Genomic DNA, 72,089 nt, shown 5'->3' on the forward strand with positions numbered 1-72,089 from the left:
TTAGGGCGAGAGTAAGCTATTGTAAACAATAATTGTGCCAATTGCAAGAGCGCAGTCCTTTTTAATCAAACTTTAAGGCAATTTGAATTTCAAAGGCCTTTTTTGCCGATGCGTTTATCGGAAATTTCTCATGAATTGAGTAGATGTTCGCCTTTCACAACAAGCGTCAGGTATCTCGTGCTTAACCAGCCATTGCAATCTATCCTTCGCTTAGTAAAAAAGCAAAAAAGGTGTTCAAGATTATTTTTAGACCGGAGCTCTTAAAACACTTCGATCGAAGTCACACACACCATAGTTACTAGGTTTCGGAAACGTTTTTGTGAGCAACGCTACGTCAATATGGTGTCTTCCGCAAAAGCTTACCAAGTGGTGTCCTGCTTAAAATTAAGCTTAGCTATTTTTACCGTCTATTTTCTCCTCACTGGAGTACCTTTTCCTTGCACCAGGAATATATGGACTGGTAAGTTTTAAGCCGAGATAATTTGCCTATAGGCCTACATTGTTTTAGATTTTACTTTGTGATTAAAGACAATTTAAGAAGCCTTGTGACCAGCTGTAGTTTTAAACTAACAACTCTACAATGACAGTTTTAAGCAAGGTTCAGTAACAGTTAATAATTGTAAGCAGGCAAATAAACAAAAATTGACAAACTTGAATTTCTTCTGTCCATTTATTACCAGCTTTCATCATCTTTCCTATGGCCGAAAGGAGCACTTAGGTTAACCATAATATTTTTAGGTAACAGATTTGAAGAGTTCTTCTGCTTTCAGGAGTTACAAAACAAATTATATCTTAAAAAGTTAAAAGGCGTCAAAATCTTTTAACTGTTTCAACGCTAGTGGACTGCTATAGCATAATTCTTGTACCGTCAAGCTTGCCGAATCCCTATGATCGTTATAATGGATACGATACGATTTCATAACATTTACATCTGTATTAATTCACAACCAAAATTTAATATTTCAAGTCGTTGAATCCAAGTCAAGCACACAGATGTATGCATAGCCTACAAGAGGATACAAGCTTATGTTAGAGCAAACGAGATAGCAAATATAGAAGTGTTTTGAAGCTTGAAAAATACACTAGGCTCTCGAACAGCTTTAAAAACATTGTAGAGTTGAAGTGTGCAAAGAAAAAATAGCTTGCAATTAGTTCGCTGTAGGTAGGACTGCTTTCCCTCTTCAGAAATTTTACTTTTTGTTAACGTTGTAAAAACTTCACGTAGGGTGTGGTCAGTGAAACACTAATCAGTAATCCTAGTCACCTTTCTTTTTGTATTGTTTTGCTATAGGCTACTGTTTGTGGTTGATATAAGGTTTCATCAGCATTGTGTACGTAGCCTCCTTGCGTTGGGTTTTCATTCAAGCTAGTTTTGACCACACGTTTTGTTGTGCCTGGTCACCCTGGTGTACACAACAAGCCTTCAATACTTGAATCACTTTGAACGATATCAGGCAGAAAGCAATACGGGATCTTTGAAGTGTGGTCAACCATTAAACCACAGGCAATCACCCAAATATCCTTTGGGAACCAAACGGATTTTTTATGAACAAATGGAAAAAAGTTGTTAAAAAAATTAAAAAGCAAGCTTGCGTGACCGTAATGTGTGGGCCTGGGAAACAATCTACCAAATGCGTAAAACATTTTAAGTGTAACCTATCTATTCACATTGCAACTATTTTACAAAATATAAAACGAGCAGGCGAGTGCTGATGGAACCAAAGCAATATAGGCGATTTCAAATAAACTTTGTCTCGATTATTACTTTTTAATTTCTGTCTTATTTTGCTCGGTTATAGGCTATAAAAAGCTGCAGGCCTAAGTCTGGGGCAGATACAGTGAGTAAACCTAGAGAGGAGAATTTAAACAAAACACAATCCCTGTGTAGGTCTACATTAAACCAACCTTGCAAATACACCATGAAAATGTTATTACGTGTGGTGTTAATGTGAACGTGTTGTATGCGTAGGCTACTGAGTATTTTATGAAGGCATATTTTGTAATAGGCTATTTTTACTTTTGTCATCATGTTTGGTGTGAGAACATAAACTGCTGAATCCATTTTCAAAATATCTCTGCTGTAACCGTAACCAAGTGGTTAACTTTTATTACAATATTTCTAGATTGCACTGAAGTACTTTTTTGAACTCTCGCCACACATCAATATTTCTGCAACGCCGGCGATACTATGCGGGACTGGTGGATTAATAATCGTATTCGGATTGTTCGGATTTCTTTCAATATTTAAAGGTAATCTAAGAAGAGAAAAAATTGCACAAAATATCATCTTAAATATGTTGCTGTAAATTTCAGAAGTATGACTGACAGGGGCAAGAAAAAACAAAGTTTTAAAGTCTTCTACTCCCCCTTTCCCTTTCGGTTGAAATGGTTAGCTAGGCATTAAGCAGTTGGTAGCCTAATCGTGCCCAACCTCTTACTCATATTTCTTCTAATGCACGTTTGTGTTGTTTTGTTTTCGCTTTAGAACAAGTTGGAAAACTGGGGCCTTGCACAAATTTACACCACGGGAGTATAGGCTATAAAATAGGTTTAATTTTGATCGTTGACAAGGGGATCGAAAGGATGCTTTGGGACTCAGACCAGGGATAATTTTAGGGGCACAGAATCTTTCTAAGGGGACCGGAACATAACAAAACCACAACATACTCTTTAAATTTAATGCTTTTTTCTTATAAATGTCTTGGTTTGGGACCCAAAAATCTCATTGTACCGGCCTAAAATATCCTCTCAACGCTCTGACTGCTCGTAAATAAAACAGGACCGAAGACCTTTGACAAATTCATTTTTGATTTTGAAAAAATATTATAAAATTTCTACAGTTTGATTAAATAATACAATGGCAGACGTGCAGACTATAAATTCACTGCTCGGTTAATAAAATATTTTAGATTTTAGAGAATAGAGACGTATAAAATTAGTAGAGAACTTTCAGCGGCACCAAGTGGGTAAAATAACTCACAAGACAACAGCACTTCAACAACAAGTAGCCTAAAGATACAACTCTGTGAATGTCGGTGAACGGTCCTGCATTATTGGTTCAAATACTCCACAAGTATACGAAACTGCCACGCTCTCAATAGGCTAAAGCTTTGTCTGTCCAAGGTCCGCCCTGATAGCTCAGTTGGTTTGCTTGTGACTTCGTGAACGAAGAAGCTTCAAGATCAAGCGGCACGAGTGTGCGCTTGAGCCACGCATTCTAAGGACTAATTTCCATTCAATGGCACCTAGCGAATGGAATAATTTTCCGACGACAACACTTCAACGATCGCAAATTTCACTCTGTCAATCTCGGTAACCGGCCTTGCGTCAAGAGCCTCTACAATAGGGTGGCTCATTTTTGAACTTTTTTTTTTAATTCTCTCGGGGTAGTGGGGAAATGGTGCCAATGAGTGAGAAAAAATTCATGACAAAATTTAAGATTCGTAACAAATTGTCTTCAGCCTCCTCATGGGACTCAAAAATCGAAAAATGGGGCCAAAAACGCAATTTTTCCAAAAATATTTTTAGTTTGGGTAGATAAAACATTATTTAGATATATCAAATTAACCTAAAAAAAAAATTGAAGTCATTTGAACTATTCCTTCAGCTTCCTCACAGCTTCTGAAAATTTCCATTTTGCTGAAAATTTCGCATTTTTGTTTGTGGTTACATAACTATAGCGGTGGGATGGCGCAGCGGATAAGGCACTCGCTTTCCAGTCACGCAATCCTGGTTCGACTCCCAGTTTAAGCTGGTTGTTGAAAATCACCGCTCACCTCTACCCAGGGTGTAATAAATTGGGTGGGCGTAGTTACTGAAGTAAAGACGGCCGAGAGAAAGGAACTGGCAACCCTACTCTCGTTAGTGCCGAAGGCTTAGTATAATGAGAACCTTATCTTCTCATCCCCCGATGCTTGGATTCAAGTATGGGACTCACCTTTACCTTACCTTTACATAACTACAAACTTTGTCAGTGACGTAAATTCAAATAAAAGACGTCACTTTTTCCTACCAAATTAACTTAATTTTATTAAAAAATGACGCAACCGCTCAGGGCAGATCTATAAAGAGAAATGCAATGACGTTTTATAGTTGGCAAAATGTCTAACGCTATTATGTAACCACCCACAAAAATGCGAAGTTTTCATCAAAATGGTAATTTTCAGAAGCTGTGAGGAAGCTGAAGGAATAGTTTAAATGACTCCAATTTTTTTTCTTAGGTTAATTACATATACCTAACCAATATTGTATCTACCCAAACTAAAAATATTTTTGGAAAAAATTGCGTTTTTGACCCCATTTTTCGATTTTTGAGCCCCATGAGGAGGCTGAAGACAATTTGTTACGAATCTCAAATTTTGTCATGAGTTTTTTCTCACTCATTGGCACCATTTCCCCACTACCCCGAGAGAATGAAAAAAAAAAAGTTCAAAAACGAGCCACCCTACTCTACAAGTAGGCTATGCGAAACTACCAGGCATTACCTATCAAGACTTTGTCAGTCCGAGGATAAAGATTCAAAACCAACATGCATCGATTTTGCAATGGCTAGAGTTTAGCATGCCTAATAGTTGTCAAAACCAAATAGCCTAGATATTTTGTCAAAAACAAAAGCTCATATAAATGACAAACTTTTTGACGCAGATAGTAAAAGAATGCTGAACTGCTATGGTATTTTTCTTCTTATGGTGTTTGCTTTGGAAATCACTGGTGGAATATCGGCTTATATTTTCATGAACGAAGTGCAAGCGTCATTTGAAGCTGGTTTTAAAAACTCACTCCAAAGCTACAATCCAAGGTAAAGAAAAACACATAAAGTAGAAGAAAGTCTACAACGTTTGGATAAAAAGCATAGGCTTTTAATCGGGTCTGTGGACTGTGAAGTCGGAGTCGTGAAACCAAAAGGATGTCAACGCTCCCGGAGTCAGGCAGTTAGCCTATAAACCGAGAAGTCGTATATTTTTCGCCGGACTCCATAGCCCTGCTTTTAACTGATAAGTAGATTAACCGAACGTGCAAGTACTCACACATTTTATTAATGACTTCTAATTGAAATTACAAAGTCGTAGACACAGATTTAAAGTAACTTGCTCGAAATTCAAGTGCGTTTATGCTAGATATCGTTATTGTAAGCGAGTAAAGTCATTGGTTTAATCACTTAAACATGAAAAATGTTTACCTGTCATTTTGCCTAATTAGGGTGCATTATTTCCCGCTCATTTTGTAAATTCAACTTGTGACTAGCCTACTAGTAGGCTACTAGGCCTGGCCTATAGCCTACGTTTATTTCAAATATACGTTTGTGTTGGAAAAGCTTTTGAGATGCATATTCCATTACGCATCATGTAGCCCAAGGGTGGGCAAACTACGGCCCGCGGGCCGCATGCGGCCCGCGAGACCATTTTATGCGGCCCGCTGGCACTTGTATAAAGGTGCACTGAACATTAAGCACGTTACTGATTCAATTGTCAATGTTGTCAATCTTATCAGAGCCAGGAGGCTTAACCACAAGCAGTTCCGGGCATTGCTGGCAGATTTAGAAACTGAACATTTGGATGTCCTCTACCACAACCATGTACGCTGGCTGAGCCTGGGCAAAGTATTGAGGAAAGTGTGGGAGCTAAGAGAAGAAATCGTGATGTTCCTGGAAATGAAAAGCATTCAATGTGATTTTAGTACCAACATAGTTGATGAAGAGTGGAGGTTGGACTTTAGGTTTGCCATTGATATCATGGAAAAGTTGAACGAATTGAATGTAAAACTTGAGGGCAATGGTTTATTTTCACACGAGATGTACGTCCACGTTATGTAAATCATTCCAAATGAAGCTGTCATTGTTCCTCAGACACAGTGGCGCCGGCAGGGGGGGGGCAGGCGGGGCAGCTGCCCCCCCAATGTTTTAGGCATCATCTTTTTAATTTTTTTTTTTATTAATACATATTAATTTTTTTTTTAATATTTGGATCCCAACCTCAAGTAAGTCAACTCAAGTTGCAAGGGGGGGGGGGGGGGGGGGGGTAAAAGTTCTCTCTTTAAAAAAAAGTATGGAAAACCTTGATGACTAAATTGTACAGTAGATAAAAAGATTTTCTACAGAAGCAAAGATATAGACTTTTTAAAGTTTTAACTAACGTCACATTGATGTAGAAAAATAACAAACTGTTCAATTTTTGATACCTCACACTCCCATGACTTCTTCCGCGCGCATTTTGGCATTGGTTGCTTGCAGTGATTCTTTCACTTAAACAAAACGTTTTGTTTCAACAGTTTTGAGTTGTTTGATTCTTAAGTTGTAAAGGAGACTCAATTTCTCACATATTTATCATTTATGCTTCTTCTTTAATCTCAGCAGAGTATAAAACTTGTAAAAGTTTTTCATCCATACGACGTCATGAATGAAATTATATCTCAAATCGGCGTAATGACGTGACATCATCTAAACATTTTACCGAATAATAAATTAACAAATTCGATCGTCAAAAGTGGTTTGGTGGTGGTAAATATTACGTAATGAAAAAAATGTGATAAGGTTGGAAGACATTAGCCTACATCATGTTTTTTCAATACAAATTGAAGTTTAAAATTTATTCTTTTGTTCATAGTCGTAATCCACCTTCAAAGCGGTACTACAAAGAACAATTTTCGATAAGGGGGGCATCAAGAATAAGTCGACATGACTTTTAACCCTGAGAAGGTTGGGCTCTTGGAGTCTTGCTCAGTTTGGGGGGGGGGGGGCTGTCGATTCTTCTTATGCTTTAGGAGTGATATTTCTGTTATTTTGGCACGGTTTCAAAATTTGGGATTCACTTTGTAAAATTATTCACGCTGAGCATATCCGAAAATTAAAATTATGTGAATTTTAGAACTGCTCATATACGTTGAAATGTTGAGGTCACTTATGAGTGTAATTTGTAGCGTGAGTTTACACATTATTTTTTGGTAGAGTAATGAAGAACGTGCATTGTAATGTTGTGATTAATTGAATACATGAATTCAATAAGGGCCCAATTACCAGAAATGTGATTTTGAGATAAACGCGTTTTATTTTTTACTGCCATTTATCTTAGTGCTGGAACTTCAATATTGGTTATATGTTTAGATATACTGGTAAGTAGTAATAAGCATGAAAATTTCATCAGGGGGAGGTTCTGCTACGAAACTGTGGGGAAGTTAATCCACCAAAATTGTGCCCTTTTACAAATCAACAAGATTGTATGTGCTACCAACTCTTTTTTGACTATTTTATTAATAAGAAAATGGGCACAGAATATAATAAAATTGATTCAACTACACAGAGAAAGGCAAAACTATCATGCAGCAATGTTTACAACATTTCAAAGTCATAGTCACTCTTCGTCATAATCGGACTTTTCTTCAGGTTCACCGTGAGGCATGTGTGTATTCAAGGTCTTCATGTATTCTCTTCCCTCTTCTCCCAGATATCGTGCCAGTGACTGCACATCTTTTACTTTCTTAGGATTAACTAAACATGGACCACTGTGTAGGGGTTCAGTGGGGTATTCCACCGGGTGAATGCTGGCTTTAAAAGGCGAAACTTTTGTTCGATCGTTCCATTCATATCTGTAGAGGTTACGATTTGTAGCTTGTTAGGAGCATCATAGTTAAAAACTTTGTACTGTGTTATTTTCCAGTCCTTCACGTTGGTTTTGTAGCATTAACCAAGTGCAGCTTTGAAATCTTTCATTTGATTTTCTTTCATGACTGTTAGCTGGAAACGCTCGCGTATAATTTCGTTCCATCCGGAGTACAACCAATGGTACAACTCCACATGGTCTCGTCTTCTCTGCATCCTCTCGATAATGCCGAACTGTCGGTCACATGGTTGGTAACTGTGACCGCGCATGGGCAGACGGTGTGTTACAGAGTCAAATCTGCCATTCAATACTAAAGTATGCAGGTATTGCACCATGGTATTGTTGTGGTTTTGGCCACGACACCCATCGGTGAATACATGCAATTTGCGTGCATTTGCATCAAGGTGATTAGTGATGTAGTTGTGAAGGCAGCTCAAGACCTCATTTGCACCCCTTCTAGCCTCTGTTTCAGGCCAGGTATATATTCGACTTTTAGCAGTTTTTGCCAAATGTATACCAAAAACAAATAACGACAGCTGCCGGCTATAAAACACATCTCCTGTTGCAATGTGTGAATATGGCATATTTTGCTTAAAATCAAAACACAGACACTCTGTGTCCTCTTGGTCTTTCGCCAGTGCAGTTTTTCTTTCAGTGCCGTAAAGAATACTTTGGCTTTTCGCTTGTGTATATCAAGTTTGACTTTCAGTGCTCTCTTAGCGGCAGCGTTTGATTCAAGCTTTATGTTTGCTTCATGCTCAGCACACAGTGTGCATACATCTGTCTTTGGTCTCCCAAAGCCATAGTTGAAATTTAGTTTGTAGTACTCATAATAGTACTGATACTTCACTTCACAGTCTAGCTTTTGTGGGTCTTTACAATCTTTGTACTCAGCATAATGTTGTGGATAATGTTTCTCGAGAAACAAAGTATACATCTTAAGGACATTGAGGTCAGACCCAAGATAGCGCCTTTTGTTCCCGTGACCACCATAGTGAGACACCCGGTAGGGGAAGCTGCAAATATGAGTATCAATTTTCAGCTTGATATCATCACTTTTAGTAATCTGTTTGCCATTCTTCCCTCTTTTGTCCTTTGGTGTGGTTCCTTGGTATCCAACATTTTGTGGCATCAGTTAGCCCAAAAATGCACCTTCTTTTGCATCTAATAAAAGAATAACAAACACTTTAGCCTATCAGTGCCAACAAATAGTACTGTAGTGACAGTTAAAGATACCGGTACTTAATAGCTGCATGAAGGGCTATACCATGATACATAAGCACAACTAGAAACAAAAAATATTGCTGAAACTGATTACCAGTACTGAAAGGAAAAACCAAATTAAACACATAGGCCTACGTAAGTTACTGTAATGTTAAGTAAGCTATAGGCTAGGCCTAGCCTAAAACTAAAAACTCAACCATAAAAAATAAGTTGTTCTTTGCTACAGAAATTAAGTTATTATACCTGCAGTTGTTTCCAGTTTTTCTAGCATCGATCTTCTTTGCTTTGCTATTGGTGTAACTTTTCCCTTCAGCCCTCATTTTTTTAGCAGCATTCCGACCTCATTTTTTTTCATTCCTTCTTTTTCTTCCTCTTACTTCACTAGCTTCTTCAAAAGTTGCATCAGTAACTGTTGGTTCAGACATCTTTATTGGAATTAACCTTTTTATTCAGAGATAAACTGAAGGCTACTGTAGGCTACTGTATGACGGCAAGGCTGATGCTGTGGGCTACTCAACCAGTACCACAGACCAGTAGACTGTATGACAAACTAAACTAGTGCTGCCAATTCTAATATTACTAATCTTCATTCAAAGGAAAGTAATCTAAAAATGCAAAAATAATGTTCAATACATAAATAGTAAGCTGTTGCTATATTTAGCTACAGCTGTAAAAGTCCCACGAGCAAAGTCCCGCAGACTACACAAAGCCAACATTGTTTTCGCTTTAGCTGACTGAATGCAACAAGGGCCCAATTCGACCAGTTGGGCCCTTGTTGCATTCAGTAGAAATATTGACCGAGCATTTTTCACGTTTTGGTTATAGTAAATTGGCTGTTTTTGCACGCATCATTTAGAGGACACCAAGAAGAGGAGAAAAACACAAAAAAGTGAAAATTGGCAAAATGTGGAATTGGGCCCTTTTTGAATTCACGTATTCAATTTTTGTTTACATTATTTTACATACAGCCAATGCCCTTCACGCTGTGAAACAGTTAGGATTAACGAGACATGGGCCAAATTAATTACTTTCATCCAGCTGGTGGGAAAATGTTTCACAATGGAATATGAAATATTTCAGAGGATGTGTTGAGAAATGCCTTATATCTTTCAATTTATAACCTTTATTCGCTCAAAATTTCAACTCAATAGAGGTGAATAAAAGTTAGGAAAAGTCAAGAGATCTCGTAGTCGCAGCCTCAGTGGTTTTAGAGATACAACTGTTGATACAAAAAAGTTGAATTGACAGCCCCCCTCCCCAACCTTCAAAGGGTTTGCATTGAGTCAACAGATCTATGCCTTAAGGTTTACGTCAGCTCCAGAGATCAGTAAAATATAAGGTTGTCATCTTCGGTGCAACAAGACCATTGATTGATTAGTTTAGTGAGGATTCGTAGTCCCATTGCTTTCATTTTGAGTGATCATACTGATTTTCAATTTATTCCTACAAGACGTTACGTAATGAAAAATATATAACTAAGGTTGGAAGACATTACCGTACGTCATGTCTTTTCAATTCAAAACGAAGTTTAAAATTTATTCTTTTCCTCATAGTCGTAATCCTCCTTCAAAGCGGTATTACAAAGAACAATTTTCGATAAGGGGGGCATCAAGAATATGTCGACATGACTTTTAAGGTTTACGTCAGCTCAGGAGATCAGTAAAATATAAGGTTCTCATTCTCGTGATTGTAAGCCGCGGAAATTTTTTCTCTAAAAAACAGGTTCCCGGGAAGCTAAACATATTTTCCAGCCCTGGTAGAAAACAAGAGAAATTAAATAATATACCACTGTCTTGCATGTCTTGCACCAGTGGCGTAGCCAAGGGAGGGGGGTTTGGGGGTTTCAACCTTTCAAATTGAATTTACGGATGTTAATACACTGTTTACAAGAAAAGCTTTAGCCTATGATGCAATTTCTTGTTAAACTGTGCAAGGATGCAAGCCATCTGCAACTGCTGAGATCGCTTGTTCGATCTAGATTCTAGATTAACATCTAAACAGCTATTTGTTATACAAAACTTGAATATACCAGAAATAGCTTAAAGTAACTTCATTGTCTCAAAGCTTTTTGTTTGACACTCATTAAGATGTATGACCTCTATGACCTTACATTTTCTAAACTTTGGGTTGACTTCAGAGCATAAAAGTTAGGCTAGTGACTTACCGGAATAAGATCGCTTTTTGAATCAACGAAGAAGAAAATTGATAAATAATAAAACTGTAATAATCTCGCAAAAAAAAGCAATCAACCTATGTGTCTAAAACAAAGTTTGCCTAATTGTAAAACGCAACTGCATTAAAAGAGCGAGTTTTGCCAATACCAAGCATTCAAATATCTCAGTCTGGAATTAGCAACAAAAAAACATAGAGACTTAGCTTTATTTCCGAAAAATGCCAAAGAAAACATGATCTTATCCTTTTGCTATGCCACCGGACAGCACCATTTTACAGAAATATTCATACCCACAATTTTGTTGAAAATGCTCTCAGAATGCACCAAACTGAAAGTAATTTTTCAAAACTTTCTGGGGGAGGCCCCCCAGACCCCCCGCCGCTAAGTGTCGCCTTCGGCGAACACGCCATCGGGCTTCGCCCGTCGGCTGTCAACACCCCGCCTTTCAAAATTTTTGACTACGCTACTGTCTGGCACTGTCAATATTTTGCCCCCCCATTGTTGAAGGTCTGCCGGCGCCACTGCTCAGACAATCTGGTAACAACGGGTTTTGTCACTTTCTTTTGCTGAAAGAAGCAAACATTTCTGGTGAACTTGCAACAAAGTATAAAGTTCAGTTGGATACCTTGGCTATCGAATTTGGCAGAAGGTTCCAAGACTTAAAGAACCTGGAACCGCAGTTTAATATGCTCAGCTCTCCATTTACTACAGAAGTTTATTTGGCTCCTGAGGATTTAGCCTACAGGTAGAACTGCTGGACTTGCAAGCAAATAATGACTTGAAAGAGAAGTTTAAGTCAGATTAACTGCCTGACTTTTACAAGTCATTGTCTGACGATTTGTTTCCAAACTTAAAAAACTTTGTTGCTAAGTTTTTGACACTGTTTTGGATCCACATACATACGCGAACAAGCATTTTCTTGTTTAAAAATAAACAAGTCGAAGAACAGGTCTTTGCTGACAGACACCAACTTGCATGATGTTATGAGGATATCTACCAGAAAACTTGCTCTCAATTTGCAGAAGATTGTGAAAAACTGTGAACAGTTGCACAAGTCTCATTAACTTTTGTGATGATGATTGCAGCCATAGCTTTAAACGTAACTGAGTGTGAAATACAAAAATTGTGTTTAATATGAATATGCGTTTATTTACACACCGGGTAAATTTTCCTACTTTGTAATGAGAGTGTGCGGCCCCCCGGCTGCAACATTTTTCAAATGTGGCCCTCAGTACAAAAAGTTTGCCCACCCCTGAATTGTAGCCTAATGATTATAAAACGTTAAATTCCACAATTCCTAACTGCAACGACAGCTAGATTGCGGACAATAGGCTACAGCAGATTGCGATTTATGTTGAAAGCTTAATTTAGTGCAGATGGGCTACTTATCCAACAAAATGAGCGTTTTCATTAGCTTCTACAATAATAAGTAGGATATGCCGTATCCTACATATTTTTTAAGTAAGCAAGTGTTTTCATCGAGAGGCCTAATAGGCCTATGCCTAAACAAAATAGACCACTGGCCCCAAATTTATTTTGTATATAGGCCCAATGGCCCATATATAGGCCCAATGGCCCATGTCGGCTGCGTAGCCGAGTGGTGAGACCGTCTGCGCAACGTTCGAAAGGACGTGGGTTGGACACCGCTCCAAAGCACGTGGCTGTGTCTCGGCGAAAGACACTTAAAGGCAAGCCAAAATAAGGGGAGCAGCTGACTCGAAGACTATATGTCACTTCGCTGCTTCCTGTCGTCTGTTGTATCGCATCTGTGATCGCAGTGTACTGTATGTTATCGCAATGGGGCAAATAAAAGAATGATTATTATTATTATCATAAGTTGTCTGTCAGTGGTTGGTAGCCTATAACACTTGTTGTAAAATTTGGTCTAACTCTAAAGTCTAAACAATCAAATGTGGGAGCTAAAAGCTTCCATGAAAATTTTTGACAAATTTTGCCTCATTTAAGAAGTTATTTGTGGTGCAATAATGATTTTTATTCACCCCGCACAGTTTTATTGACCATAAGCATCAAAGTTAGATTTGGTAAAAGTTGAAATTAAAAGTTTTCATTCAACATTGAATTTACAGCAAAATTATTTTTTATGAATTGAAGAATTTCTATAACTCAATTTGAACACATCACAATAGACTATAGGCTATAGACTGCTGAGCATACGATTATTTATTTTCGCAAGCAAAGTTTTCTACAAAACTGCAACTATTTTTGCTTGCTTTTTTACGGTACGGTATAATACCGGTAGGCTACTTTTATTTATATTCTTTTCATGATTTTTCTCAGGGCAGAAAAATTTCCAAAATCCATGCAACGTGTCCCCAACCTTCCCCAATAACAGTGTTTCCCAAACCCTTTTCAATAAGGCCCAAAATTATTTAACTTTATGCAAAAGTGCAGACTCGACGACCTCCTACGCATTTCTAGGGCTACGGTCTTTCGCACTCTCTCATTGGATGCACATTGTACGTTTTTGTTTTGTTTACGATTTGTTTTGCATCCAAACAAAAATAAATGACTATACATCTATCCAAAAATGGCTTTCGCAACCCATGTGTATAATATCCCTTATAGTTATTCTAGAATTCCCTTGCAATCAAAGACTTTCCGGCCCAATTTAGTCTTTTTGAGCCCATTGTTTGAGAACTAGTGCCCTATAATATAGCCTACAAGGCATATTTCAGGGTTATTTTATATTTAATGATTAAAAATGAAACGACTAAAGTGGCAAAATACCAATATAAGCTAAGTTGTATGCGTTTTCTGGGTTTTGTTTTTAGTTCACCTTGCTCTTTTTTTCATTCGTTCACTCTTCGCTAACGTAAGCTAAATCTCAGCATACGAATCACCCAGTCAGACCACTCCTAGAAATCTACTACACTAATATGTTTTTTTTTTATAGGAAAAAGAACTCAATTGATCAAGCACAGAATGAACTTCAGTGTTGTGGCATGAACTCGTATCACGATTGGTTTACGACTTCCTGGGCGAACGAAACTAGACAATGCGGTGGATCCAACAATAGCTTCACTGTACCATTGACGTGCTGTAAATACATCAAGCGAAATACTAACGAAGATGGTGTAGAGTCGACTATAAGCTCTTATGAAAGCACATGCTATTGTGGAAGTAAGGAGGAAGAGAACTTGGTTAACAAAGTTGGTTGCATGAGCGTACTATTTGGCACAAGTGGACAAACTCTGCATTATCTGTTGGCCGCCGCATTTGGTATGGCCACAGTGCAACTGATTGGAATCTTTTCTATCCTGTGCATTTATTGCAAGAAACGACAAATAGATAGTTCGAGAAGGCGTTACTAAATTAGGACAAGTCTTCTTTTCTCTGGATAGAGAATGTGACATGGAGAACCCTCTCCGCCAACACTGTAAATGTTTATGTGGTTGTGGAATTTTTATTGCGTCTTATCATATTTTAGATAAAATAAATGACAAACCAAATAGCCTACTACACCAACCTATAGAATGTTGGAGACATTTAGCTTATTGTAACTCGCTAAAAGCAGCACCCTGCAAAAAATAACTTTTTGTATAAAAAGAAACAGGAATCATTGAAGTAGGTCTACGCAATAACTTCTGGACAACTCGTCATTGTCACTTCCCAATGTTAATAACAAGTCACAAAGGTCCGCTCCAATAGCTTAGTGGACTGCTTTACAGTATGTTTAGCAACATGTGGGATCTAGTTGATGCAAAAATTGAGACAACATTTAACAAACGAAAACTTCACACCGTCAAACTTGGTAATTGGGTTTGCGTCATTGGTTCAAAGACTCCACCTGCACCGTAGGTGAAACTTCCAGGGTTAAGTTGTCAAAGAAGCTTTCTCAGCCGGAGGATAAATATTCCAACTATCAATTAACCATTTTACCAGAAATGATGTAAAAATTAACTCAATTCCCTTGTTCACGCCCTAGGCTACGTCATTTGTTTGATGATGCAATAATTTATCTCAAGAAAAGGGAATGTTCAGTTACGATACCACTGCTTTTTCTGCAGCCGCAATACGCCGAACTTCCTCTAACAAGTCCCGCACTATTCGAAAGTAGTCAAAACATTCACACCGTTATCATCGACTTGACAAAATGCTATAATTTAACCCTTTTTTTTTTAGGTTCTTACGGCATAAGTTGATATACTGCACACAATAAACCTGGCCTAATTTCACAGCCGAGGTTTCGCTAGCGGTTTTCAATTCTTTGGCATCACCTTGAAATTAGCAATCATTCTTGCACTAACTCCTAGAATGGCGGGATAGTCACTTTTCTTAAAAGATAGATCGTAACGCGATTTGGCCTTACAATTCAGCATCCACGCTTAAAATACACTAATGAGCTGTTCTTTTTTTGTTCATAAAAGCTGTCTGCAGTCAGGATTGCAAATTTTTCTGTAACATAATATGGAGATTTTGCGAACACTAACTACCGTATCAGTTTTTCCAATTTTATGAGGACACCTTTTATAGGCAGCTCCAAACCTACCTGCATCCGGCTCGTTGACTACTCAATTGCAGCATGTTGTCATTTGTGATCGGATGCCGAAAGTGGGCAATAATTGAATTTGAACAGACAAATTAACATTTAGCATTCATAACCTCAAAATTTTGACTGATCAATCAAACACCTGCCTAGATCTTCCAATACGCATGCACAAACCATCAATGAAAAACAATTTATTTTACGCTACGAGAGCAGAAGCGGTGGAACTTTCATATTTCCAGTTCGGTGGAAGAACCGCTTTGGTCTTGTAATATCTCGCCAATCGGTGGATGCGGCTTTCGATCAAGATCAAACGAAATTTCGAATCGGTATCCTGAAAACAAACGGGTAAACAAATTAGATGAGCAATTACAGGTCAATGTAAATTAACATAATTTCTAAACATAAAAACAATTTAGTTGATCTCAAATCAATATAAACGTTTTTGAAATTGATTCAATGCGAGCTTTGAGGCGGACTTGCCATTTCCAACCACTTTATCCAAATTTACTTTAAAAACAATCCCTGCAAAGAAAACATCAGCCACACCCACTAGTGAGAACAAAACCTAATTTGGATGAGGTGCTGGCAACCCAAACTCCATTCTTCAAGTGTTTATGACCAATCAATACTGATGGATGGGGGATTTCATTAACTCTAGTTTAAAACATTGCTCACACACCTAGGTCTACGTTAAACCAAACAATGCTAGTTTTGAAGCTGTTAACTTTCTCATATATGGAAACTTGTCTTGATCGAGACGATTACGAAAAACGGCCAGATTCATTTCCGTGTACAGTACTTTGCTGATACAGTACAGTAGATCAGCTTTTCATTGAAGTTTATCCAGTTCCATTTGATCATCAGTTAAGTGTTTTGTCAACGGTTGTAAGACTTCTCAACATGCGACAACTTAGCAAGTACATTTTAGCTGCTGTCCTAGTCAGAAGTCAGCAAATGAGATTTACTTGCTCAGTTCGGACTTGCTTGAACATCGCTTGCTAAACTAAATTTGCTGACTTGTGACTTGCCTAGTTATGACTTGCTCAGTTGTTACTTTCTCAGTTTCATTATTTGTCAACTTAAGCCACTTGCAGAAATGACACCAGTTCAGTTGTCACTTACTGAGTTCACAAACGCTGACTTGCAGAAGACTCTGCCAACGCCCGTGTAAAATGGTGAGAAAGGTATTTTTAAAGAGGTTCAAAAAATCATTCAACAGATCTTGAATTTGCCCTGCGACTTCTGAGAAACCAGTCCAATGTCTCTCTCCAAGTTTGAAAGTGACTTAGATCTTCCCTTTGTATGTAAGCATGCCAAAGTCTTAATTTGCTCTGAAACGCTTTTATGTGCCCACGCATGTCAGTTGCACGTTGGAAATTTTGCGGCAGCTTTGTGTTGAGGTATTGACAATAACTTCTGGACTGCTACAGCAGAATAGCAGCCCAGAAGTGACGGTCAGACCAAAAGTAACAAGAGCTGCCAACGCATTCACAAAGAACATAAAAGTGAAACTTTTGAAACTATGTTACATTAACATGTTCAACTGGTTAGCGCGCGACTTCTGGAAAAGCTTCAAGATCAAGCGGCGCTGGTTCGACTCTCGAGGTGTGCGCTTGAGCAACGTACGTTAAGGATTGCTCTCCATTCAGCGGCATCTAATGGATGGAATAATTCCCCGGCAACAAGGCTTCAACAATCGGAAACTTAACTCTGCCAATCTCGGTGACCGGGCCGCGAAATTTTTTTCCCACGAGATTTCTGTCTCATTGATTCTAGTCACTCTAAAAGTAAGATTTTCCGAAAGTGTTTTGAGAGATAGGTTCATTCAGATTGCGAAATAACTATTTGCCAATGAAATTCTGCAATGATAATAAAATATAAGCTTTCCCTAACCCTACTTTTTTGAAAAGCTTTTGTGCACCGCAAAAATTAATTTAAAGAAAAAAAAAGTTTGACTTCGACAGGCGTCGAATCCTCTATCTCACGATTACTAGGCAGAGGATGAAACCACTGAACCAACCGTGCCAACGAGAAACTGTTGCATTAACACGGTTTTAATACAAACTTTTACCAATACATGTAAATGAGACAGAAAACTCGTGGGAAAAAAAATTTAGCGACCGGGCCAGCGTCAGTGATTCAAAGGCTCTACAAGTATGCGAAACTGCCAAGAGAAGCTTCCCGCAGTGCAAGAAGCTTTCCCAGTCTGCTCTGCAAGAAGCTTTCCCAGTCTGCTCTGCAAGAAGCTTTCCCAGTCCGAGAATATAGATTCAATCAAGCAATCAAACTTGTTGCTCTAAGACTATTACATAATTTTTTAGTTAAAATTAATCAGAGCTTAAAATTGTCATTGTAACTTTTTATGGGTTTGAAGGTTAATTATTTTTCAAAAAAAAAATTTAGCACCCCTGGTCATTCCTATAGTGCAGTAACTTCTGGACCACTACACCAGTGTGGAGCTATATCAACAAAGAAAACTAGATCAGTCACACCACCAACTTTCGTTTTCTACTTAACTGGTTGCACTTTAATTTTCAAAAAATGTATGACTTCTACTCTCAGATCACAAAATCGTTTGACCATGCAACCCTTGCTTAACCAATGTACTCCAATAAAGTACTATAACGGGTTTTGATATGCAGAGTTGAGATCATCTACAAAAAGATTACGGCAGTGTGATTCAGAAAACTTGTCAAATTTAATGGATTAATATGTTTGAGTTTCATTTCAGAGTATTTGTGACGTGAGCCAGAAACCAAAGCTTGTCTTTGTGGCACACATTTTGCTTCACAGGCTGCACGCCTCTGATCTAAACACAGAAAAATCAAGCAGCACCGGTTTGACCCTGGATTGCTCACTTGAGCAGAGCATTTTAATGACAGCTCTCCAAATTACTAATTTGTTTTCAGCAAATACCTTTCTATTTCGCTCTAAGTGCTTGCGCATAGCCACAGCCCTCTTAATGAGATGGTACAAATCTTCTGGTAGATCAGGTGCAAGACCTTTTGCTTTCAATATGCGGAGAATTTGGCTTCCGGTGACAAATCGAACCTAAAAAATAAATAAAATAAACTGACGGACAGATCATTGAAAAAAAAAAAAAAGAAACTTAGCTCAATCTGTTAATGTTAACCCTTGTTACCTGAGCAACACCCTGTGAGTCCCTCAATCGTACACCGATCTGTGAAGGACGAAGACCTTTCTTTGCCAACTTGTAAATCTGCTCCTTCACATCATCAGCAGTAAGCTTCAACCACTAAAAAAATAATATACACAAGTTGCCTTCACATGATCAAAACATTTAATTTTTGACAAGGTTACTACCACAGTATAGGACTTTCACACAAAGCCGAGTAACTTAATATACTGTACATGTTTACTTAATTATTATATATCAACACTCAAATAAAAAATACATTATAACAAGTCGTATATCGAACATTTATGACACCATAGTGTTATCGCCAGACTAATGAACAAAATACAGCAGTTGATACTCCTACTATATATTTAACTCAATCTTTTTTTATTGAAATGTGCAATATGATACATACTGTTGGAACACTTCTTCGATATGGCAATGAAGATGAAGAGATTCCCTTTCTGTTGCAACACAAATATCAAGTCAACACAAATGATATAAAATTTACATAATAAAAATGCAATCAAACTGTAAAATAACTAACAAAATAATGAGGTCATATTTAAACTATAAAAAAAGATCAGACAAGTGCTGTCTTGTCTACCATTTGCGATTGAGAACTGACAAAAAAATGCAAAGCCATCATTATGTGTTTTACCAGTTAGTTTCAACATACCAAGGAATGGGTGGCAATAGCGCAACATTTTAAGATTATTATAGTTTAAGATATTGATGGAGTTTTTACGATATATATCAAAGTTTTTACGATATATGGTAAAAATATGAAGTGGCTATACTTATGGCACTATAAGTATAGCCATTTCATGCATAATCTTTAATTTCTACAACTTTTTTATTGCACATGTGCATGGTTAAATGCACAATTTCATTGACAACTTTATGCATACAGTGTGGACAAATTTACTTTGAAGTCTAAAAAAACGTGTGTGTAATTGTCATAAAACATCCACTTGAAAATATTTTCCGAATGATGATGATAACTGCCAGGGTGGATATTTTCTGAGATATATCCGCCCAGGATGATGACTGCCAGTGTGAATGTTTTTTTGGCGATAATTTTCAAGAGAATCTTTTTTTTGCGTGATTATTACTATGTAATTATGTCTTAGATTTCAAAGGCCAACTCTGAAATTTCTTTTACTTTACTTTAAAAATAACCCCTCAAAATATCTGCCCTTGAAGTCATTATTATTAACATTTGGGGGATATTATTGAGTGGATAGGCTAGTATATGACAACCTCACACACAATTTTTCTAGACTTTAAAGTGAAGTTGCCTATGCTGTGAAGGGGGCAACCTATTTTGTCTCCTGAAAAGATTGAGAAAAAAATTCAACAGAGCAGAAGTCGCTGATCGGAGTTGCCACAAACGGGGTTTTATTTGCTGAGACTGTTCAGTCATTTGTCCGAAATGACTTGAAAAAATTCGGTTATTTTTTTACTTATTTTTTCTGATGAAAATATTTCCTTTTAAGTAGCTGACACAAACCAAAAAATTTTCGGACATTTTCACTGAATTGACTATATATTTTTTGGAACATTTTGACCGAATTGAGTATATTTTGCTAAAAAATTGGTCAATGACCGAAAAAAAAAAACCCAGGCCGCAAACATTTCAAAAATTCTCTTGATCTTTTCAGGGAACGAAATAGGTTGCAGGCTTCAAAATTCGATTTTGTTGACGGCAGACAAACGTGTCCGGTCTGAGCAGCTTTCTTGGAGGAAAAATTAAGCCTTACCACGGACACACCAGGTTTTACGTCGATCGTTATGCTTAATACTTTATCTTGATAATTCTTCGCCATTTGAGAACTGTAGCTACAGTTTAGAAGGCTTTTTTAAATTTTAGCGAAGTTACTCTGAAAGGCTTTCATTAGACCAACAACGTGCGTCGTGCGTTTGAAGAGTCAAAGCACATTGTAGCTGCCCAATACGCTACATATCTGATTAACTACCAAACCGAACCAAGTCGTCTGGCTTTTTGCATCACAATGCTTTGGACATGAGTCAGAAAACTTCTGCAGTAACAGTATGGTACTGATTTCTGCTGTGCAACGTTCTACTAGGCCTCTTTAAGTCGAGTTGTTTTAGCGTGTCATGTGAGCAAAAGTGATAGTACAGTATTCATTGTCCTCATTCTTACTTATAGAATTTTCGGTTTGTCTATAGAATTGGTCATTGTTGTCATCAGACGATGTGACATCATGCAAAAAAGCGCAACTGCTTTTGGGAAGGTAAAGGATAAAAAATCGCGGCATAAGTGAGGAAGCAGAATGGATATAGCTTTTTAAAACTTTCATAGTGCATCCACCAAATGTGCTGCAGTTTTCTCATTTCTGGTCTGATTTTACCAATTTTACTATCTTAGGAAAGCACGATACTGCATCTACCCGAATTAATTGGTTGCAACTTCAGGTTCTCTAGGGATGCAACCTAATTCATACACTGAACAACTCGTACCCTTATTTCGTACCCTGAAAAAATGGAGAAAAAATTTAAGAAAAAGACAAAATAGTACACGGATTGCAGGATCCGCTTAACCCTAACTTAAAATTTTTTGTGGAAACTCCAATTAGCGACTTCGCTTTTTTGGCGATCAGCGACTTTGGCTTTGTGCTATTTTTTCTCTTGATTTTTACAGGGTACATACGAAATAAGGGTACAAATTATTCAGGGTACAAATTAGGTTGCACTTGTTCCCTAGGCTTTTTCTTTCTTATTGTAAAAAGCTAGCAAAACTTAGCCTAGTCCTATAATCTAATTTTGTAACCAACCTCGCTTATCAATATTACTCGGAGATCAAAGCCAAACATTGTGATGAAGACTTGAACTAAATTGTGCTGATTACTCTCATCCATTCTTAGTGAAAAATTCACCTTTGTTTATGTACGTACACTGATTCAATGTGTCTGTCTAATAGACCTTGTGTCTGAACACTTTGTACCCCAATTTTAGACGACGAAATCGGGGTACAAAATGTTCAGGGGACGAAATAGGTTGCATCCTGCTGTTAAGTTGTCCATGCTATAAAGTCATTAACGAAACTGTGCACATGACTATGCACTTGCACAATAAAAGCGCCACATGAGATTATGCTCATGACCAAGCACATATGCAATATGACACTATTAAGTATAACCACTAACCAGTCCCAAAATAATAACCACACAGTACAAAAAGCAGTCTGCAGACTGATAAAAAAAAATTACAGACTAATGTAACTAGTGCTTGAAATTAAAAAACACACTATGCAACATTTATCTGTGTATTTCAAAACTTGGGCCTATTGCAAGAAAACTGTGTATTAGAAAGCTTACCAAGCGCCAACACTGTTTTTAGAGCTTCACCTTGTTGTAAAGTCAAATACCCAAAATTTATCAGTTTTATAATAGGTACGGTCACCGTACATAGCACACCTGCAAAGTTGTTGCAACAATTTTTGTTACTGTTGAGCCAAAATAACCAAATTATAAGTCGTTTGAACTTACCCAGGTGCGTGCATTCGCCCCATGATGCTGGTTTGAGAAAAAAGAACTTTATGGATAAGAGATTTTAGAACTATAAATGCTGTGTCCAGAGATGAAATTAATTTCCGAATTGAGTGGGGCTCGCTAAATTAAACTTAATTCAAAAAAAGAGTGCACTGAATTGAAGCTTTTTACCCATGCACCCGCCATAAAAAAGGGCTTATTTAAATAGTTATTATATTTCTATCCATAATTCATTTTTAATGACGCATTATAGCTTAAGTACTGTAATAAAATTAATCATCACCATCAATTTATTTGTCATAACAAACGTGAAAATAATATTAAAAATATGCCATATGACGAGAAGATTGTGAAAAATCCAGCTTGTCATCGCGTCAGCAGCCACCTCATGTTAAATGACGAAAATAACATACACGTTAAATAAGCTACGATATGCAAACACACACAAAAATTAAGCATTTGCTGATTCAGATACATGTTAATACATGTTAGATACATGTTATAATCCATGTTTTGATAGTCCATTACCTAATTACAATATGTGTGTGTGTGTGTTAGTTTGTTTTTGTGATGTTGTTAGGTTCAGTCGTGTTCTCATTGCTTTAAGAATTGGCGTTCCAATCGTTTCAGGAACGAGGAGGCGACTGATTCTTAACTAATTCATCTACTTGTTTTACAGTATCAGGTTTGGTGGCCGTGCTTAACTATATTTATCGATGCAAATACCGCAATATTAGATCTTTTTATGCACGTCTTAAACCATTAAGGTTTTGCCACCTTTTCCTGTTGTTGGTTTTGTTACTGTATTTCTTTTTCACAATATCATTTCTTTTGCGAAAGAAATGATATTGTGAAAAAGAAATACAGTAACAAAACTAACAAAAGGAAAAGGTGGCAAAACCTTAATGGTTTAAGACGTGCTTGAAAGGATCTAATATTGCGGTATATTGAATTGAATTGAATGTTTTCATTTTGAAAAAAGAACGAACTGTTGAAGAGTGCATAGAACAGTTGAAGATATCATTTGACAGTTATAATACGTAAAAAATAATGCATACCAACCAGACGAAGCAAATACTTTAATGTGATTATATACGGTATGCAAAACAGTTAATATTTATTCAGCTTCATTTAAATCAAAAAGATAGTGCTTAAACTTTCTTTTAAAAGAAGTTGAAGAAAGACCTTTTTGTTTTATTATCTTTATCCTGCATTGCGGGAAAGCGGACTTGAGCGCTATGCATCGGTGTACGCCTTCCGACGTACACCTGACCCACGCTGCAGCCGACTGCAAGATCTGTTTCCGGTTGTCTACTCTACTTATGACTTAAATTTGGTACTACCCATTACTCGAAATCGATCACTCACTGGGTAGAGTCAATTATCGTAAAGTTTCTTGCCCAGAGAAACAACAGCAAGTGCGGGTGGCTGGAGTCGAACATGCAAGCTCTCGACTGCGAGCCCAACGCGCTAACCACTCGGCCACGGCCTCGGCCATTGAAGTCACCTGGAACCTCATGCCATAGTTGAAGACTCCTTATTAACATCTGTCTTTCACATAATTCAGTAGCCTATACGCACTCTTGAAACAAAATAGTTACTGCTGGGTCTGTAGAAGATATCACATACTGTTTCTGGTTTCTGATATCACATCAATGTGTGTGTGAGCAAGTTAAGCAGTTTCTTAAATTTTGAGATCTGACCATATTTTTGCTGTGAATCTGTGATACTGCATGATTCTTTAGTAGCCTATTTCTTTAAAATATTTTTCTTGTAGGCTTGAAAAGGGCTGTAGGCTACCGTAGCCTATGACTAGCCAAAAATGTAGGCTACCGGTAGTATTGTTGCTGAGTTATGTATGTTTATGGTAAAAAAAGTTACCTCTCTACCAAAGATGTCAAAACGATATAGGCTATATCGCATGCCAAACATAGCAGAGGTCTAAAAAAAGTTCTTTATAAGCGTAGCTGGGCTGTTTCAACCAAAACTAGGCTACAGCATGGCGAACCATCCGTTTAAATAACCGGTAGTCTGTTTAAATAACGAGTAGTTCTCTTTGGCAAAGCTGTTGAAAGGATCATTTGGGCCCGCACCAACAAGATCCTGGGCCCCAAATCAAGATACTTCCAAGAATAGCCTAATGCACTAGCCTATATCAAAAGAATACAAGATGGTGAACTAAGTTCCCAGCTCTTTGAAATGGCTATGGGCTCCTAAAATCATTCCTGGCCAAGGTCCAAAAGTAATTTACCTCGTGAGGACCTGCATCCTCCTTTCTTTCTGCTCTATGGCGCCTAGTGTAGGAAAGAGAGTAGGCTTAGAATTTTTTTTATAGGCGTATTCATGATTTATCGAACCTCAAACGGTTATTAGATCACACACAGTGGTTTTCCTAATTTTGAAACGACAGGTTCCACTGCTTGTTGGACAGCTCGCATAACTTTAACAACTTCAGCTTGAAAGCTGATCGAAAATTTTTCAAAATAAAATTTGTTTCATTTCGAAGAAAAATTCTTTTGACTTCTTATTATTACAAAATCGCAGCAATTTGACTTCGTTATGCGCTCGAAGGAAATATAAAATGCATGAGAATCTTGCAATGCAGAAAAAATCTTGAAGTTAAACGTGAGCGGTCTTGCGTAAGAAGTAACCGGCTTTGGTGAAGCCGTTGGTGGAGTTGTCGGAATTGCTATTTCAAGTTATACCCTATATAGACTAGACTGCAAGGGTCACCAAACTTTTTTTCTCTGAGGGCCGGATTGCTGCGAGATTAACAGCTGCGGGCCGGATGCAAATTGCGAAAAGATATACAACTATTTAGAATCTCCATTGACTTGAATTGAGCACAATAAATAACAAAGCCAGCGCTAAAATAGGAAAGTTGTGATGAAAATCGAAAGGTTGCTGGAAAGGTTATCTCCTGCTGTGATACACTACAGGGCATCGTGTTCCTGAAAAAACATTACATCTTTCCAAATTTGACCTAGGCTGTATCCATTTGTGGTAACCTAAGGATAAAAACGGAACACCAACATGTAGGCTGCCTGGTGAAAAAATGTACAAATTCAACATACAGTACAACAACGAACTAAGTTATAAGAACGAACAATTTTAATAAAGAAGTCTCTATTACACAAAAGGGCAAAGCCAAAGACGGTTGCTAATGCCAAGGGTAGCACATGTTGTAGTGCAGCTGTTATTTCCGCAGCACGTGGCGGGCCGGATGAAATCAGTTCGCGGGCCAGTTCCGGCACGCGGGCCGTAGTTTGGTGACCCCTGGACTAAACTGTCAGTTTTTGTTTTATAGTAATGAAGGTTTAGATTAAGGGGACGAAAAGAGAAAGTGGAAGCCGCCTTCAGTCCTGTCATTGACACGAACGCATGCTTTTGAGCGGTGGGGAACAAGCGCTTTTTCGAGAAATGTGCCCGGGCTTTCACCACTCGGCTGTACAACCGCAAGCTTGTACGTTGTCAAATATTTGTAAGCTACATATAATCATCATCATTCATTTTGCTTCATGACACGAGAGGTGCAAAAAAGCAAAACATCATGTAATGTAGTGTCACTGTTTGCCTACAGACCAGTCTAAATAGCATACAATCTTCTACATAATATAAACCCCAACCACAGCAGTCCATCAAACCTACTGTATTTTCTATTTGATCAAGAGAACAATATTCGCAATGTTCAGCAACAAAAATATACCGACATCAACACCATCACGAGGAACAAGCAAGCAACACTTCACGAAGAAACAAACCTTGTCCAAGTAGTAAATCAGTATTTATATCTAAGGAGTGCTCTCCATTCAGCGGCACCTAATGAATGAAATAATTCCCCGGCAACAAGATTTTAACAATCAAAAACTTCACTCTGTCAATCTCGGTAACCGGGTCTGCGTCAAAAGCCTCTACAAGTCTGCAAAACTACCAGGAATAACCTATCAACTATCAGGGCTTTGTCAGTCTTAGGAAAAAGGTTCAAACCAAACCAACTGATTCCACGTCTGCAGACGTGAAATTAATGTAGAAAAAAAAAACAGTTTGCTAGCAAGGTTATTCTTTTGCCAGCAGGCCTAATATTTTAAAACTAACGACTTGAATGGCAAGATTGCTGTCTTGCATACAAACAAACATTTGTGAGCTTTACGCCAAAAATAATGATCAGTAGAAACATACAGAATTAGTAACTTTAAAAAGCGCAAATATCGCAGTAACTTCATGAATTTACTCTCAATGTCCAGACAAAGTTGATGGATAGTCACAGCATCATATTACTTCAAGGTCTATGTGAAATAAAAGTCCTCAGCTAATGATAGAAATCTCACGACACGGCGACAATGAATTTAAAACCAGCAACACGACAGCGATATGAAGGAAAACGGTTAAATCTGGTAAATGCTAAAACACACAGAACGAGTGAGCAAAACTGGTGGCAGATGTATATGATTTAGAAGAATTTTAAAATCAATTAGTAAAATAATTGCACAGTTCAAACACTTCACTCCCAATATCACCATCGTTACGAAAAGAATAGTTGGAACTTTTCTTTCCAGCTTTAGAATGATAAAAATCCATTAGTTGATTTTACCATTATTAAACGATTAAAATACCATTAGTATGACATATATTCTTAAAAAATGCTTGTACGTAAGTGATAAAATAAATGGTCGAAGAAAACCGTAGAAGGTAAGTTCAGGGTCAAGACCATCTGACCAAAGTTATTAGTTCGTTGTTCTGCTAACGCTGGATGACATTGAAGTGATTTAAAAGTTGACGAAATGTTTGCTTTAGATTTAGAAGCAGCTAACTATTCATTAAACCATTGATCGGATTTTGAATATTGCAATGTTAATACTTTCACATACCACATCGGTACGTGCCACGACTAAAAAGCAATGATTGAAGCACAAAAACGAGAAAAGAGTTCACAGCTAAATGTACTGAATACAAGATAAGCACCACGGCTATAGATAAGACTGAACTACACCAAACAACGAACACAGTTGGAAAAAAAACAAAATGAAGAAAATAAATGAAGATATCAAGAAAAGTAACTATGCAACGCCCTAATCATTTGAACGTAACATAGAAGGAACCTGTATACTAGGCTAGTGGCTTGCTACGTATAGCGCTAGTACCGGTAGGTGGCGACTTTGCTTGCTCTTATGAACTCAAGCAACGATGCAAAATATTTCTTAATTGTCACCGTTTCACAGTTACGTTGCATTTAGAAACATTATAAACTTTCAAGTCAATGTCCTAAATACGATTTTGTTCAGCGATAACTGGAATAATTAAACAGAAAAAAGTTCAAAAATATGATTGTGAAGAAACAGGTGAAAAATTGCTTTCGTATTCTCAAAACGAAGGTTTAAAAACCAAGTAACATTCACATCAAACTAGTTAAAAATGTCACAGTTCAGCAAGCGCGTGCAAATAAAATCACAAAACAAAACAACGGCAAATGATGACGTTTTCAATCTTGAGAAGCAGCATCGATATAAAAGTCGCAATTTAGCATCAACAATCAAATGTTGTTAAAAGCACCAAGCTGATGATCAAAAAATCGCAAAAACGCCAGGCAAGAAAATAAACATTAATCAACACTATTTTATGCTAACTTGATGGAAAAGTATGTTAAACTAACTATAACATAATATAAATATGACGTAACATCAAAATGAGCACAAAAGTTTCAATGATAAAGGGCAAGAGAGACCAGGGACAGAACATGAACATGAAAGAACATGACCTGCGTACAGGCGCGGATTTATGGGGGGGGCCCAGGGGGCCCGGGCCCCCCCCGAAATTTTGTGAAAAATTGTATGTTTCCGCATCAAATGGTTTGATATGCTTCTAAACAGCTGATATTAGTCCCTCGGCATCACAATTGATGAAAATGGTTGTTTTAATGTCTATTTTCTAGCATATCGTATATGTCGTAGTATCATTGTTCATATCTGTTTAGCTTTTTCTTTCTTTTTAATTGATTTTCAAATTTTCTGGCCCCCCCCGAAAAAAACTCTTAGATTCGCGCCTGCCTGCGTATATAAACCTGAAAATAGCAATTACGTAATCGTAATGTGGCGGATTCTGCGTCAGTAATTAATGGCTGATTATCCTATTGATTCGGTTTAGATGCGACCGTGGCAGCAATGAACCATCCGCACTTATTTGCACTTGGTCTTGCGAGGCTGCACTTCATTGTGGAGCTTCGCAGCAGAGGCACAGTACTTCTCCAATTCCCGAGAATAAGCGCTGATGTCGCCTAAAAACAGTAAGTGGTGGATCAATATCGAACAAGGAACTTGAACATGGCAAAGCGTTCAATAGAATACGAGAACCATTCTTGTGACCGAAAAACCGTCACAAACGTCATCACAAATACTTATTACTTGTTCATGAAACTGCACTCTAGCAGGAACCAAATTCATGGTTCAAAAAATGTATAGGAAGCTATCCTGTTCTCATCTTCATCGCTATAATTAACTCAATAGTGAATTGCATGTCGCTTGGCAAGTGATGGTAATTTTTTAAGAATTGTCAACAGACGCTATCTAATATTTTTTATTCCAGGCAATGATTCTCATTGCAAAGACACTCTGCGGTTGCAAGTAACTCATAAATAGCAGATACTAACCTTGCGGCTTGGTCCGACGTACGTACGGTTCGACGGACAGTTTGACTTGAATGAGTGCAAGCACATCCTTGAAACGCCGATGAGGTCCTGCAAAACAGGAACAGTTAGTGCATGTCTACATGGAGATACAAAGTTAAACTATTTCCATGAGTCATTGTATGACAATAATTTTTCAAGTATGCCAGGTAGTTGTGTTGGTGGTGTAAAAAATATCTTTTTTAGAAAACAATTTTTGTCGTCACTTGTTTAAATAAAAAGTTTGAGATCGTATTAAAGCAAGCTAAGCATCATCTAGGCCAGGGGTCACCAACCTTTTTTGCATGCGGGCCACTTTAGCACTAAGGAGAGCTGTGGCGGGCCGCACTAATAAATTTTAGGTAGGTTGACTCTTATGCTAGAAAAGAACGCATTTCGTACCCAGTATCCAGCGTTACATGTTATTAATATTAATCTTAGAATACCGCAGCAACAAAATTAGTCGAACAACGCTACTGCCAGGCCAAGCTCCTTTAACAACACCTTTGAACTTCTTTTACAATGCCTAATAAACGAGGCCACTTGTTTTGCGCACTTATAACGAGCAGTTTCATGAGAATATTCATCGCCAAGCAAAAGTGGTGTCGTCACTGCGCTTCACAAAAGATATCTCGCAACAGTTTCAGTAAACAAGGAAATGTTTGACACATCGCAATACAGGCAACAATACTGATATGCAAACATACTGTATAAGCGAAAAATAGGCTCCAATAACAGGGAGAAAGAAACCAGGCACCATGAAACAAACGCTTGTGGAAATCACCGAAAAAACGTTTCTATCATAACTCATGAACAGTGTTCCTTCTAAAAAAGCAATGAATTGTTTTTTATCTTTTGTGAGAGTCTTTAAAACCGTCTTTCATTGATTATTGGACAACTTTCACTTGCGGTGCTTATCAGCATGGCAAGAATTGTTGATTAACAACATTTTGCAGTAGCCTACTAAGCTAACTATTTTCGAATTACAACCAGAAAAAGTCTTTAAATTTATATATACTGTAATATTTTGCCAATTAAGTTGGCACACCGGCCTATTTTGCCAACAAAAACTTGCATAAAGGAAACACTGCTCGTGAAACACAATAACGGTGACACGCACAATAGTGTTTACATGAAATTTACAAATTTAAAATAAGCACCCCTATGCTCAGACAATTTTGAAATTCGAAAACTGACGTTTTAATCAACCACTGAGACAGTGTGGTTGGACATCGCATTGGAATAACTTTAAGCAACCCCCACCTAGAACAATCTGATTAGTCGGTCGGTGGAATCGTATGCAAAGCGAAAATATGCTTCCCGGAAAGTATTTTTTGACTTCATGCTCTTTAACTCCAAGAAAAGTATTTTTGGTTATACTTGTACGCTGATACCTTCCGCGGGCCGCATGCGGCCCGCCAGTTGGTGACCCCTGATCTAGGCCAATTCCGCGCATGAGAATAGTAGTCGTCATGAGATGCTGACGTCACTGAGAAAGATCGTAATTAGTTTTGTCAGCTGTGTGTGAAATGGTAAAGGCATCAGACTGACGCTTGGAAGGTTGCAGGTTCTACTCTTATCAAAATCACACGGTCATTATTATAATAATTATATATAATGACATATATACCACTAATATTATTATTAATATCGTTCCAACGGCTGAGTCGATGATCTAAATCACGAATGGAAGAAATATTGGGCAACAAAATCGACCATATGGTGGAAACATCATCGACGATCCAACGCTACCCCTCACAGGTTTTTCGACATGCAACAGAGAGGAATGAATGGATCAGCTATAATAAAAATTTATCCTGTCATGCCCGAACTGCTACCACCCTTCATCGATGAGGCTATCAAAACACACCAATCTGTCCAAATTGCAAAAAAAGCATGCCAATAGTTGATCATTCGATTTCAGACTGTTCATTGACTGCACTACTCGGTAGATTCAACACAGTTTACCAATGTGAGGGTATATTTAAAAAAACTGGTTAAAAGACAACGAGCTTCAAGTGTAAAAACGCCATACAAAACTACTACTACTCGATAACCGAACAGTTTTCTCTTTCGTTCAAACCTGTAGCACGTGCGCTACTGTATTGTAATTAGGGTTTAATGTATATACTGGAAATAGGCTACGCAGCTGTACTGAATGTCATCACAGCGGATACAAAAATGAAATGATTATGATTTTGTGACTGGTCTAGTTGCTGTAGAGTGTAGATGTAGCACAGCAGTTCAAACAGACTATCTACCGGAAGCGCATTTGACGCAGGTATGTTTTATTATTTAGCGACAACCGATTTGAACTTTTGATTATGAAAATTCAATGCGGTTTCGAGTATCATTACGTCATAAAACAGTTTAGTGACGGATTACGCTAAAGATTTGAAATAGCATCAACGCCGGAAGTGAAGCCAGAGAAACGGAACAAGGAATTGTATTTGAACGAAGAAGGCAAGTGAACACGCGAATGCTATTTGCGATTTTGAGCATAGCAAGCAAAGTGGCAGGGCCTGATGCCACGAAGTTCACTCCAGTATTTGTTACTGTTTAGCGAACTTTGTTGACATATTTACTTTTTAACCAGAGTTTAAAAGATGTCATTTGGCGATGACAAAAAACATAGTTCTGTTGCTTGTTGCAATTTCTTTCGCAACTGTTCTGCTTTGCAAAAAATTAGTTATGAGTGAAAAGCAAAACAGTTGGAAGTTACAGGTTCGCGCTAGAGAAGTTGCTCAGAGGACGCAAAACTTTGAAAAAAATAGTGTAAACAACAGAAGAGTCATTTAGTCGCTGTTTACGCATACTTCCAGACAAGGAAAAAGTCAAATCGTGTCACTGCACAGAATACTTGCAAATTTAAAACAGTCGCCTTCCAATTTAAAGCAAGAAGTCGTGGAGATTAACTGTAGCGAAGAGCCGAAGACTGTTAGATAACCGTTCAGGTTAGGTTGGACAATACATCATCATGATTCGTTTCACAACAAACAGCTCATCATTCAAAAGGTTACCTGAATTTCGTTTGTGCAGCAACAGCAAGCGATCTTAACTACTAAGATATTTAGACAATCGCCTCAAAATCCGTCATTTGTATGACGGATTATGCAGTCTGTGGCACATGGATTGTATAGCGATACATTTAGATTGATCGTTATGTTGTTTGCCCCTACTTGGCAATCTGGATAGAAACCAAGGATGAGAATTTGAATTAAGAATGAACTAGGTTTTTGTCTTCTGGTTAGTCTGAGTATATTTTTCTCTGTTTTCACGAGTATAGTTTTCTTTTCTAATTCTAGCTCAATTAAACTTTTTTTAGAATCTGAACTCAACTGTCTGGGGAGCTATTTTCTTTGATCCAGAATTTTACGAAAGAAGAAACCGTTTTGCTAAGATTAATTTTATATTGGCTTGAATTTGAAGCACGGATTTTGTCCCACTCAATCACAAGGTGTTGAGAATGGATCAGATAGTTAAATTGCAACAGATGATGGCTCTACACACGCAGAAAACGTTAAACCTGGGATTTTAAATTTAAATCAATTTTCTGTGATGTGACATTCCATTTTCACTCTAACAACTATAGACCGGTTAAAGCAACACTACGGCACGAATGCATGGACGGCACACGAGTTGGCAGCAACCACTGGCGACACGCACAAACGGACATTTTAAATTCAATTTTCCTATAAACACAATCATTTCGATTTGCAGATTTACTTTAATCATTGCGTAATAAGTTAGAACTCGTGTTGTTAAGTGGAGCAAGCAGCAAAAGCAGGAAGATTTTGAACAAGCAAAAAGCAAGGAACTGGATCATCAAACCAGGTTAGTGATTTGTTTGTTGGATGAAATGAAGAGACAACCGAATCTATTTTTTATGCTAAAAACCGAGTGTTGTAGCTGTTTGATCTCATAATGAACAACTTGTAAGCACATGAATGTATACAGTGTTGAAAAATCCAGCAGCAAATGTGTTTGCAGTGCGTCATGTTTGTAGAAGCCGTTTTGCTTGTAAATGTCGAATTGGTATAAGTGTTAGAAATGGCGAGAAACGTAACAAAAGTCAGATGAAAAGGTTGCAGTTAGACAGATCATCGCTGACGAGCATTTTTTGGGATGACGACAATCATGAGATAAAGTTTTTCTCATATCGTGTAGTTTGAGAAAGGTGGGATTTTTATTGGCCAGCATGGAAGAACATACGTTCGATTGCGTCAGTGAACGTGTCTCTGCTGGTTGGCTATACCAGTTCATTGCATGTTTTCAGTCCTGGGCCTTCGTGGTGCTTGGTGACATCAGACTTTTGAAAGGTGACATGTAGTGAGAGTCTTGAAAACATGATGTTCATGTCCATTTTTCATGCTAAACGTCGTGCTAACGAACCACGTGAAGCTGGACGTGAAATTTGCCAGATTACTATTTTATTCATGACATGACTTCCTTTCGGCATTTCACATCACAAAATAAGGCAGATGCATCCAATAAGTGCAAGCACTCACCGTACGTTGAGCAAACCGTAAAACGTTGTTGCGACAACGCAAACACCACGACCACGTTGCGTCACTGGATTTGCAAACGATTTCAAGCGTAGAGTTCAATAACTTCCTGCTACCCAAGTACGACCAGTGATCAAGTCTGCAATGCGAGACGGTGTGTGTCTCTGCACGTAACGCAGCTCACAGAGCGTGGGATGGAGATTGCAGCCTTCTTTTGAATGCAAAAACGAAACACAACAAGCTCAAAAATGACCTTAAATTGTTCGCAGACAATCGTTTTCCTACGCGGTTGCTACAATAGTCATCCTCGGTTCCATGTAACAGGATGTCAAAAAATGAATTAAACTATATGTAAAACTCGCAACTGAAAAGGCGATAGTTAGCATACATGCTGCTATTCAGAAATGCTAATAAATCTACTATAGAAATACTGACAAAATTCTGGCGCGTTTAATCGAAGTAAAAATAGAAGGTTCGTGAAACGTGACAAAGCTTAAAATTGCAAATTAAGAACCACGTGTGAAGCCCGATTAAAAAAGTTTAGAAAAATTCATGGTAGTTTTTTATTAAGTTTGTAAAAAAAAAATAGAACCGATTCGTTAAATATATGTTGAATTTCGAAAGAACAAAAACATTTACTTTCCTTGTATAACGCGGTGAGATTGTATCACTATCAAATATACTATAATTTTGTTGCTAAACTATAAAAAGCTAAAAGTAGCTCCGTATGAGAATTCCCATCGTGAGTTTCGCCTTTTTGAATTTCTTGGATAAAATACTGTCAGCAAATTTCTGGGTGTTTTCCACGTTCGAATATCTAGAAGGAATTTTAGTGACTTCATTTGCGTTGTAATTGACTTTTTGGGCATCGCGAATTATACAGTACGAAGAACTGCAGAATTTTGAGACGCTGTTACTGTTAAATAGAACTTTAAATAATACTAATTAAAAGAAATCCTATTGAATATCAATTAGAAAACTAAATATACAGCTGTCTGTTTTCGTGTGTTTCTCCATGCAGTCCAATATACCGTGCACTGACAATTGCACGACTTAAATTTCCGACATAACACTGTAATATCCTTTTACGTGCTTAAAAGTAGCAAAATTTCCCAGTTGTTGACAGACACGTTTAATTTCTGTCAATTAGCGTAGTTTTGCCGTGACTTGTCAAACTCGGCAAGCTTCAAAGAAGCTTCTTAAAAATCACGATAAACAATAGCGAGAAGCGTCAAACGGTGCTAAACATGGCGCTACACGACGGAATATATATGAATATGTGATTGTGAAATGAGTTGCTCGGGATATAAATGGCGTGCATATTTGTCATCACTTATTCCTTGCGAAAGTGAAGGCAACTATTTTAGTTTGTCATGCGGGTGATGTAACAACGCCAAATGATGATTAATGATCACGTTTAGCTACTTGGTGTGAAATTTTCAATATTGCAATATTAGTAGCAACATCATAAATTTGACAGACCGCGTCGGTAGTCATATCATAAGTCGAGTTGTAGGCTAGCTAAGCTGCAACACTATTTGTTATTTTGTAGTACAACACGTCCACTGAAAAGGGAGCAATCGTTTTCATAGTAATGTTGCACAAGATCAGACAACTGTTGTCTATTGAGCATGTACTAGCTTCAGCATCCACTCACGTATATTTTTGCACATGCAAAGACGTCCAATGGGTGAAGGGTAGATGTGTTTCACCAACCCATCGCTCCTCGTAATATCGTAACAAGATAACTTGATATTACAAACTATCCTATTTCGGCAGTTCGGGAAAGTGGTATCGAAAATTACATCTGCACTTCAATCAATCCAAGTAACTAGATGCAGCTGCTGGGGCAAAAGCTTCAATCCAAAATTTAAAACAAGAAAAACCTAGTAGAGTAGCCATGAGCCCTTGTTGGACATTAGAAATACGACTGTTCAGGGTTTAAGTTACCACTCGCCTTGATGCAAAACGACTATCTTTCTTCCGTGTGTGCGTGTGACTTTTTAGGGATTACTGCCAAGTAAAACACTTGCTCTGCCATGGAAACGTATAGAAAAATGGTCGTTTTTCACAAGTCACCGGTCTTCAAATGTTGCAAAAACAAACAGAAAACTCCAAGCCATGGATACGTTAAAACACTTCACACCGAAAGGTGAAAGCATGGCTTCTTTGCAGACACCACGTGACGAACTGGAGATATGTAGGCTATAGCATCGCAATAACGTATCGAAAAACCTGCTGTCAGTATTAAATGGAAAAGTAAAAAATAACACCTCAAACAAGCTTTATAAAACATCCTCAAACACACACTGAAATTTCTTACAGGCTTAAATGTAAACTACTGCGAACTTTATCATGAGATGAGCAACCAGCGTTGCATTCCAGCTGGCAAATAACGTCTTATATATATATATTGTAAAAAAGAGGCGGACGTTGAAACAAAGAAGTTAACGTTAAAAAGCTGTATCTGAATACGTTGAATTGATAAAAAGGACATTTGCTTGCTCGGATTTGTGAGGCAATTACCTGCTACCAAATGAAAGGTGACGTGGTAGTTTCCATGAGAAGCTGGTTTTGATCCACCTTCGGAATGTACCTGTGAGAAATTTTTGCATCGGTTACGTAACTTAACGTCTACTTGAAGACCCACATTGGAATATGAAATGAAAATCAAATAACTATACCAGTGTATAAAAATCCCTTAACACCAAATCGGTCTGCTTTTACATTGATTCAACGTCTGTATACGTTGAATCAACGCAAAACAACGACTGAATAACTGTCCAGGTCAATACAACAACTACACTTCCACTCACCTGCTCTATGTTGACTTTGAACTTGACAACCTTGCCATGAAAGACGGAATGGGACGAACTGCTTTGGTGGCGATATTCGCACCGAAAAGTCGTATTTGTAACAACGGCGTGTGTTAGATTGGAAATCTAGAGACAGAAAGATGAAGTTTGAGACGTACTGCCAAGTGTGCGTCCGCCGCTTGTACAGTTTGTTTAATATACTACAGATCAAGAAAAGGGAAAATCTGCGTATATGCGTTCAACTTACGCCAAGGAAGGTTTCAACGAGCTCTGCTTTAACTTTTTGGATTGTTCGATCATTCATCACGAGCGTAAGCGGAACATTTTCACGCTCACGAGCGCTCACATTGGACGATGAACCGCTCACGAAATGGCCAAACCACGAACGCTTGGTCAGCCTACAAAAGAGTATGAAGATCAATATGATATGGCAAACTGACATTTGAACACTCACTAAAAGCTACAATAACCTGAACTATCAAGGCATAAACAAAGCGAAGCATTCAACTTACTCCATAGACGGCGACATATTTGAGGACGTGTTGGAAATATCTTCCGTCGACGGAACTAAACACAAATAAACAATATAAGTGAAAGAGAACTTCTTCATGTTCTTGCTCATGAGTGCATAGAACTATGTGAGCTACAAATTGCTGTCTCAATTTGTTGTCTCGCATGGTTGCATGAACCACTTAGCAGGGCTCACCGCATCGAGACAAAGGAGGTTGGCAACGACAGCCCCTGTCCCACGAGTTGTGCCCAACATGGCCTACCAAAAAAACAAATTAATTTCAAACCTTGCATCTTTCTTCTGTGAAAACGAGGCGATCCCATAAAACTGTTCTTGAGGGTGTTGAGTCGTTGGCGCCAAGGATGGCTTGATGTTTGTGAACCCCCGCTGGACTGCGAGCTACCGCGACTGGTCGAGACAGCAGGTGACGATGCCTGGGTGGCGGTGGTGACGTTCTTTTGAGATGCATTCGTCGAATTATTCTTGTGACTCGACGGGGAGGAAGAATAAGCAATCTGCAAAGCCAACGCAAGCACTCAGCGACGATTTTCACAAAACACGAAGTTTTTCTGGTAACCAGATGATTAGATTGATGTGGGTGTAAAGTGTGACTTGAAAACTCAATTCAGTTAATTTCTTGTAAAAAAAACGCAACTTTTCATAAGCTCGATCTCGAGGTCATGTGGCGCCTTACTCTTTCATCTGTCGGTTCCGTTTAAACTTTCATTTGTTTGTCGAGCAAAGCCATGAGCAAATCATATTACATGGCTCGAATGCAATGCAAATATCTTACCCTGTTGCTATGATTGCTCCCGCTCGCCCTCATGCGGGACTCTGATTCCCCAGTTAAGCTTCTCGATCTGCAAATAACGATTACTGCAATTACAAAGTCGAAACCAAGCTTTGCACTGCACATTTAATCAGCTTTTATCGAAACACAAATATTTAGAAGGGTGCAAGTAATCAAACAACATGCACTACGCACAAAGGATGTAAAGAAAACAATTCTTAGAAAGGGTGAGTGAAGCAGCATGCAAACTCAACAAAAGTATCGCAACTGACAACAAAACACAACTAATAAAATACACTACTTTTCAACAAAATGATCATGTATCACGTGAATATCAGCGTCGTTATAGTCGTTACCTCTCGTCAGTTGGTCCGATTACAAAAGGAAGAGGTAGCATAAGATGTGGGCCGTCGCTGTGAACATGCAAATTAGGACAACATGCGTGAAAGACAAGTATTTAGAGACATTTTAACATGCAAAGAAATATTTCAAGACAAAACATTAATAACAAAAAACACACGAAATGTTGCAACAAACAGTATGTTGATGTGCATAACAACTACCCTGACAGAAAATCAGTCGGTTTTTACATTGATTCAACGTCTGCAGGTGGTGAAAAGAAGAACAATGTAAAAAACGACTGATTTGCTGTCTGGGTAGCACTATACTGTACAAACAGTTATGTATTATGTACTATGATGAAATGCACCATCATCCAAATTCGAATTTGTCGCCACCATTTAATATATTTTTATGAATTTGAAACCAAAGCGTATTAAAGGAAAAAATATAGCAATTAGTAAAGTCATGCACCAGAAATGATGACCTAGAAACCTTGCTTTTCTCATCTTCAAAAGCTAAATCACATGTCAACCAACAAAATCAATTATTTTTTACATTTTAATGCCTAAAGATATCGACTCAATGAACAAAAAAAGTTGGGTCTACCTGTGATGAACAGTGCCGGTTCCTCTTCTCGACATGCTGGATGGTCGGTCAGTACTGGAAAGAATTTCAACTGATAACTTTCTCTGGCTGCTCCTTCCCATGCTTCCGGACAGGGATCCCGAAGATGAGGTTCGCTCCACGATGCTAACGTCATCAATGCTGCTGGACAATGATGACCTTGATGACGTTGAATCGATGCGTTTTCGTGGAGCATCTGAAAGGAGATAAACATTTTCAAGGTACAGCAACTAAATATATGAGAAAAGACCACACACTGTGTAGGATGACCCGATAAAAAAGAACTCAAGGCAACGATGAAAAAATACAGACAACTGGTCCACCCTGATGTTTCGAGTTGAAAGACCAAGCTTCTTTGAAACAAAACGAAGAAAGACTTCACCCTTCACAAAGCCGAACAAAGTTATGCTGTCATAGCTATGACGTAGTCTACCCAAGGAGACTGAGGTTTTACATTTTGTTCATAATTTTTTCAGTCATGTGAATTGTTGGACTGCTCTTGTAGGATTTCCTGAAAGTTAGCTACTGCAATGTCTTCAATTTTTATTGCCCTCGAAAGTTTTTGTTGTTTAAAAAAACAGTAAAAAGTGAACGGAAAATGCAAAACTTCAAACATGGTTAGATTAATCTGTGATACAAGCGAGTTCGACACATTGACGCAATAAAAACTTTTGATTTGCGCTGCCAGTGACACGGACCTGGATGCTTGCAAGGCAGTGAATCTGCATCGTCGTCAAAACTTGGATGTTGTATTTTCCGCCGGAGCAACAAGTGGTAGACGGTTTTCTCTTGGTTTGGTCTGCAAAATAATTTTTCATTCACGCACGCTGTGTTTCAAACCAAGCGATTTTCGTTGTGCCACAGTCATTTCATTAAAGAACTTACCTTTCCGACATAAGCTCGGTAAGCAACCTTGATCGATCGCGAAAGCAACCGAGTGAGTTCATGGTCAGCATGACATCGGGGTCAGCCTCAGCTTCCTCGCCGACAGGAGAGCATTCGATGGCGGGTAGAGAAACAGTTATTAGCCCGATGTCGGGATTGACAACTCCATTTGAATCGTTGGTGTGCATCCACTTGTGATTAAGAACTTCTTGTAACTGAAAAGCACTTTTTTGAAATATGAGGACAAAAAAGAACATTCCTTAGAAAGTTTAAAAAAACAGGACGCACTAATGTGCTTTTACATTGATTCAAAGTCAGCTTTCGATGTAGATCGGAACTTGACATTTAAAAATTAGAATAAGCATGAGAGCTCACACTCAGTCGTTTTTTGGGGCAAGTTTCTATCATCCCTCGAAGAAGATGTTGAGCATCATGCGAGACAAAAGGCGGTATGTGAAAAGTGCCCTGCTTGACTTTCTCCAAGAGGCGTCGTAGATTGTCGTCATCAAACGGCAGCGCTCCCTGGGAGGACAAAGTACAAAGTTTTGTCGAACTTATAAAACGTATGTAGATAAAAATATTTCAACACTGCACAAACAGAACCTTTCAATGTGGCAAGGCAAGTCCTGTTTAGTGTTTAGCTTACTCACCACAAGCAGCGCGTACAATATGACACCACAGCTCCACACATCTGCTGTTTTTCCATCATACTTTTCACCCTGACAATAAACAGTTTACAAATCAAACGAAGCGACAAAACGAATTTTTTTACCTGAGCTACAGAAAAAAAACAGACTTTGATACAAACAGAACTTTACCTACCCGTATGACTTCAGGGCAGGCATAGTGAGGCGATCCACAGCTGGTTTCAAGAAGGTAGCCTTCGGGTTGCAAGGACGCCATGCCGAAATCTGCCACTCTGATGTTGTTTTTTTCATCTAGCAGAAGGTTTTCCGGTTTTAAATCTCTATGGCTGAGAACAAGAAACCAATTTTCAATGGAAGACCAAAGTAGAAAAGTGGCCTTGAAGCAAGGACAGCACTAGGAAACGGAATAAGATTGAAACTTTACTGATCAGTGACTGTGAGCAATAAAAACAAAAACAGCATGAATACGAACACCAAACCATTTGGTACGAGATTAGCTATAAACAGCTTGAACCCCAGTTGAAGTATTAAATTATTCAGATGAAAACAATACGAACCATGTACTTCGAATAAGCAATTTCTTTATTTTCTCAACACACCAAAAAGTTTAAAGACTAAATTAAATAGAACATGGGCTAAGGTGTTTCAATGTTAAACTAACCGATGGCGAAGCATCCGTAACTTTTCCGGTAGTGCAATTATGCAAAGAACCCAACTACAAAACTCATTAATATGTAATGCCCGTCCACAACCGCAAGAGGTAGCCCATTGGTAAACCTGCAGACTGCCGAGAAACCAAGCCGAAACAAAGCATCGATATTTTTAATGACCAAAATTAATAATTTTTGGTTGAAATAATGTTTAACGACGGCGAATCATCATAAATCGTTCGTTTGCATCTGTGAGAAAAGTGTCAACCGTGATTGTTAGTGACAACTTTTGCATGAGCCATAAAGACCGAATATTACAGGTCAAAGCAACGTATAGAAGTGCTGGTTTTAAAACAAGTGAATGCACAAAAGTGGCACACCGCTATTTAATCTCATGACGATAAATGGTAAAATAAACGTAAAAAACATAAAAGTGTTATGTTTCTTGATGTATCAATCACCTAACAGAAATCACCAAACCATCATATCAACAGCGTGTAACAGTGTTGTGGTTTTGCGAGATTGTATCATGAAAAATCTTTCTTGCCGCTGACAAACAAGTAAATCTACCACAATGGTATTGATTCAACGTCAACATGCAAAAATAAAATAGAGTCTCAAAATATCTCACCAGACATTGTGGTTATGGCAGAAATACACTGCCGACACTATCTGCCGGAAGAAACTCCTTGCTTCTCGTGGTGACAGTCTTCCTTTCTTTACCAAATAGTCGAACAGCTCTCCCCCGGATATAAGCTCCAATATGAGATATCTGCGAAGTGCAAAACTGAACTGATGTGTCACCACGTGCGATCAACCACCAGTCAGAAAACAATTATTGTCCTTTCGTATATCATTTCTACTGCGTTGGTAGACGTACAAACGATGTAAAAACAAAACTATTGGTGACTGGGCTGTTCATAGTGTTCAACATCCAAAGTCAGTTTGTTGCTACTGCAGATGCTTCATCTTGACGTTGTCAGACGTAAATTTGACTTTTCTTCAAAGCAGGATTATAATGAAAATAAACCAAAAATCGATAATGACATTGTGCTGTGTTCGCAGTCGCACAGACTTGTAACGGAAGGAATTGTCTCGGTTCAATTTTTGCCACAAAAAAGCGAGGGCAAAAGATTTCTCTCTGAAGACGCCAAATACAGAATAGCTTAGTGAAAAGAACTGGAATAATGATATCTTGCTCATACGATTTTATCATTACCAATAGCCCTGCCTGCAAGTTATGTTGATCAAGCTTCTTTATATTAGCTGCTCAGGAGCTTTCAAAAGGCTGCATGACAACTTTATTGGAACAGTGGCGATACTTCTAGTCGTTAAGATAGACCAGTGGACAGAAGCTGCACACAAATTGCAACTACCCAAGACTTGGCCACTAGCAACTGCTTGGTCCGCAGAGGAGAATCGACTTGAATGACCCAAAGTGAAAAGAAGTTATGATAACAGCACATCGGTATAACTGCCGGTGCTAACAGCGTTGCTTCAGAGAGAGCCAATTCAAAAGACCAAAACAGTCATTTCTGTAGCTCATATTGACTGAAGACAATTGTTGGTATTACCGAATAAAATTTTCCAATATATACCAATAATACCATATGTATAATACCTCTTAGAATACTTTTTCTTAAAACACAAATTTAACCACTCTGCAAACTCATGCAATTGCGTTTTGTCACAAGCTTTGTAAAATTCTGATTTTCACTATTGAGGAAACAAAAACAAATAAACTACGTAGAGAGTAGAATCGTACACTTACAGCAATGAGGTCAACTTAAAACTCGTTTGCTAAGGAACATGGATTAAGACAACATATCAAGCCATTCTGGATACTACTAATACTCAAAAGCTCTCTTCTAACAATTCAATAAAATTTTCCGTTAACTTAGTTAGTAACCTCTTGCAAGCCGATAGAGAAACGGCTGACTAATGCTGCATCTGTCACATTTGACCTGTTCTGTGGTATATTTTGGTACTATTTCTATATGGGATGGCATAATCAACTGCTTTCCTCACTTTGTATGGAGAAGTCCGAAACAAGCTCTATATAGAAAATCTTTGAATCTCTCCTATCTCCTATGTGATAAAAATTAAAGAAATGCTTCAAAGAGTCCAGAGTGCATGGAACCATTGCATGTTACAAAAAGCAAAACACATTATGTACTTGACAAACTCGGAATGGCCCGTTTTGGTGAGTCCGATTCGGTGAGTCCGATCCCTTAACAGGGGATTTTTTTAATTTTTTTTTTTTAATTATTGGGTACCGTAGCCTAATTATCATTGCCGTTTTAGGGTTCGAGGTTAGGATTAGGGGTTAGAGGTTAGGAACTCACCGAATCGGACTCACCGAATAGTAGCAGACCCTGACAAACTATTTAAATGCGCACTGCACTTACAAATACTTTTTATTCTCGTACACATCGAACAAGCCAAGTATATGTGGATGATCAATCAGCTTCATAATGGCAATTTCTCTTTCTACCTAAACAAAATAAAAACTATATATATATTATATGAAATACTGTAGTGACTAAATGAGTCTTGATGAAGTATTTCTCAATATCCTCAGTAAACATTAGATCGGATTTTTTGGGGTGTACGACTGGTACGTACGGTATTTATAGGTAAAGACAAAGAAAACCAGCATTTTCTAATTCAGTGTAATATTAATCTAACATTCTAACTCAGCGGTTCTTAACCTTTTTTCTATCAAGGCCCCCTTCAATAATGGTCATGTGCCTCGCGCCCCCTAGATTTTAAATAAGTATCATACCAAAAAATTGCATTTTTGTCTGTTTATTGTACACATCAGTGAGATACTTGACACTGCTTCTCAGCGACTAGATTTTTAATGCGAGGTTTAACTCCAGAGAGTGAATAACGTAAATCTCCTTCAACTCTCAGCCTGCTTCTGTACTTGGTCTTGATAGCAACGAGAGCAGAAAATGCAGCTTCACAAAGATACGTGGATCCAAACATTGTTAGAATTCGAAGAGCCCGAGTTGCGATAAGAGGGTAAACAGGAAGGTAATTGGCCCAGAACGTCTCAAGTTCCAGTTCTTTGAAGTCTTTTTTAGCTGTGGAGTTGAACTTCATCTCAAGAAACTCCTCTGTCCTTCCTCGAAAATATCAACTGCTTCGCATTGAAACAGGTTTCTGATGAATTTCCAGGTTTCACGCTTCTCATCATACTGTAGGTTTGTAAAGTTCTGGACTAACTAATAAAGCAAGAATTACTGAATACAATATAAAATAAGACAAAATACAAAATATGACAAACAGCATAAGTCCTAGGACACTAAAGTAATTTAAAAAATTTGAAATTGTTGTAGAGCTCGCGCCCCCCCCCCCCCCCTGAGAGATGCTTCACCCCCCCCCGGTTATGAACCACTGATCTAACTAATGTAGTTAGAACATCACAACAAAGCGAAAATCTTTGAATGATGTTGAACACCAACACATAGTTTTGTAAAACACTGCACAGCAAACGAATTGAAATAAGTATTTTTAGTACTTCTATTCAATTTTTAATCAACATTAACAAACTTTCTTGGAAAGGAAAGCTGACAAAGTAAATGGAGAAAAATAAGTTGAAAAGTTTAAATAAAGAAATTGACAACCATGGCTTAACAGTTTTGCTTTCATCTTTACTTTTTATTGTAAATATTGGAAGTGAATGTTCTGTGGAATGTATAAAATGGATTGCAAATATGAAAAAAAATAATAAAATAACTACAAAATGGTAACATCTCCAATACTTTCAAATCATAAATTTACAACTTGTGAACTCATAAATATAACTATGTGCATGCTTCTAGGAATTAGTTTTATGTGTAATGCCCTTAGAAAGTGAAATTCTCTCAAGTAAAAAACGATCCATATCCAAGTAAAACTCAAAACCAGTTATACGGGTACCGTACAAAATTTCCACAATGGTAGAAAACCAGATGCAAAAACAAACTCAAGTAGTCACCAGAGCATTACTATGCAAGCAAATTCTTTTCACAGAAAATTTAGGTCAAGTATTGATCTGAATTATTCATGAAACCAACTGTTTCTTTCTAAAATTGCCTTCAGTGAATAATGTCACGTCAAAATGACCTAACCCCTGATTCAACATCAATCAAAAACAAAAGCCTACTGAATGGAAGAATATGCTCCTCAGTATAGATAGTGCCTACATAATCTTTTCAACCTGACAACGATCCCCAAATAATTAGAAAACATGTTTTTAACTGGTATACATATACTATAAAAAGGAAGTACATGTACATTGTTTGTACAGTATGATAGCTGTTATGTACAGTACTATATATCCACATAGCTGTAATCAACATAGACATAAAAAATTATAATTTTTTGGACTCAAAATACAATATTTATTTATGAACTTAGCTTAACTTGTCATATAGCATTTCATGATATTGGACATACAAGCAACGCAATTAGTGTATTGCACAGTGACACAGTCAACCATATTGAGTATGAATAATCAAAAATGGCGATTTAATCATACTTACCTTGTTTATGACATTTTCACTTAATTTTTCACGATTGACAACTTTGATTGCGACTTTTTTACCAGAAACACAGTGAATACCCATCTTGACCAAACCTAGAAGGAGATAGCTATAATTGTAAAAGTATATAGTACAGAAAACATTTATCAGTAATCGAAAATTACCTGGAAGATTAAATGTTCTGAAGTAGATGCATCAATGACATTAATATAAAATAATGGTCTAGGTCAGGGGTGACGAACCTTTTTGCGGTCGCGGGCCACTTTGTCAATTACACATGAGTTATCGGGCCACACAACTTTTTAATTGTAATGTACTATGAAATCTTTTAGAAGCGACTCCAGATATTATTCATGAAAAGTAACAAACGGCAGATGAAAGTAATAAAACCCACACAGTTGAAATTATCTTACGGAAAATCGAGACATACAACAGTAAAAAATAAAAACAAATCAACTTGAGCAAAAAGGATAGAGCAACAGTACTTGCACTGATAATGAAAACAGTTTAATTTTCGAAGCGTTTGCTTTCATATGAGTATGACTTCTTCTTTGTTTGGCTCTATCCTTTTTGCTCAAGTTGACTTCGGAGTGTTTCGACCATTATGCTTCGAAACAACAAATCAGTTAATGAAACTTCTTTTTCAAACAACAAACAAAAGCCCATGCGAATCATACAGCTGAAGCTATCTAATGCAGCATTGAAGCATAAAATATTAAAAAATAACATTGAAGCATTGAATTTTTTTGCTCAGTGGGATTTTTGGAAAGTTTTTTGCTTGACTAAGCGTTCAATATTAGGTCGAACAGACGATGTGGCAACTCTCAATTGCATACTAAGATTTTCATCTGTCAGCCTCGAACTGTAACGACTTTTTATAAAGTGCATTTTAGAAAAAAACTGTTCGCATAGGTACGTGCTGCCGAAAACAGATGACCATTTGAGAGCGTGAGGTCTCAAGTTCGGAAACTTTTCCTTTGATAAACATACACGATAAAATTCAAGCAACGGCTTGTTCAGTGTTCACATCCATCGCTTTTAGTGTGTCATCACTCTGTAGTTTTATGAGTTCAAGTTGGAGCTCATAGGGTGCAGAAGCAGGTGTAACATTGAAGGAGATAGAAAAGACATCAAGCTCCAGTTCTTTGCTTTTGATATCCTGAAATCTAACATTAAAACTTTCCAAAAGACTTGAACAATACATTTCAAAGCGTATTGAGTAGGCTACCATGAAGTTGGATTGTGTTTTTCAATGTGGGAAAATACGTGCAATTGTTATCTTTCTGCTGATTTCCCCAAAGGCTCAGCATGGACATGAAAGATTTGACCTTGGAAAACATCGAGTGCAACAGTCGATCTGGCCCTTGAAGTTGTACATTTAAGTCGTTTAAATACTTAGTGACATCTACCATAAATCTTAAATCGCAAAACCAATTTTTATCTTCCAGCAGTCAGAGGACACTTCTTCAACTTCATAAACTCAGGGCAAGAAAATAGCAAAGAAAAGGTGTATCAGTGAAGGCATAAAACAGCTTTGAGATGTCTTTTGTCTTTAATGCATGAGCGATTGTCAATTGGATTTGCGAGCCGCACAAAATTCTTTGACGGGCCGCAGGTTCGTCACCTCTGATCTAGGTAGTACTTGATAGCATTGGCATAACACAGACTAACAAATTTACGGGCCGCAGGTTCGTCACCTCTGGTCTAGGTAGTACTTGATAGCATTGGCACAACACAGACTAACAAATTTAAACGACATTTTTGTCTTGGATAAAAATGAAAAGTACTCATATGCAGTAGGTTGTCAAGTGTCATCTAGTGGCTTTTTGCAAATAGAAATTAAAACGTTATTGTCAATATTTCAACAATTTTTTATTTTCCATTTCCAAACCTTTTCAGTTTTCAAGGTTTAAAACGCAAACACTTTACCTGTTTGACCTTTTCCTAAAGTCTTGTCCAATTTGTAAGGTCCCACATATTGTGCTGTACTGTTTCCACAAGACATGGTTGCAAAAGTGGCCACTCAACATGCATGTAAACAAATTAAGCACAAACTTTTAGAAGTGGTTTGTACAAGACAATTTATACCACAAAAGTCTAACACTGTCAATCTATACCATACAAATCAATATACCAGAAAGATTGAAACTCATAGAATCCCAAATATTCAAACAAACAGCAGAATGTCCAGTGCAAAACAACATTATTGTCAAATAATATTTGTGAGGCAAAGCCGCCACATGTTATGTTATACATAAGTTTGGGGTCCACGTCTTTTAGGCGCTGGTCTAATAGGCGCGCACACTGTGGCGTCTGGATATTTAGGTGCGGAGCACTAGGGCGCCTGTTCATTTAGGTGCTATTCCTAGTAAAGTCTGTAAATTGTATCAGCTTGGCAGGTAGGTAGGGGCGTAGGGCAATCCTTTTCACACAAAATATTATATTGAACGGGAAAATATATTGTTTTGTTAATGCGTGTGCGTTGTTGGTCATGGCTTCAGTGAGTGAAGTTGCTTAAACCGGCAATGCTTTTTCACACAAAATGTTATATTAAACAGAAAAATATATGGGTGAAGCTGCTTGAACCGAAAATGCTTTTCACACAAAATGTTATATTGAACAGAAAAATATGTTATGGCTTCCGTGAGTGAAGCTGCTTAAACCGGCAATGATTTTCACATAAAATGTTATATTGAACAGAAAAATATGTTGTTTTTTTAATGCGCGTGTTCAGCATTTATTTGTTGTTAGTCCAGGTTTGCGCCGGCAAAAGCTTTATCAATAAATTGTTCAAGTTTCCGAACATGTATGAGTTCACTTTTAGTTAGGTCAAATAATAACTAAACATCAGTAAAAAATGTACCATAGGCTGTACTCAAGCGGGCGGTAGGCTTGAGTGAAGAGTAACTTAGTTTTCCGTCAAAACCCGGACTAGGTTTAATAACGAGCGAAGTTTCACCATTATGCTTGCAACTTGTAGCCAAGGTGTAGCCTATATGCCCTGTAGAAATGTATTCATGTGATCAGTAGTAGAGCGTCTTACGCGTTCTCGTCACATGGCCAATCCATCCCGAACAGAAGTAATTTATATTTAATCTAAATTACCAGACATTTTTCACACAAATCTGTTGTATTTACGCGGTAAAAACATGTCATGTGATCGACGTAGACGCACAATCTGGACATCAAATGAAAGCATACACAGGGTTCCCACACATTTTTTATAAACAAATTCCCTACTTTTTCAATACTAATTCAATACTAAATTAAAAAAATTCCCAACCTAATTTCGATCTAAATTGCGCATTAACAGTGCTAAATCAATGAAAATTTCTGTGCTGTATTATTTCTAAACACGATCATGCATAGCATAGGTTTAAAATTGTAGCCTATATCCGAACTCTATTACATCCGAATCAGTATGAAAACATAATAATGTCAAAAGATTCCTGTTTGAACAAAAAACTGTTTTGTTTTTTTCAAAAGACCCAAACTGAAACCAGTCGGGATAAACTGTCACATTTATACTGAAATTACAATTCAAAGCTTCATTAAATAGGACGGGACAACCTGCCATAAGTCAAACTAAAACAATTAAAATTCACACCACTAGCAAAAATGAAATAAGTAAAAAGCTACTGAACACTGAATCACAAAAACATTTAAAGTAGGGATGTGCCGATTACAAAATTTTTGCCGATGCCGATTCTTGTGCATCAATAAGCGAAAAAAGAAAAACATCTTGTAAAGAAATTAGTATTGTTTTCGAACGCAGAGTTGCAGCCAATCTTGTTGCTTAGCAAACACTTGAAGATTACAAGGTAGCTGGTTTGACGTTTGCCCAATCACACGATTGTTTGTTGAGCGCATTAAGCGTAATAGGCCTATACTTGGAATTTACTTCTCTCTGCTTAGTAAATTAACATTAAGCAACTTTCAGTGACTACAACTTTTACAACGATTAAACAATAATTGCAAAGAACATTTCCGCTTTTTAATATTTCCGTTTTGAAAGCTCTGACAAAAGCACGCAAAATTTTATTGAAAATCGTTTTATGGTAGGGGAAGGTGGGGTTAGTTGAGTCAGTGGGTTAGTTGAGTCACCATTGTTTTCTGACTAACCAAGCATGACTTTGTGAAGATTAATTGCTAGAAACAATAAGCATTATGGGTAACTGCGTCCATCTTGCTTTAGCAGCCGTGCATGTTATACAGGTTATACAGTCAGCAAAATGCCATTTTTTGGACTAAAAAGTAAATATTTTCAGCTCAAAGTTGATTGGGATGCTGAAGCTATGCTAGGCGTAAGCGAAGATAGCGTCAAAGTTTCATGTAGTTTATAGCTATCTTAAGCACAGTACATTTGTGTAAGACCGATAAAGCTTTACGTATAAATAATATGTTCAATAATTGTCATGAGGAAGGTTTGGGGTTGGTTGAGTCAATAGCTGCAGGGTTAGTTGAGGCAGTGACTCAACTAACCCTACCTCAAGTTGCAGGCTGCTGAAATCTTACTTCTAAATTTAAATTGCTAAACGTGCATTATTAAATCAGTTACTTGGACAAAATGAGCTATTATTTGATTAAAATTATCCATTAGGCCTACTTTTCTGTTTAGTTTTACACCCTCACACATCTCATTAATTACAGCCTTTGGACAGGGCTGTGTATGGCCCGTTTAAGGCCTACTACAACAGAGCATTGAGTTCCTGGCAAATAAATAATCCTGGGAAGGCTTGTAGTAGGCTATATATGATGTGGCTGGCATTACAAACCAAGCCTATGAAAATGCTTTTTCCCACAAAAATATTGCTGCCGGTTTTGAGAACAGGGATGTATCCTGTGTACAGAGACATTTTCACTGACATAGATTTTGCTCCATCAGAAATGACCAACCGACCTTTAGAGTTACGTGTTGGGATTCAAGCTGAAAACTGTGCTTCAGAAATCAATGAACACATGGGGTCTGCTACTATTCGGCGAGTCCGATTCGGCGAGTCCGATTCGACTAGTCCGATTCGGCGAGTTCCCTATTCGGCGAGAGCCTTTTTCGGCGAGTGCCCTATTCGGCGAGTTTTTAAAATTTTTGAAAGGAAATTATCGGGTACCGTGGCCTAATTATAATTGCCGTTTTTACATAGTTTTAACGTCGCTAAACGTTGAAATTGTGCAGAAAGGAATAAAAATAAAATATTTGAACTATTAAATTAAAATTCGTCATGTCAGTTCAGTTGTTTTTATTTCTGACCATCATATGAAAAACAATACACGTCAACATAGCAAAGGTGTAAAAAAGGTAGAAGCGACAAAACGCGAACGTTAAAACGTGCTTGTGACCGAAGTAAGTTATTGAGTTGAAAGAAACATACACGCCGACTTCAGGGGGGGCCGGCGCCCCCCGTAAATTTATGGTTGAGGGGCAACAAAAATGGTGATGACAAGTGGTGTTTCAAATATAAAACACTTCGCGAAGGAGATTTAGATAATTTAAACGGACTTAAAGAATGCCGAAAGCAAGAAAAGCCTACGTTGCTCTTGCCAGCAAAACAGCAGCTCGCATGGCTATCTCATACGGTATGGAAATTTCAAAGTAGATGGTAGAGTACTGCTGGAATAGTCACGTAACTATTCACTGCAATATTAAGTAAACCAGCTAAATTAGACGCGCTATTTTCAACGAGGTCTTCCCGCTGTGAGATCAATTGTGATTCAACAGAACGCATTGTTTTTGCAATGTGTGAGAATTAAATTGAAAACCGAAAAAAGAAAAGGTGTTTAATGATCTTGGTCGCAGATATTGCCTGCATTAACGACGTCTCTTACCGCTATTATCACCTAGCTAACCTGACATCATTGTTTTATGCGGCCGCTAAGGTTTGACATCGACTTTAACGATCATGGAATGTTACGTAATAATAAGAACGATTATATCCTACACGCAAAAATAAAAAAATGGTCTCCTCTTTCTGTTTTGTCTCGTGAGCTTTGCATATTGCTCAACAAGTGCATAAAGTTTAGAATTGACAAGAAATCATTGAATTTGAAAATTAAGTTTGAATCACTGCAAATAAACGTATTCAAAACTTTCACTTAAGCCGACGCGATTTCACAATCCGTAATCTACGTCGACAATGATTTTTAGTGCGTTCATTTTGAAAATTGCTGAGCTGGAGACAACAGCTTGTCCCGTGTTAGTTGAACTTGTCTTTTTGAGGTGAAAATCACTTGCGAACATCTCGACCTTTACTCGAGTATAGCCTACTGTATTCAATAAAAGACTATAAAGACTTTCGATAAAAAACAGAAGAGAAAACACTTCGCCGTTGTCAACGCTTTGAAAGTAAGTAATTAGCGAAACGAGGTTAATAAAACTGATACCGGGTTTTCACTCTGCTTGAGATCTTGATTTTTTGCGTTTTTTTTTCGATAACTTCACTGTCTTGATCGTTGTTGTTCACTCGCACGAAAAGGAAATGAACCGGCTTGTTTTCCAACAGTTCCAATTATGAGCTAACAATATCAAAATTTTTACGACTAGGCTTACTGCGTGCGTAAAACTAATCCTTTCAAGCAGCGCTTCTAATAAATTCGGTTTGCGACCTATTTGTCAATATAAACACGACACTAAGCTTAATCAAAGACTATTTTAATGGAGTAAAATAGCGCTATGGTTATGACGTTATCACCTTTCTCGCCCCCCAAGGTTTTTTGAAAAGTCGGCGCCTATGGAAAGAAATTTGGCACGGTCGCAACACCTTCAGAAAAATTTAAGATATGAAGGGAAAATAAAACAAAGAAAATGTTACAAAAAAAAATAAAATAAATCATGTTTATATATGTCTGTAAGTTAGCACTTTTGAATAGTTAAAATGATTAGTTTGGATCAACAAATGTGTGGCCTACAGCTTGGATTTAAAAGAAATTATCGGGTACCGTAGCCCAGTTATCCCAACCAGCAAAAATGTCCGTTTTTACATCGTTTTAACGTCGCTAAATGTTGAAATCGTGTAGAAAAGAGAACTTTGCTGACTAGGATACGTTGAAGCTGAGAAACATTCACAGACGCCCTTCGAATTGTTCCAAGAACCCATTTAGCATAACATTTCATTTGTACATTGATTCAACGTCTGAATACATTATCTTAAAAATGCAACGTATCGTAGGGCTTCTGTGAATGTTTTTCAGTTTCAACGTATCCTAGTCAGCAAAATTTTCTTTTCTACAGGATTTCAACGTTTAGCGACGTTAAAACGATAGGCCACACATTTGGTTAGCCTTTTCATTCTGTTACTACAATGGGTTCTCATTTGTTGATCCAAACTAATCATTTTAACTATTCAAAAGTACTAACTTATACACATAAGCATGATTTTTTTTGTAACATTTTCTTTGTTTTATTTTCCCTTCATATCTTAAATTTTTCTGAAGGTGTTGCGACCGTGCCAAATTTCTTTCAACTCAATAACTTACTTCGGTCACAAGCACGTTTTAACGTTCGCGTTTTGTCGCTTCTACCTTTTTCTACACCTTTGCTATGTCGACGTGTATTGTTTTTGATATGATGGTCAAAAATAAAAACAACTGAACTGACATGACGAATTTTAATGTAATAGTTCAAACATTTTATTTTTATTCCTTTCTGCACGATTTCAACGTTTAGCGACATTAAAACTATGTAAAAACGGCAATTGTAATTAGGCTACGGTACCCGATAATTTCCTTTCAAAAATTTCAAAAACTCGCCGAATAGGGCACTCGCCGAAAAAGGCTCTCGCCGAATAGGGAACTCGCCGAATCGGACTAGTCGAATCGGACTCGTCGAATCGGACTCGCCGAAACGGGCCATTCCGGAACACATGGATCAGTTGTCCGCAACCTTCGAAACACCCAACATTAGTGCTGCACATCAAGATTGTTCCAGCGTAACTTCTGTTCGGAATTCAGCTAGTTCAGAGACCACTTATATGTCTCCAATGGAAATACTTCCAATTTTGCCAAATTTGGTTCGCGAAGCAATACAATGTGGCCAGCGGGAAAAGCATTAAAAGTATTAGATTTCACGTCACTAATTTCGATAGAATGTGTGAAAGTTGGGTCTAGGCGGTATGAAGACTTTTTTTAGAGAAATAGCATGAAGTAGGGCGAAATCGAGAGAAATTAGGGCCTGGTTGCGGTAAAGACCTATTTTTATTTTCTTAGAGAAACGACATAAAGTCGGGTAAAATAACTGAGGAAAATTTGGGTCTGGTTGCAGTGAAGACTCTTTTTTCAGGGAAACACTGTGAAAACGGGCGAATTTGGGGTCATGTGGCCCGCCTGGTATTGTTAATAAATTTTGTGGCTCACAGTACAAAGTAGGTTATTCCACACTCCTGAATACAATAAACGTTCATTGATGGTATAGATCAGAGGTGCCAGATGGGAGCGGTGCCCAATATAGACCCAAAAAGTTATGCACCTCATGAATGCCATTGCGCCTCAACTAACCCCACCCACTGACTCAACTAACCCTGCCTGCGGGGTTGGTTGAGTCAAACCGTGCTCTATGTTTGAGGTAACAAAAATGGCAATTAAACATGAGATAGCATTTTGATAAACGGGAAGTAGCAAGCATACTTCGTTACCTTTGTTTCACTTAGAGTTTCATAGGTGTATCTACAATAGGTAAAAAAATATAAGGAAAAATCTGAAACATGACTCAACTAACCCCACCTTCCTAGCATGTTAAACAGAAAGAACGTGGAAAATCGCCAAGTCAGGTTTTTCCTTTAGTATCCCTTTAAGCGCCAAAATTATTATTTTTAACAGCGGATTCCCAAGTCCAGATAAATGGTTATGTAATATGTAGGCTATAGGTCTACGTGTAGGCCTATGCAAAAACAAACTACCGAACACCTCTTTTTTAAAATCCCTGGAAAAATTTGCAGATCTATCTTTTGATTCTAAGTTGTGGCTTGATTTTTCTGGAAAAAAGTTTCACACTTTTTGGCTTAGCCGAACGTTAGAGCGGAATATTCACCATTATATGGCTCAGCAGTAACCGCACTCCTGCCGTTAATCTCCATGTAGGCTATGTGTGTGTCAGTGTTTTCAACGTTGATAAAATACCGTTCCAGCGTAAGTTACATTGAAACTGCCTTGAAACCAGCATTGACAAACATCAGGCCAAGACCAGGCTTGCTTTGTAGCAGAGAACAGTCGCACCCACCAGTCCATCATACTGAACAAATGTGTTTACTTTTTGATTTTGTTTCCAGCAGGCCAGAAGTAGTAGGCTTCCATTACGGATAACTTGTTGTTAGTTTTCGTTTAAATTAAGCCTATCAATAAATCCTATCAAAAACGTTTATTTTGCATTGTTTATCCTTTTAACTGTAAAGGGTCGCGGAAAATTTTAGGAGATTAAAAGGGGTCCCGAGCAAAAAAGTTTGGGAAGACCTGAACTAGCCTACACGTAGTTGGGTTAGTTCTCCTACCATCTGACCGCATAGTCACTGAACATCAGCTATTAACCTAGGCCTAGCTTACCAGCACTCCACGTCTGAACAACGGCAGGCACTTCTGTAATTGTGATCAATTAAATCAGTAAAACCATGCTGGATGGATTGACCTTAGAACCCAAACACAAACTCAGAAAACCGCTTGGTGCAGTAGTGATTTATTTTAACAGCTGACCCAGCTGACAAGGACGGTATTGTACGGTATCCGGTTTAATCCAGTCCATATCGCATGATTTTTTATCTACAATTTAGTCGTCAAGGTTTTTCATACTTTTTCAATACCATGAGGAGGTTTCACGTAATTCCCGACCTTTTCCCGGTCTGGAAAACGGATTTTCAAATTCCCTACTTTTTCCCTACTTTCCCGACTGCGTGGGAACCCTGGCATACACCTTCAGCTATCCGAAGATGCAAAGCTTTGCAATAAAATTTAAAACATTGTATGTACAACTAGCAACTTTCCAAACGGTATTTTTTCTAATTTCTAAAAAAATTAAAAATTGGCAGAAAAGTGTAGGCTACTTCATTATAATCTTTACTACCCAAGCATGATAAAATAATTTGAAAATATATGTAGTTTAATCGAATGCCAAAACAATTCTGCACATGAGAAAAAATTTACTTCGTTTCTGCGCGCAATGCTTTAGGAGGTACAGCAGAATGATTATGGAGAAATTTGGAAAATTTTAAGCAAAAAGTTTACGTAATTTAGCCTGCAGTCTTTTTGATCGAGAAATTCCAAAGTAAGGGGTTGCCTAGCCAGTTTTGACTGCCAATTCCAATGAGTGAAAGAAAAAAAATCCACTGTGTCCCCATCTTTAAGAAGTCCTCATCCGATAACTGCACCGCCAAATTTTTTTTTTAATTAGTTAAAAAAGGACAGGCAAAGACTATGGATCTGCCATCATTTACATTATTTTTTTTGCTTGAAATAGGCTACCTTTTAACCTTGGACGTAGGGATACTTCCTTGGTCATCATGGCAAAAATCTCAAGACGTGTGTATACGTCCGTGGTCGCAAAAGAGTTAACTAAAAAGTGAACTCAATAATGTTCGGAAGCTTGAATAATTTATTGATAAAGCTTTAACCAACGCAAACTTGGACTAACGACAAATAAAACAATAATAAATCAATAAAACAACAATATATTTTTCTGCTCAATATAACATTTTGTGTGAAAAGCATTGCCGGTTTTAGCAGCTTCACTCACTGAAGCCATGATATAATTTTCTGGCAAGCTACCAAGCTGATACAATCTACAGACTTTATTAGGAATAGCACCTAAATGACCGGGCGCCACAGTGCTCCGCACCTAAATATCCAGACTCCACAGTGTGCGCGCCTATTAGACCAGCGCCTAACTGTCAGCGCCTAAAAGACTTGCTCCCTAAGTTTGATTCAAACAACTGAAATCAAGTTTAATTTGCAATGTCAAGAATCAGTCAGGGTGCAAGCACGACAAACGACAACCCACCAATTTACATTTCATCATTTGCAAGGCTCTGCTGATGAATGATGATACATATTATAATCTTCTACAGCTTAAAGTGCCTATAAGATCATATTTGATATTGAACTCAATCTAAACAAGTGCTCTTGTTCCTGGTTCAAAACAGTACAAGATACAGAACCTCTGATCTAGGTTAATCAACATAAATGCAAAAACTTTTCAGCTACTCAATGATGCTAAGGAACGGAATGGCCCGTTTCGAAGAATCAGATTCAGAGAATCTGATTCGGAGAAATCCCGATTCGGAAACAGCCTTTTTCCAGAGAAAGCCCTTTTTTGAGATTTTTTGAAAATCCAGCAACACCTTCTGTAAATGCAACGATGCCCTGTTTATTTAGAGGATTTCAAAGAAAAATAAATTAAATTGAAATTTAGCGAAAAATGTTTGAACATTAAATTAAAATGTTTGCTCACATAAAATTGAAACTATTGAAACGCACTTTGAAATTTTGGAGCAAATCGGTGTTGCAATTGATCGGCGAAATGACCATTGCATTTACAAGCGCGCCACGCCAGTCAGCAAAACAGTTTTTTTACATTGAATAACCAGTTCAGACGTGAAATCAATGTAAAAAAAAACGATAGGCCAACTGAATGATTCAATGTACTTATTCAAACATTGAATCAATGTAAATATGAACTGTTGGGCTAATTGGGTTCTTTGACAAGTCGAATAGCTTTTGTAAATGTTTCTCTTTCTCGGTTCTTATACAACTTACAACCTATATACCTAGTCAGCAAAAGTTCCCCTCTGTACACGATTTCAACGTCTGGCGACCTTGAAACGATGTAAAAATGACAAGTTTTGCTGGCCAGGAGCTGGGCTATTGTACCGAAGTTGAACTTGACCAATTAGGACAGGGGTGTGCACTGTGCAACCTTTATTACAAGAGGGCCAGATATAAATAACTGGGTGAAGCCGCGGGCCGCACGTTCATTAAAGATGATTTCTAGGCTAGTAGCTGCAGGCACAAAAAAGTAGTTTTTTTGTTATTCATGTTATTCTTATGGCGTTATTAGGGGCTATCTTCTTTCAGAAATAGTAAGTTAAGACACATAAATTTCTGAAGAAAACTGCTATTCTAATTTATTGTGACACAGTCTTTAAACGAGTTCAGTGAGAAATTTGCAGCTGGCTTCTTTTCCCAACGGCATTTTTCCAAATTTAGTTTAATGGAAGTGCTCGCAATTCGAAGTCCATTTTCCAAGTGTTTGTCTGTCAGAACCGATCGAGGGAACAGGTCTTTTAGGCGCTGACAATTAGGCGCTGGTCTAATAGGCGCGCACACTGTGGTGTCTGGATATTTAGGTGCGGAGCACTGTGGCGCCCGGTCATTTAGGTGCTCCGTGAGTGAAGCTGCTTAAACCGGCAATGCTTTTCACACAAAATGTTATAAAAATATATTGTATTATTGTTTTATTTGCTTAAGCTTCCGAACATTATTGGAAGTAATCCTACGGAAGTATACGTACGTCCACTTTACGTTACATACGTCCTGTTTAATATAACATTTTGTGTGAAAAAGCATAATTGCCGGTTTAAGCAACTTCACTCACTGAAGCCATGACCAACAACGCACACGCATTAACAAAACAATATATTTTTCTGTTCAATATAATATTTTGTGAGAAAAGCATTGCCCTACACCCCTACCCGCCAAGCTGATACAATCTGCAGACTTTACTAGGAATAGCACCTAAATGACCGGGCGCCACAGTGCTCCGCACCTAAATATCCAGACGCCACAGTGTGCGCGCCTATTTGACCAGCGCCTAATTGTCAGCGCCTAAAAGACGTGGACCCCCGATCGATAGGGTGATGCAGGCCTTAAAACTCGTATTTTTTTCCGGCAGCCATCGTGGCCTACCGGGAGCTCCTTCTCGGCGGCCAAATCTGCGCGCTTGGAGGCCAAAATACAAATAACGATAGCATAAGTAAATAGAATTAAACTTGCAACAATGCTAAAATGATCATTTAGCGTTGTTGAAATCTGGGCGACGTCCTGCAATAGAATCGTTGTACCACGTTATAACTGCTTTATCGGGATTGTAATCCGGTATTGCGGGACCATCTAACGACACTAAATTGTTTCAGCTGCTCAGTAAATTGTTTCAACTGCATTACCGAATACCGCCTTTCATAAAACCTGACCATTTATACCGTTATGATGTCACAATTGAGGGTGTGAAGTCACTAACCCATAGCGGGAACATTTCTCAACTATGAAGACACGTGTTCTCCTCGGATGTCAACTAGTCTAGTTCTCCTTGTTAACAAGGATTCAATGTCCGCCAACATTGCATCGACATAAAAACGACAATATTGCCAGCCGATGTAAATTAGCACTTTGGATTAACACTTTGTTAAAATAAAACGTGAGTACTGCTCTAGTATAATCATGCAAAAAAATCGCAAACCTGCGACTTGTGGTTTCACGTCACGGTAATTAACGCTATTACTCCCGCACAATGGATGTGAATGCGAGTCGCGCGTTGGCCTAATGCGCTCACTGCGTTACAACTGGTGATCGCAACTGGATATATTCCATATATACAATAGCAAATGTTCCCGCACAATACAACAGCGGTGATTATGACGCGCTGAACTAATTCTGCGTCACTCTTTGATACTACATATTTTCGTCAGTTAATCCACGCTCATTCTGTTGCGAAATTAAATAATTGGCTAGAAGAAACCGGCGGCCAAACTTGGCCGACTGAGAAGGTAGCACCGGCGGCCATTCAAGCACTACTTAGCGGCCATGGCCGCGATGGCCGCCGGCTGCTTTAAGGCTTGGTGATGTCATGACGCCCATTATAGAAAAAATTGTTCGCACAAATACGTTGAGCCAAAAAGAGCCATTTTTGAAGCCAAGGATTTTTTCAAATGTGGAAAGTCATTTTAGTTGAGATGTTTTCGGTGAAAATTGCCAAGATTCATTTCTAAATATTTTGCTTTCAAATCCTTTTTTCTCTTGAAGATCAATAAGTTCCAGTTATATCTGCTGGTTCTTTGTCAATGTCTGTGTTGAATGGCGAAGAGAACATACCAAACAAATGTTCATGAGATTTGAAGTCCTTGAAACGAGCCAAAAATTCATACAATGTTTTTAAGTTGGTCTGCAAATTCAGTTTTCTTCTCAGGGTGCATTCCATAGTCTCTCAAAGTTGGAAAGTGAAAAATATTTCCTGTCTGTACGTGAGCTTTTCAAAGTCGTAAATTGTTCATAATGTCTTTTAAATGTGACCATAACTTTTTACTTTCCACAAATAATTAAATACAATGGATTAGTGGTGGCCGGTAGAAGATTTCTAAAATGGTTAACAGAAGGTGTGAAATCTACAATAATCCGCTCCACAACAAATTATTCCCACGTACCAGACTAAACTAAATTGTAAATATGTTGCGCGGGCCAGTCACAATTCAGAATTGGCACATCTTCGCGGGCCGCACAATTTTTCTTCGCGGGCCGCAAGTTGCACACCCCTGAATTAGGAGGTTACAAATATGTTTTCTTTCGATGAAACCTTGAAACCTATAGGCTACCACGTTCGGTTTACCTTCACATTACACTCAAAAGTTTTGTTGACATCAAAAAATCTCTCCGATAAAGGCTGTCTCCAAATAGGGATTTCTCCGAAACGGATTCCCTCAACAGTATGATATCAGATCCGCTAATGAAGGTAGCTGTAGCAGTGCAGCATATTTATTAGTCTTCTACTTATGCGACAGCTAAACACCTATTTAGTCTTATATTAACAATATTGTAGTCTTGGAACCTTGTGCTAATACCGGTACTTGTTAAACCTTTTTTGCTTTCTATTGTATATTTTGAGGTTTTCTGGATATATAGATGGTAGGCCTAGGCTACGCAAACACTGTATGAAACTGCTGAATATTACGCAAATTGAAAAAGTTTGGAAATCACTGTCATAAATTATGAAATTGAATATAGATTATGTTTTTAAGTTCCTTTGCACACTGATAATAACATGTCTACCCTCAGAGTTCAGCAACCTAATTAATGCAACAATAATGAATGAACAATGAACATTAAATAAAAGCTATTTTATTTTTAGATTTTTATGCTTTTGTGTCGCACCTGCATTAGTTTACTTGTAGGCTACTACTAAAGTAGGCCTACCTAGTACCTACAGAAAGTTCTTAAATAATTTTAAAAGGTGTACCAGGAAAAAAGGTTGAAGAGCAGTGATTTCAGTAAAGTAATGATCTAATCCAGCTAGCAATCTAAATTACGGTACTTTGCATATCTTAAACTTCAATGGACCGTATTAGCTACAAATGGGGTAGCCTAGAACAAACGTATTGTGTTTGTAAAGTCGGTAATCTTGGTATTACGATATTAAATTAACAATCAGTAAAACACAATATTGTAAACTTTTTACTTCAGGATAAGGTGATTGGTAATGGAGTCACATGCTTTGTTCGATTAGAACTTATTCTTGCCGTAATTCGTGCTTACAGTTCAAGTGAAGCTTTTGAGCAGTGATAATTGAAACTTAACAAATTGATGAACTTGCAAAATATAATTTCTTTTTGGATAATCTGCTTCGCTTGGCTTTGTTTGGTTAAAAACAATAGTTTTTTACCCCTTTATTGAATGTTCCAAAGATCTTCAGCCAAGCACATACCGTAAAGTATTTTGGTCAAAGTTATACAATAGTCTTTTTTCTACCTTTTCTAGACCTCTGCAATGTTGGGCATACATTGTATTTTGTTGTAATAGTCAGAAATAAAAACAAACTGAACTGAAAAAGCAGGCCTAGCCCAAACTTTATTATTACATCTCATTCTCATCTCACAGTCGAATTTCATATCTCCATCTCACATTACTGTACTTCCCAAACTAAACTACAGTGTTTTCATTGAAAAACGATTTCTTTGGAGTTTTAATTTAGCGTCTAGCAAGATTGAGTCAAAATTAATTGACAGAGTGAAGTTTCTGATTGTTAAAGTGTTGTTGCCGGGGAATTACTTCATCCATTAGTTGCCGCTGAATGGAGAGCAGTCTTGAAATCACTGTTGCCACTCTCTTGTCATGGAAAAGTACTAGATTTGACTGAAAAAAACACTAGATTCACAAAAAAAACACTAGAATCATAAATACACGATCATTTACATGCACAATGTACAAAAACGACAGCCAATGGCGTTAGTGAGTGCTAAAAGTCCTTAAAATTTCAAAATAGAACTAAATTTCCTTGAAAGTGAGAGCCCTGAAATCATAGCCGTGGAGAAGTAAAACATTTTGGGGGGGGCGAACAAAATTTTCCAAAATTTGGCCTTTGCAAATATATTGTCAAAAACGCAGTATTACTCACAATCATCTCTGTGGTAGTGTAGTCTAAGAACTCCACACTCATCAAATGTAAGCTGACGAAATGCAAGCCTACTATAAGGTAGGCTACGCTACCTACTTTAGTCTATTTTGAACACTTTTCACAGTCATTTGTGTGTATTTTTTAAAGTATTTATGCTAAATATCTCAAATTTGGTCATCATTGGGTGTAACTAAACAAAAAACTCGAGTCCACTTTGAAAAGCACTACAAACACATTGATGCAACCAAACAACAATAGGTGAGGGCTACTTTGAACACTGTCCAAACTTATGCACACCAACATAGCGGTAAATCGCTAAAAAAACACTAGATATCAGAAAAAACACTAAAACACTAGATGCAACCCAAAAACACTAGATCTAGTGGAAAAACACTAGGAGTGGCAACACTGCTTGAAATGAGTTGCTCAAGCGCACACCCAGAGTCGAACAATAGCGCCGCGTGATCTTGAGCCGAGCGCGTAACCACTGAGCTAACGGGGTGGACAATTATATATTATGTTATCTTGATTCACGATGATGGTAAATTTAGAAACTGTCATTTGTGTCGCTTTTCCTTCAATTATTACCGAACTAGAGTCAGCAAATGTAATCTGAACAACCAGTCCAAGGCAGAAACTTAATCTTTTATTGTCAATTAAAATTTAACGCTAACTTCAATTTTTATAGGCTAATGCCTTCACTCATATATATCTATATCTATAGGCGATATAGATCTATATCTATATATCTATAGATATATATCTATATCTATAGGCGATATAGATCTTCACTCATCTATATCGCCTATCACGTCACGAAAAATATTGCTCCTTCTAAAAAATACCTTGCTCTTCTTGTCCTTCCCCCCTTCTAAAATGGATCTGGCTAGGGCTGGGCTACGGTACGCCAATAGTGGTTCTGACGCAACAGTCCATAGCCTACCTCAGTTGGTTAGCGCATGACTTCGTGAACGAAGAAGCTTCAAGATCAAGCGGCGCTGCTGGTTCGACTCTCGGGGTGCACCCCAGCCAGCAAGCCCATATGGGCCCCATATACTATTTTAATGGGCTTGTGGGCATGTGGGTTTTTTTGTTTTTGCCATATGCGCCCAATATGGGCTTTCTTGCAGAATGTGTTGCTAAATGACAAGGTGGAATATAAAACTTCCAATCTTCAAATGCGTGATCATATAAATGCATTTTAAGAAATTTAGCCACATAAAATTATTGATCATGGGCTAAGCATGAAATATTGATGGGCTTCCCACTTTGTTTATGGGCAGACCATGGGCTGCCCACTTTGTTTATGGGCAGACCATGGGCTGCCCACATTTTTTATGGGCAGAACATGGGCAGCCCACATTTTTTATGGGCAGATCATGGGCTACCCACATTTTTCATGGGCAGGCCATGGGCTGCCCACATTTTTTATGGGCAGACCATGGGCTACCCACATTTTTTATGCGCAGACCATGGACTGCCCACATTTTTTATGGGCAGACCATGGGCTACCCACACAGTGATTCAAAGGTTTGTGGGCAACCCATACTAATATGATATACACCTCGATCAGCATTTGTCTAGACTTTGAGATTTTTTAGTTGTCTCAAACGACTTTTGTTGATCTTTTAAACAAACACAAAATGAAATTGAACAAGCAAAATTACTAGAGGCACCTTGCTATGCATTGCGCAAAGCTCACTGCTTGCAGTTGGAGCACTTTGGCAAGGTTGGCAGTGGTACTATTTTTTGTGCTTACGTACCACAAATAGGAAAATGTCAGATGGAGGTATATACCTACTCGTGCGTTGTTGATCAAAATAAAACAGTTCATCATCGTGTGCACTGTCTGCAGTTGACGCTCTTGGCTTCCGCCGATTGAGCACTTTACTGGGGGCACCTTGCTATGCATTGCGCAAAGTTCACGGCTTGCAGTTTGGCACTTTGGCATCTGTCTGCAGTTATATACCTGATATACGTATGGGCAACCTGTACTAGATTTATCGGTTACATATGGGCAGCCCATATTAGATTTGTGGGTTGAGTGTGAGCAACCCATAAATGAATATGGGCAGCCTATATGGGGGCAATGTGATGCCCGCGGACACAATGTGTATGGGCCCCATATGGGCATCTCACATGGGGCCCGTACATCAGCCCATATGGGTCCCCATGTGGGGCCCATATAGGCTTGCTGGCTGGGACGTGCGCTTGAGCAACGCACGTTAAAGGGCTACTTTCCATTCAGCGGCATCTAACGGATGGAATAATTCCCCTACAACACCACTTCAACAATTGGAAACTTCACTCTGTCAATTTCGGTAACCGAGAAGTAGTTTATGCGAAACTTCCAGAATTAAGTTCTGAAAGAAACTTTCCCACTTCCAAGATAAAGATTCAATAAATCTATGCTAGTACGGTAGCCTACCAATGTAGCCTATCTACTGTAGCCTACCAATGTAGCCTACCCAGCCAGCAAGCCCATATGGGCCCCCATATGGGCTGATGTACGGGCCCCATGTGGGCTGCCTATATGGGGCCCATACACATTGTGTCCGCGGGCATCACATTGCCCCCATATAGGCTGCTCATATTCATTTATGGGTTTCATGAGGGTTGCTCACACTCAGTGATGGGCATTATCGGCGATAATTCATCGGCGATAATTATCGGCGATAAATTTTTATCGCTTATCGTTATCGCTCAATTATTTTTTCATTTATCGTTTATCGTTATCGCCAAAGGCAATATTTGATTATCGCCGATAATTAATCGCCGATAAATTTTATTTTGGATCAACACACAAGTGGAAAGATCATGAAAAGTAATATTTTTACTAGCCACATAGTTAATGAAACTAAAATTAAAACCAGTTCTTCTTCAGTGCCTGAAGTGTGTGTGCACAGGTCGTTATCAGGGGAGGGGGCACGCCCCCCTGCAGCGACGGCCCTGAAAACACAATAATTTTTAGAGTTGCAACGCAATGAAATGCATGCAACAAGTCTCTTGTTGTTTTGCTGCAATGGGCAATCGCGAGTGAATTATACAATTAAAATGTAAGCGCACAGGCGGCAAAACTTCCTTTGAAGCAAAGCGAAAGAAATTGGCAAGTGGATTGTGAAAGTGTCGCAATGCGAGGCCGCTTTTACATCGAAAACATGGTCTTTCGCGCCACCTCACGATCAACTATTTTATTCTTGTTTTTTTCTTTTTTCGTTGGAAGTGTTAGTTTTTAGTAATTGTCGTAAAAAAATAATCTCGTCAAAAATATCTCTCTAGTCAAAACATGAAACTTACTGTTTTAAGCGCATTAAATCTTTAGATGAGTAGATTAACTAAAATTGCAAGAACTTGCCTTGAGACGTGCGGTTACGTCACAAACTCAGATTAAAAGACAAAATTCACACACAATAACAACACATCGGTTATAGACTGTAAGATCGATTTTTTTCTAGCTTGGCGATATAACTTTAATCCAAAAATAATAACCGAATGCGTAAGTGCCATTTAACTTAAAAAGTTAACCCATTTGTGCCAAAAGTGAAAGTACTTAAAAACATTTTCGGAAAATTTAAATATTGCATAATTATGACCTAAAAAACATATCACAATTATTTGTTTTCTAATTGTGTTTGTACTTTTTGAGAAAAAAGTCGTCCTATATATAAGACGCTAGACAAATCCGTTATCAAATTTTACAAGTTTCTTGTGCGTAATGCTTAAGCGTTATTACATTTTACTTATCGCTCAAAGTGATAAATGGGAAATGTCTTGTTCATGTCATTATTGTCATCGAGCATTTTATTGAAATGAAAGTTCAAAAATATGAAGATGAAAATTAGCAAAGTAACACAACATCACTAAAACAAGTCATTGCGGAATATAATATTGCTTGAAGCACTTAACATGCAGACCGACATCACATTTTTTGCATCTTGTAGTAGTTTTTGCATGACAATAGGCGGATCGAGTTACGTGATAAAATTATGCTAAATACAGTATAACCTTTCTCATTTACTGTAGCCTACCTATGCGACATAGCCTACCTCAATCAAATATTTTTATTCCCACTAATACAGTGCCTACATTGTAATTCTTATCTCAACAACTCAGCGTTCTGCCATTGCTTTAATGATGGTGTTCACAAAAAAAACAAAAACAAATTATCTGAAATTATCAGTAAGTTACGATAATTATGTTATTGTTCTTAAACAAACACGATTAATTTGACAAGCGTGATGGATTTCACAGTATGCACATTTTTACTACCAATAACGCTTAAGATTACTGATAAATTTTCAAGCATTTTGCGTTTTTGGGAATTTTTTCAATTATTGCTCGTCGTCGTCTGAGCTTCTGGGGCCGAGGGTCTATCCTTTTACCGCCCCAGATTCACGATGTTTCCGGACTACACTGGAAGGCTGCTAGAGAGCAGCCAGTCTTTAGTTTCATCATCCATGACGCGCAGACCTTCCACTCCGTTAGGTGGCTTGAAGATGGTACAGTCATTGATGATGTGGTCTGCGGTCTGTTCCTCGGCACCACATTCACAGGAGGAGGAAGAAGCCATTCCCCATTGGTGCATGGTTGAGCGGAAAAGCCCGACGCCCGTACGGAGACGGTTGAGGCGCACCCATGCCTGTCTCTGTAGTGTCAGGCCGATGGGGCGTGTGTCGGCGTCGGGGATGAATGAATGGAGTCTGGTGGTGCTTGACCTCCATTCAGAATGCCATTTATGGTCCGCCCAAGTAGCCGCAGAGATGTTCGTCAGCTTCGTTGATCAGAAGCCGAGCGGCTGGCACGAATGGGTGTCTTGATTTCAGTCGGCGGGGGTGCCCGTTTGGGAAGGCAGAGATCTTGTGGTGGAGAAGATGATTAGGCTCCAGTGCCCGTCGACCGAGGGACAGAGTGGCTTCTTCGTGACGAAACTCAGCAGGTTGGATGCCAGCGAGAATGGGGAGATTGTCCAATGGTGTGGGACGCAGGCATCCGGTCACTGTGCGCAGGGCGCTGTTTATGGCAGTGTCGATGTTGTGGCAGTGAGCACTGCGGCACCAGACAGGTGCACAGTACTCTGCTGAAGAGTAGACAAGGGCTAAGGCTGCTATTCGCAAAGTGTCAGCCCTCGCCCCTCAGCTAGAGCCTGCCAGGCGCTTCAGTAATGCAGCGCGGGATGTCAGTTTCTTGCGCAGTGACACCAATTATTGCTGACTTTGCTGTAAACAGCCCTTTAAGCAGAAAGCAAAATACAAAGTTTGGAATTTTTTATGGTATTTTCATTTGATTTAATTATTTTGCCAACTGCACGTAAGCGGCAGTGTAACTCAATTGATAAAAGCATCCAACTGGTATCTGAAGGTAGGCTATAATTATAAGCACAACGGTTACCTCAGTGGTTTGATTCTGGATCAAGAGGTTGAAGATTCGATACCCACTGCCGCTATTGCGATTCTGTGTATGCATAACTTACAAAAAGTTTTGTCCCTTTACAGTATATTATGTTCGATTTTTCGGCATGTTGATGAAAACAATTCGTGCTGCATGGGATGGGGCAGCGCTAATCAAAAAAAAAATTATCGTTATCGGACATTATCGGCGATAATTTATCGTTTATCGTTATCGCTTAACTTTTTTTTGATTTATCGTTTATCGTTATCGCTTTAGGCATTTTTCGTTTATCGATTATCGTTATCGCTTAACTGAAAAATGAGTTATCGCGCCCAACACTGCTCACACTCAACCCACAAATCTAATATGGGCTGCCCATATGTAGCCTAACCCATAAATCTAATACAGGCTGCTCATATGTATATCAGGTAGGCCTACACATATAACCGCAGACAGATGCCAAAGTGCTCAAACTGCAAGCAGTGAACTTTGCGCAATGCATAGCAAGGTGCCCCTAGTGAAGTGCTCAATCGGCGTAAGCCAAGAGCGCCACTAGTGTTAAACTGTTTTATTTGCATCAACAGCGCACGGGTACAAATAATTGACACGGCGAGAGAGCACAAACAAACATAGCCAGGTCGAAGACTTTCAGAAACCGGCCTGCCACACCCCGCGGCGGCGGGGAGTGGCGTGATTTAGGGGTGACGATGCACCCGGAGGGGTAAGTCCACCAGCTTAGGTCGCGGGGGCCAGGCTGGGGAGTCGAGGTACCTGTGGAGGGAGAGTGTGGATCGAAAACGTTACATGACCCGTCCGCAAATTTAGAATGGCGGAGCGGGCCAGGGAGACAGGCTCTTTCTGCATTGCCCAGAAAGATGACCTGCGACGGGCCGGGCGACCCGTCGCGTGTGGACGCTGGAACCGGCAGTAATTGACCGCCGGGCGGCGCCCACGTCTCCCTCACGCGACCTCGGCGCAGGTACTTGACTCTTATACCCGGTCTGCCAGTAGGCAGAGCGGATAGAATTGGGGTCTACCACGAGGAAGAGAGTCAACTATTTAAGGATAATTTGGCTCTCGTGGCAAACAAAATTCAAATAAAAATGTGGAGCAGAGGCTCGATTAATCAATAGAAACAAAAAATATAGGTCGGAATGTAATACATACTCACTGGAGAAGAGTAAGCTTTGATTCGGCGAGCACGGATGTGCACTGGCCAGACGTTGACGCAGGTTCGCCCAGCTGGGTCGGGGAGGCTAGCGATTGAAACCAGAGGCACTGATAGGCTACATTACCAGGATAAAGTAGAAAATTGGGGTGGAAATTTTGAGGCTGCATCGAGTTGATCAGGGGATCGTGTTGATCAATGCGTTGAAAGCAGAGCGAGGTTGATCCGAGCGGGCGGAGACAGTGCGCACCGTTTAATATATACACTGGAATGGCCATGAAGGTATATACCTCCATGTGATATTTTCCTATTTGTGGTACGTAAGCACCAAAAATAGTACTACTGCAAACCTTGCCAAAGTGCTCCAACTGCAAGCAGTGAGCTTTGCGCAATGCATAGCAAGGTGCCCCCAGTAATTTTGCTTGTTCAATTTCATTTTGTGTTTGTTTAAAAGATCAATAAAAGTCGTTTGAGACAACTAAAAAATCTCGAAGTCTAGAGAAATGCTGATCAAGGTGTAGGCCTATATCATATTAGTATGGGTTGCCCACAAACCTTTGAATCACTGTGTGGGCAGCCCATGGTCTGCCCATAAAAAATGTGGGCAGCCCATGGTCTGCCCATAAAAAATGTGGGCAGTCCATGGTCTGCCCATAAAAAATGTGGGCAGCCCATGGCCTGCCCATGAAAAATATGGGTAGCCCATAGTCTGCCCATAAATAATGTGGACAGCCCATGGCCTGCCCATGAAAAATGTGGGTAGCCCATGGTCTGCCCATAAAAAATGTGGGCAGCCCATGGTCTGCCCATAAAAAATGTGGGCAGCCCATGTTTTGCCCATAAAAAATGTGGGCAGCCCATGGTCTGCCCATAAACAAAGTGGGAAGCTCATCAATATTTCATGCTTAGCCCATGATCAATAATTTTATGTGGCTAAATTTAATAAAATGCATTTATATGATCACGCATTTGAAGATTGGAAGTTTTATATTCCACCTTGTCATTTAGCAACACATTCTGCAAGAAAGCCCATATTGGGCACATATGGCAAAAACACAAAAACCCACATAGAACCCACATGCCCACAAGCCCATTAAAATAGTATATGGGGCCCATATGGGCTTGCTGGCTGGGTATCTACTGTAGCCTACATGAGTGGTTCCCAAAAGGGAAGAATCTTTTTACTCGGAGAGGAATTTCATGGGTTTGTTGATATATTTGAAAACATAGGTGCGTTTTGATAAAAAATATTGTTCTTAAAAATGACGAAAACAAAATTAGCTTGTCAAACTTTTTCGGAGAGCAAGCCCTCCACTTCTCCTTTCCGCTTCATATATTTGGACATTAAGTTTTGCTTTGCATTGTTTCTTTATGTTTGGTCACAACGGTAAACCATAATCTCTTCGTGGGAAAATTGTAACGTAAGATTCCCGAATCCGTTCGTCTGAATGTAATGACCGAAAAAGAAACACTCCTTGAAACGTCTATTCAATAAGTGTATTCCAGTAAAATTAGCCCGCGGCTATCGAAATCGAGATGCAACGCCGTACACCTCTAAAAACTGTCACTACAGAGCAGATTACTTGGATAAAAGACGGAACCTTTGTCCAGCTAGCAAGCACTAAGCCAACAGTTAAATGTGCGGCCAACTTTCAAACAATCATTTTACGAATGACCAGAATAGATAGCAATATCTCAAATTCACGTATGCAGTACTGTGACGCAATAATGAAAGACAATTATGAAGTCATTCCAACAGGTGTTTAAAGCTGATGTAATATTTCCTGTTTAAACAGGCCCAAACAGGCCCAAACAGGTTTGACACAAGTCTTATGAACGATGGTGCAATTTTGGCACATTTTCTAGCAACTTGCATGACGTAATATTCAGTAGACTTGAACGGTTTTTATATGACGTTTGATTAGGTGAACCATTGTCTGGAACAATGTTACAAATTTTACTTTGTGAAAACTTTCTCAACTTCTTTTAAGATCCACTTCTGCATTGTCGACATACCTTATTAACTTTTTTTTCTATAAAATCTTAAAAATTGTTAACACTTTGCTAAAAAGATGAATGTAAAAAAATTTCCACCTTGTAAGAGTTTTCCGCCCTAAATACTTTCTGGCCCTACTTTAAGAGCAATCACCAGGGCTGGATTTCAGTCGGAACGGTCCGGAACGTTGCTCCAGAAGCTAGATCAAAAAGTTGACTTGTCCGGAACGGTGTTCCGGAAGCTCAAAGATTTTATGCTCTTATTATGCTTAGGCCTGTTCAGAGCAGCGTTAATATGGTGTTTTTAATTTGTATTTTTCCTTTGATCCGTTTTTGTGCAACCTTGATGCACCTTGACTGACCTTCCTAGCGCCACACCCTGACGTTTACACTCCAATATTTCATTGAGCCACCTTATGACGTCACAATTAGTTTTTCCTGTATTTTTCCACTTTTATTATTGACTGTTTCCCACTGCTTAGCACCACTCTTAGTATGCCTTGCCCTATTCAAAGTAGCTTTGTATGTCTGAGCAGTCGTGGTACCCACTGGAAAGAATAGCAATAAAAACAGTTTTATTTCGCAACCTATTGGTCAAGATCCCCACAGAAGTAGGCCTACACTGTGGAAGTTCAGTGCGGTCAAAGTAAGCCTCGAGTTTCCGCACAGTTAATGCCGTCTGGAATGATTTCCCAGCACTTGTCGAACATTTCAAAAAGGGAGCAAGAGATTCTCGGGAACGTGCGAAATATCAAGGACTCTTGTCGAAGATAACATCCACGGATTTCTTGTTGGGCTTGGCTTTGATATGCGAATCCTTGCAAGAGTTATCCGAAGTAAGCCTCGAGCTGCAAAACAGAGTAGGCTACGGTAGGCTATGTAGCATTTGGGATGCAGATAACAAAATTAATAATCTTGCAAAATTATTTGAAATAGGCTACGTAGGAACGAACCCGGGCGACATTATCGCAATGTTAAGGATGCTGAAGAAAACTTAGAGGCCAAAGGTGTGGACTGTAGAATTGCATTTAAATAATTGCAGAAATAGCCCGCCAATCAATCTCGGCATCTTCTATCATCACTTAGGAAATATCATCCGAGATCGCTTGTTGAATTCAACAGACCCGTCATTTATTAACGTTTGCAAAATACTTGATCAAACTACTTGGCCAGAGGACACAGTATAGGCTAATGACACACAAAGAAAACGAAATCATTAAATTGAATACGATAAATGTATTGAAAAATTATGGAACTTGTAATTTTTTGTGTTATTGTTTCACTAAAATACGAATATTTGCATTGAACAACGTTATATCATCTATATAGACTATATGATACTTATACTTTAGCAACGTTTTAAACAAGTAGGCTACATCAATTGTGTTGTTTCAAACTCTTATAAGGGCATATTTCTGAATCTTTTCAACGGCACCTAGCGCATTTGAAAAGTAAAAAACTAACGTTCCGGAAGCTAATCTTCTGGAAATCTACCACTGGCAATCACTAACCATAGGGGCCTACTAGTGGATTTCTGAGGGGGCCGAAATTGTACTCACGCGGTCTTGTGTGTGATGGTTGAGTACAGGCGCAGTTGGTAAAGTTGTGTACCATATCGAAACCCACATTTTTTCCTTGTAGCTCATGAATGCTTCTTCCTTGTTAACCAGCTCCGAGGCCGAGTGGTTTCGCTTTCGGCTGTGGTGCTGGTAGATCTGAGATTGATTCCAGACAGTGGCTCCGAGAGGGGGGGAAGTCGGGCCAGTTTCCCCCCTAGCAAAACATTGTAAAGGAAAAACGAGTAGTTTTTTGTTTTTGCACTTTTGAGGGGGGCCCATTTTTAGTACTAAAGTAAAAATGTACCAACTAAATAATCAACAAATTCTTAAATGAAGTGCGTAGTTCCAAGTATTTCTCAATCATTGCAAATGTCACTTTCGATGCTTCTCATCAAGTACAAATCATTTTCGTGTTAAGGTAGGCGATGTTGAACAGCTTCAAGACGTAAAATCTGAAGCTGAAATGATTTCTGTATCACTGAACGGTTTCGATTGTATTGATAGTTTCA

At 38.5% G+C, this 72,089-nt stretch overlaps 4 protein-coding genes across 7 annotated transcripts in view; 2 read left to right on the forward strand and 2 right to left on the reverse strand.

Annotated features, from left to right (window-relative positions):
* The first annotated feature begins 2,216 nt into the window (after positions 1-2,216).
* On the forward strand, positions 2,217-14,441 carry LOC145768353 (tetraspanin-6-like). Its single transcript, XM_082579834.1, has 3 exons — positions 2,217-2,250; positions 4,645-4,798; positions 13,907-14,441. Exons 2-3 carry the CDS (start codon positions 4,656-4,658, stop codon positions 14,322-14,324), a joined length of 561 nt encoding a protein of 186 aa, XP_082435960.1. The 5' UTR covers positions 2,217-2,250; positions 4,645-4,655; the 3' UTR covers positions 14,325-14,441.
* A 1,237-nt stretch (positions 14,442-15,678) lies between these two features.
* Positions 15,679-22,228, reverse strand: LOC145769935 (small ribosomal subunit protein uS15). Its single transcript, XM_082581488.1, has 5 exons — positions 22,154-22,228; positions 19,057-19,105; positions 18,645-18,758; positions 18,419-18,553; positions 15,679-15,833 (listed from the first exon to the last, which is right to left on the reverse strand). The coding sequence occupies exons 1-5, from the start codon at positions 22,174-22,176 to the stop codon at positions 15,699-15,701; spliced, it is 456 nt and encodes a 151-aa protein (XP_082437614.1). The 5' UTR covers positions 22,177-22,228; the 3' UTR covers positions 15,679-15,698.
* A 5,899-nt stretch (positions 22,229-28,127) lies between these two features.
* Positions 28,128-47,146, reverse strand: LOC145778736 (serine/threonine-protein kinase BRSK2-like). Its single transcript, XM_082590299.1, has 18 exons — positions 47,046-47,146; positions 45,117-45,211; positions 42,993-43,078; positions 41,216-41,356; positions 40,110-40,260; positions 39,938-40,006; positions 39,663-39,809; positions 39,288-39,502; positions 39,101-39,201; positions 38,385-38,598; positions 37,440-37,506; positions 36,933-37,161; positions 36,648-36,702; positions 36,383-36,533; positions 36,136-36,261; positions 35,846-35,915; positions 28,800-28,886; positions 28,128-28,427 (listed from the first exon to the last, which is right to left on the reverse strand). The coding sequence occupies exons 1-18, from the start codon at positions 47,119-47,121 to the stop codon at positions 28,330-28,332; spliced, it is 2,178 nt and encodes a 725-aa protein (XP_082446425.1). The 5' UTR covers positions 47,122-47,146; the 3' UTR covers positions 28,128-28,329.
* Positions 47,147-70,515: 23,369 nt separating this feature from the next.
* Positions 70,516-72,089, forward strand: part of LOC145778708 (semaphorin-3E-like) — a 45,719-nt gene continuing 44,145 nt past the window's right edge. For all 4 annotated transcript variants that reach the window (XM_082590281.1, XM_082590265.1, XM_082590273.1 and 1 more), the window contains exon 1: positions 70,516-70,857. The gene's annotated coding sequence lies outside the window, so the exon portion shown is untranslated. The remainder of the gene's footprint in view (positions 70,858-72,089) is intronic.

The sequence above is a fragment of the Aplidium turbinatum genome, chromosome 1 (genome assembly GCF_918807975.1).
Source record: "Aplidium turbinatum chromosome 1, kaAplTurb1.1, whole genome shotgun sequence".
NCBI lineage: Eukaryota > Metazoa > Chordata > Ascidiacea > Aplousobranchia > Polyclinidae > Aplidium > Aplidium turbinatum.

Excerpts from the sequence above, each read along its gene's own strand:
- LOC145768353 (XM_082579834.1), top strand. The coding sequence starts at position 4,656 with ATGCTGAACTGCTATGGTATTTTTCTTCTTATGGTGTTTGCTTTGGAA. Across the intron at positions 4,799-13,906 it reads CTCCAAAGCTACAATCCAAG|GAAAAAGAACTCAATTGATC; the intron begins GTAAAGAAAAAC and ends TTTTTTTTATAG.
- LOC145769935 (XM_082581488.1), bottom strand. The coding sequence starts at position 22,176 with ATGGGGCGAATGCACGCACCTGG. Across the intron at positions 18,759-19,056 it reads ATCGAAGAAGTGTTCCAACA|TGGTTGAAGCTTACTGCTGA; the intron begins GTATGTATCATA and ends TTATTTTTTTAG. Across the intron at positions 18,554-18,644 it reads ACTCACAGGGTGTTGCTCAG|GTTCGATTTGTCACCGGAAG; the intron begins GTAACAAGGGTT and ends TTTATTTTTTAG.
- LOC145778736 (XM_082590299.1), bottom strand. The coding sequence starts at position 47,121 with ATGTCTTGTGGAAACAGTACAGCACAATATGTGGGACCTTACAAATTG. Across the intron at positions 37,507-38,384 it reads ACCGGCACTGTTCATCACAG|ATCGAGAAGCTTAACTGGGG; the intron begins GTAGACCCAACT and ends CGTTATTTGCAG. Across the intron at positions 28,428-28,799 it reads ACGTCGGACCAAGCCGCAAG|GCGACATCAGCGCTTATTCT; the intron begins GTTAGTATCTGC and ends TACTGTTTTTAG.